Genomic DNA, 68,934 nt, shown 5'->3' on the forward strand with positions numbered 1-68,934 from the left:
GGCAGGCTTTACGCTCTTCGCTCTTGTTCTGTCTGAATGCGCATGCACGACTGTAATTGGGGAAGAAGGCATTACCCATTTACGGAGGACAGACAAGAAGTGCCTGGTCGCTTGGAGCATGGGGTTATGGAGTGGCTCCGCACTGTACAACAAAGGATCTAGTCCTAAATGTCCAAGTGCAGAGTAGAGGGGTGAAAGCTAGCTCTTTACCCCTATGGGTGCCTAACCCTTTATGCAAAGAGTGCAAAGAGTTAGCCTTATGCCTAGCCAACCTTAGTTCTCTTGCCTTATGCCTAGCCGGCACTTGTGCCCTTGCCTTATGCCTAGCCGGCACTTGTACCCTTACCTTATGCCTAACCGGCACTTGTGCCCCTGCCTTATGCCTAGCCGGCACTTGTTGCCCCTGCCTTATGCCTAGCCGGCACTTGTTGCCCCTGCCTTATGCCTAGCCGGCACTTGTGCCCCTGCCTTATGCCTAGCCGGCACTTGTGCCCCTGCCTTATGCCTAGCCGGCACTTGTGCCCCTGCCTTATGCCTAGCCGGCACTTGTGCCCCTGCCTTATGCCTAGCCGGCACTTGTGCCCCTGCCTTATGCCTAGCCGGCACTTGTGCCCCTGCCTTATGCCTAGCCGGCACTTGTGCCCCTGCCTTATGCCTAGCCGGCACTTGTGCCCCTGCCTTATGCCTAGCCGGCACTTGTGCCCCTGCCTTATGCCTAGCCGGCACTTGTGCCCCTGCCTTATGCCTAGCCGGCACTTGTGCCCCTGCCTTATGCCTAGCCGGCACTTGTGCCCCTGCCTTATGCCTAGCCGGCACTTGTGCCCCTGCCTTATGCCTAGCCGGCACTTGTGCCCCTGCCTTATGCCTAGCCGGCACTTGTGCCCCTGCCTTATGCCTAGCCGGCACTTGTGCCCCTGCCTTATGCCTAGCCGGCACTTGTGCCCCTGCCTTATGCCTAGACGGCACTTGTGCCCCTGCCTTATGCCTAGACGGCACTTGTGCCCCTGCCTTATGCCTAGCCGGCACTTGTGCCCCTGCCTTATGCCTAGCCGGCACTTGTGCCCCTGCCTTAAGCCTAGCCGGCACTTGTGCCCCTGCCTTATGCCTAGCCGGCACTTGTGCCCCTGCCTTATGCCTAGCCGGCACTTGTACACCCTTTTATTTTTGTTTATGTCTTTGTTTTCATGTCTGTTATTTACACAGGGCAGGCTTTACGCTCTTCGCTCTTGTCCCGTCTGAATGCGCATGCACGACTGTAATTGGGGAAGAAGGCATTACCCATTTACGGAGGACAGACAAGAAGTGCCTGGTCGCTTGGAGCATGGGGTTATGGAGTGGCTCCGCACTGTACAACAAAGGATCTAGTCCTAAATGTCCAAGTACAGAGTAGAGGGGTGAAAGCTAGCTCTTCACCCCTATGGGTGCCTAACCCTTTATGCAAAGAGTGCAAAGAGTTAGCCTTATGCCTAGCCAACCTTAGTTCTCTTGCCTTATGCCTAGCCAGCACTTGTGCCCTTGCCTTATGCCTAGCCGGCACTTGTGTCCCTGCCTTATGCCTAGCCGGCACTTGTGCCCCTGCCTTATGCCTAGCCGGCACTTGTGCCCCTGCCTTATGCCTAGCCGGCACTTGTGCCCCTGCCTTATGCCTAGCCGGCACTTGTGCCCCTGCCTTATGCCTAGCCGGCACTTGTGCCCCTGCCTTATGCCAACCGGCACTTGTGCCCCTGCCTTATGCCTAGCCGGCACTTGTGCCCCTGCCTTATGCCTAGCCGGCACTTGTGCCCCTGCCTTATGCCTAGCCGACACTTGTGCCCCTGCCTTATGCCTAGCCGGCACTTGTGCCCCTGCCTTATGCCTAGCCGGCACTTGTGCCCCTGCCTTATGCCTAGCCGGCACTTGTGCCCCCTGCCTTATGCCTAGCCGGCACTTGTGCCCCCTGCCTTATGCCTAGCCGGCACTTGTGCCCCCTGCCTTATGCCTAGCCGGCACTTGTGCCCCCTGCCTTATGCCTAGCCGGCACTTGTGCCCCCTGCCTTATGCCTAGCCGGCACTTGTGCCCCCTGCCTTATGCCTAGCCGGCACTTGTGCCCCCTGCCTTATGCCTAGCCGGCACTTGTGCCCCCTGCCTTATGCCTAGCCGGCACTTGTGCCCCCTGCCTTATGCCTAGCCGGCACTTGTGCCCCCTGCCTTATGCCTAGCCGGCACTTGTGCCCCCTGCCTTATGCCTAGCCGGCACTTGTGCCCCCTGCCTTATGCCTAGCCGGCACTTGTGCCCCCTGCCTTATGCCTAGCCGGCACTTGTGCCCCCTGCCTTGTGCCTAGCCGGCACTTGTGCCCCCTGCCTTGTGCCTAGCCGGCACTTGTGCCCCCTGCCTTGTGCCTAGCCGGCACTTGTGCCCCCTGCCTTGTGCCTAGCCGGCACTTGTGCCCCCTGCCTTGTGCCTAGCCGGCACTTGTGCCCCCTGCCTTGTGCCTAGCCGGCACTTGTGCCCCCTGCCTTGTGCCTAGCCGGCACTTGTGCCCCCTGCCTTGTGCCTAGCCGGCACTTGTGCCCCCTGCCTTGTGCCTAGCCGGCACTTGTGCCCCCTGCCTTGTGCCTAGCCGGCACTTGTGCCCCCTGCCTTGTGCCTAGCCGGCACTTGTGCCCCCTGCCTTGTGCCTAGCCGGCACTTGTGCCCCCTGCCTTGTGCCTAGCCGGCACTTGTGCCCCCTGCCTTGTGCCTAGCCGGCACTTGTGCCCCCTGCCTTGTGCCTAGCCGGCACTTGTGCCCCCTGCCTTGTGCCTAGCCGGCACTTGTGCCCCCTGCCTTGTGCCTAGCCGGCACTTGTGCCCCCTGCCTTGTGCCTAGCCGGCACTTGTGCCCCCTGCCTTGTGCCTAGCCGGCACTTGTGCCCCCTGCCTTGTGCCTAGCCGGCACTTGTGCCCCCTGCCTTGTGCCTAGCCGGCACTTGTGCCCCCTGCCTTGTGCCTAGCCGGCACTTGTGCCCCCTGCCTTGTGCCTAGCCGGCACTTGTGCCCCCTGCCTTGTGCCTAGCCGGCACTTGTGCCCCCTGCCTTGTGCCTAGCCGGCACTTGTGCCCCCTGCCTTGTGCCTAGCCGGCACTTGTGCCCCCTGCCTTGTGCCTAGCCGGCACTTGTGCCCCCTGCCTTGTGCCTAGCCGGCACTTGTGCCCCCTGCCTTGTGCCTAGCCGGCACTTGTGCCCCCTGCCTTGTGCCTAGCCGGCACTTGTGCCCCCTGCCTTGTGCCTAGCCGGCACTTGTGCCCCCTGCCTTGTGCCTAGCCGGCACTTGTGCCCCCTGCCTTGTGCCTAGCCGGCACTTGTGCCCCCTGCCTTGTGCCTAGCCGGCACTTGTGCCCCCTGCCTTGTGCCTAGCCGGCACTTGTGCCCCCTGCCTTGTGCCTAGCCGGCACTTGTGCCCCCTGCCTTGTGCCTAGCCGGCACTTGTGCCCCCTGCCTTGTGCCTAGCCGGCACTTGTGCCCCCTGCCTTGTGCCTAGCCGGCACTTGTGCCCCCTGCCTTGTGCCTAGCCGGCACTTGTGCCCCCTGCCTTGTGCCTAGCCGGCACTTGTGCCCCCTGCCTTGTGCCTAGCCGGCACTTGTGCCCCCTGCCTTGTGCCTAGCCGGCACTTGTGCCCCCTGCCTTGTGCCTAGCCGGCACTTGTGCCCCCTGCCTTGTGCCTAGCCGGCACTTGTGCCCCCTGCCTTGTGCCTAGCCGGCACTTGTGCCCCCTGCCTTGTGCCTAGCCGGCACTTGTGCCCCCTGCCTTGTGCCTAGCCGGCACTTGTGCCCCCTGCCTTGTGCCTAGCCGGCACTTGTGCCCCCTGCCTTGTGCCTAGCCGGCACTTGTGCCCCCTGCCTTGTGCCTAGCCGGCACTTGTGCCCCCTGCCTTGTGCCTAGCCGGCACTTGTGCCCCCTGCCTTGTGCCTAGCCGGCACTTGTGCCCCCTGCCTTGTGCCTAGCCGGCACTTGTGCCCCCTGCCTTGTGCCTAGCCGGCACTTGTGCCCCCTGCCTTGTGCCTAGCCGGCACTTGTGCCCCCTGCCTTGTGCCTAGCCGGCACTTGTGCCCCCTGCCTTGTGCCTAGCCGGCACTTGTGCCCCCTGCCTTGTGCCTAGCCGGCACTTGTGCCCCCTGCCTTGTGCCTAGCCGGCACTTGTGCCCCCTGCCTTGTGCCTAGCCGGCACTTGTGCCCCCTGCCTTGTGCCTAGCCGGCACTTGTGCCCCCTGCCTTGTGCCTAGCCGGCACTTGTGCCCCCTGCCTTGTGCCTAGCCGGCACTTGTGCCCCCTGCCTTGTGCCTAGCCGGCACTTGTGCCCCCTGCCTTGTGCCTAGCCGGCACTTGTGCCCCCTGCCTTGTGCCTAGCCGGCACTTGTGCCCCCTGCCTTGTGCCTAGCCGGCACTTGTGCCCCCTGCCTTGTGCCTAGCCGGCACTTGTGCCCCCTGCCTTGTGCCTAGCCGGCACTTGTGCCCCCTGCCTTGTGCCTAGCCGGCACTTGTGCCCCCTGCCTTGTGCCTAGCCGGCACTTGTGCCCCCTGCCTTGTGCCTAGCCGGCACTTGTGCCCCCTGCCTTGTGCCTAGCCGGCACTTGTGCCCCCTGCCTTGTGCCTAGCCGGCACTTGTGCCCCCTGCCTTGTGCCTAGCCGGCACTTGTGCCCCCTGCCTTGTGCCTAGCCGGCACTTGTGCCCCCTGCCTTGTGCCTAGCCGGCACTTGTGCCCCCTGCCTTGTGCCTAGCCGGCACTTGTGCCCCCTGCCTTGTGCCTAGCCGGCACTTGTGCCCCCTGCCTTGTGCCTAGCCGGCACTTGTGCCCCCTGCCTTGTGCCTAGCCGGCACTTGTGCCCCCTGCCTTGTGCCTAGCCGGCACTTGTGCCCCCTGCCTTGTGCCTAGCCGGCACTTGTGCCCCCTGCCTTGTGCCTAGCCGGCACTTGTGCCCCCTGCCTTGTGCCTAGCCGGCACTTGTGCCCCCTGCCTTGTGCCTAGCCGGCACTTGTGCCCCCTGCCTTGTGCCTAGCCGGCACTTGTGCCCCCTGCCTTGTGCCTAGCCGGCACTTGTGCCCCCTGCCTTGTGCCTAGCCGGCACTTGTGCCCCCTGCCTTGTGCCTAGCCGGCACTTGTGCCCCCTGCCTTGTGCCTAGCCGGCACTTGTGCCCCCTGCCTTGTGCCTAGCCGGCACTTGTGCCCCCTGCCTTGTGCCTAGCCGGCACTTGTGCCCCCTGCCTTGTGCCTAGCCGGCACTTGTGCCCCCTGCCTTGTGCCTAGCCGGCACTTGTGCCCCCTGCCTTGTGCCTAGCCGGCACTTGTGCCCCCTGCCTTGTGCCTAGCCGGCACTTGTGCCCCCTGCCTTGTGCCTAGCCGGCACTTGTGCCCCCTGCCTTAAGCCTAGCCGGCACTTGTACACCCTTTAATTTTTGTTTGTCTTTGTTTTCATGTCTGTTATTTACACAGGGCAGGCTTTACGCTCTTCTCTCTTGTCCCGTCTGAATGCGCATGCACGACTGTAATTGGGGAAGAAGGCATTACCCATTTACGGAGGACAGACAAGAAGTGCCTAGTCGCTTGGAGCATGGGGTTATGGAGTGGCTCCGCACTGTACAACAAAGGATCTAGTCCTAAATGTCCAAGTACAGAGTAGAGGGGTGAAAGCTAGCTCTTCACCCCTATGGGTGCCTAACCCTTTATGCAAAGAGTGCAAAGAGTTAGCCTTATGCCTAGCCAACCTTAGTTCTCTTGCCTTATGCCTAGCCGGCACTTGTGCCCTTGCCTTATGCCTAGCCGGCACTTGTGCCCTTGCCTTATGCCTAGCCGGCACTTGTGCCCTTGCCTTAAGCCTAGCCGGCACTTGTGCCCTTGCCTTAAGCCTAGCCGGCACTTGTGCCCCTGCCTTATGCCTAGCCGGCACTTGTGCCCCTGCCTTATGCCTAGCCGGCACTTGTGCCCCTGCCTTATGCCTAGCCGGCACTTGTGCCCCTGCCTTATGCCTAGCCGGCACTTATGCCCCTGCCTTATGCCTAGCCGGCACTTGTGCCCCTGCCTTATGCCTAGCCGGCACTTGTGCCCCTGCCTTATGCCTAGCCGGCACTTGTGCCCCTGCCTTATGCCTAGCCGGCACTTGTGCCCCTGCCTTATGCCTAGCCGGCACTTGTGCCCCTGCCTTATGCCTAGCCGGCACTTGTGCCCCTGCCTTATGCCTAGCCGGCACTTGTGCCCCTGCCTTATGCCTAGCCGGCACTTGTGCCCCTGCCTTATGCCTAGCCGGCACTTGTGCCCCTGCCTTATGCCTAGCCGGCACTTGTGCCCCTGCCTTATGCCTAGCCGGCACTTGTGCCCCTGCCTTATGCCTAGCCGGCACTTGTGCCCCTGCCTTATGCCTAGCCGGCACTTGTGCCCCTGCCTTATGCCTAGCCGGCACTTGTGCCCCTGCCTTATGCCTAGCCGGCACTTGTGCCCCTGCCTTATGCCTAGCCGGCACTTGTGCCCCTGCCTTATGCCTAGCCGGCACTTGTGCCCCTGCCTTATGCCTAGCCGGCACTTGTGCCCCTGCCTTATGCCTAGCCGGCACTTGTGCCCCTGCCTTATGCCTAGCCGGCACTTGTGCCCCTGCCTTATGCCTAGCCGGCACTTGTGCCCCTGCCTTATGCCTAGCCGGCACTTGTGCCCCTGCCTTATGCCTAGCCGGCACTTGTGCCCCTGCCTTATGCCTAGCCGGCACTTGTGCCCCTGCCTTATGCCTAGCCGGCACTTGTGCCCCTGCCTTATGCCTAGCCGGCACTTGTGCCCCTGCCTTATGCCTAGCCGGCACTTGTGCCCCTGCCTTATGCCTAGCCGGCACTTGTGCCCCTGCCTTATGCCTAGCCGGCACTTGTGCCCCTGCCTTATGCCTAGCCGGCACTTGTGCCCCTGCCTTATGCCTAGCCGGCACTTGTGCCCCTGCCTTATGCCTAGCCGGCACTTGTGCCCCTGCCTTATGCCTAGCCGGCACTTGTGCCCCTGCCTTAAGCCTAGCCGGCACTTGTGCCCCTGCCTTAAGCCTAGCCGGCACTTGTGCCCCTGCCTTAAGCCTAGCCGGCACTTGTGCCCCTGCCTTAAGCCTAGCCGGCACTTGTGCCCCTGCCTTAAGCCTAGCCGGCACTTGTGCCCCTGCCTTAAGCCTAGCCGGCACTTGTGCCCCTGCCTTAAGCCTAGCCGGCACTTGTGCCCCTGCCTTAAGCCTAGCCGGCACTTGTGCCCCTGCCTTAAGCCTAGCCGGCACTTGTGCCCCTGCCTTAAGCCTAGCCGGCACTTGTGCCCCTGCCTTAAGCCTAGCCGGCACTTGTGCCCCTGCCTTAAGCCTAGCCGGCACTTGTGCCCCTGCCTTAAGCCTAGCCGGCACTTGTGCCCCTCCCTTAAGCCTAGCCGGCACTTGTGCCCCTCCCTTAAGCCTAGCCGGCACTTGTGCCCCTGCCTTAAGCCTAGCCGGCACTTGTGCCCCTGCCTTAAGCCTAGCCGGCACTTGTGCCCCTGCCTTAAGCCTAGTCGGCACTTGTACACCCTTTTATTTTTGTTTATGTCTTTGTTTTCATGTCTGTTATTTACACAGGGCAGGCTTTACGCTCTTCGCTCTTGTCCCGTCTGAATGCGCATGCACGACTGTAATTGGGGAAGAAGGCATTACCCATTTATGGAGGACAGACAAGAAGTGCTTGGTCGCTTGGAGCATGGGGTTATGGAGTGGCTCCGCACTGTACAACAAAGGATCTAGTCCTAAATGTCCAAGTACAGAGTAGAGGGGTGAAAGCTAGCTCTTCACCCCTATGGGTGCCTAACCCTTTATGCAAAGAGTGCAAAGAGTGCAAAGAGTTAGCCTTATGCCTAGCCAACCTTAGTTCTCTTGCCTTATGCCTAGCCGGCACTTGTGCCCTTTCCTTATGCCTAGCCGGCACTTGTGCCCTTGCCTTATGCCTAGCCGGCACTTGTGCCCTTGCCTTATGCCTAGCCGGCACTTGTGCCCTTGCCTTATGCCTAGCCGGCACTTGTGCCCTTACCTTATGCCTAGCCGGCACTTGTGCCCTTGCCTTATGCCTAGCCGGCACTTGTGCCCTTTCCTTATGCCTAGCCGGCACTTGTGCCCTTGCCTTAAGCCTAGCCGGCACTTGTGCCCCTGCCTTATGCCTAGCCGGCACTTGTGCCCCTGCCTTATGCCTAGCCGGCACTTGTGCCCCTGCCTTATGCCTAGCCGGCACTTGTGCCCCTGCCTTATGCCTAGCCGGCACTTGTGCCCCTGCCTTATGCCTAGCCGGCACTTGTGCCCCTGCCTTATGCCTAGCCGGCACTTGTGCCCCTGCCTTATGCCTAGCCGGCACTTGTGCCCCTGCCTTAAGCCTAGCCGGCACTTGTGCCCCTGCCTTAAGCCTAGCCGGCACTTGTGCCCCTGCCTTAAGCCTAGCCGGCACTTGTGCCCCTGCCTTAAGCCTAGCCGGCACTTGTGCCCCTGCCTTAAGCCTAGCCGGCACTTGTGCCCCCTGCCTTATGCCTAGCCGGCACTTGTGTCCCCTGCCTTATGCCTAGCCGGCACTTGTGCCCCCTGCCTTATGCCTAGCCGGCACTTGTGCCCCCTGCCTTATGCCTAGCCGGCACTTGTGCCCCCTGCCTTATGCCTAGCCGGCACTTGTGCCCCCTGCCTTATGCCTAGCCGGCACTTGTGCCCCTGCCTTAAGCCTAGCCGGCACTTGTGCCCCTGCCTTAAGCCTAGCCGGCACTTGTGCCCCTGCCTTAAGCCTAGCCGGCACTTGTGCCCCTGCCTTAAGCCTAGCCGGCACTTGTGCCCCTGCCTTAAGCCTAGCCGGCACTTGTGCCCCTGCCTTAAGCCTAGCCGGCACTTGTGCCCCTGCCTTAACTCTAGCCGGCACTTGTGCCCCTGCCTTAACTCTAGCCGGCACTTGTGCCCCTGCCTTAAGCCTAGCCGGCACTTGTGCCCCTGCCTTAAGCCTAGCCGGCACTTGTGCCCCTGCCTTAAGCCTAGTCGGCACTTGTGCCCCTGCCTTAAGCCTAGCCGGCACTTGTGCCCCTGCCTTAAGCCTAGCCGGCACTTGTGCCCCTGCCTTAAGCCTAGCCGGCACTTGTGCCCCTGCCTTATGCCTAGCCGGCACTTGGGCCCCTGCCTTATGCCTAGCCGGCACTTGTGCCCCTGCCTTATGCCTAGCCGGCACTTGTACACCCTTTTATTTTTGTTTATGTCTTTGTTTTCATGTCTGTTATTTACACAGGGCAGGCTTTACGCTCTTCGCTCTTGTCCCGTCTGAATGCGCATGCACGACTGTAATTGGGGAAGAAGGCATTACCCATTTACGGAGGACAGACAAGAAGTGCCTGGTCGCTTGGAGCATGGGGTTATGGAGTGGCTCCGCACTGTACAACAAAGGATCTAGTCCTAAATGTCCAAGTACAGAGTAGAGGGGTGAAAGCTAGCTCTTCACCCCTATGGGTGCCTAACCCTTTATGCAAAGAGTGCAAAGAGTTAGCCTTATGCCTAGCCAACCTTAGTTCTCTTGCCTTATGCCTAGCCAGCACTTGTGCCCTTGCCTTATGCCTAGCCGGCACTTGTGCCCCCTGCCTTATGCCTAGCCGGCACTTGTGCCCCCTGCCTTATGCCTAGCCGGCACTTGTGCCCCCTGCCTTATGCCTAGCCGGCACTTGTGCCCCCTGCCTTATGCCTAGCCGGCACTTGTGCCCCCTGCCTTATGCCTAGCCGGCACTTGTGCCCCCTGCCTTATGCCTAGCCGGCACTTGTGCCCCCTGCCTTATGCCTAGCCGGCGCTTGTGCCCCCTGCCTTATGCCTAGCCGGCGCTTGTGCCCCCTGCCTTATGCCTAGCCGGCGCTTGTGCCCCCTGCCTTATGCCTAGCCGGCGCTTGTGCCCCCTGCCTTATGCCTAGCCGGCACTTGTGCCCCCTGCCTTATGCCTAGCCGGCACTTGTGCCCCCTGCCTTATGCCTAGCCGGCACTTGTGCCCCCTGCCTTATGCCTAGCCGGCACTTGTGCCCCCTGCCTTATGCCTAGCCGGCACTTGTGCCCCCTGCCTTATGCCTAGCCGGCACTTGTGCCCCCTGCCTTATGCCTAGCCGGCACTTGTGCCCCCTGCCTTATGCCTAGCCGGCACTTGTGCCCCCTGCCTTATGCCTAGCCGGCACTTGTGCCCCTGCCTTATGCCTAGCCGGCACTTGTGCCCCTGCCTTATGCCTAGCCGGCACTTGTGCCCCTGCCTTATGCCTAGCCGGCACTTGTGCCCCTGCCTTAAGCCTAGCCGGCACTTGTGCCCCTGCCTTAAGCCTAGCCGGCACTTGTGCCCCTGCCTTAAGCCTAGCCGGCACTTGTGCCCCTGCCTTAAGCCTAGCCGGCACTTGTGCCCCTGCCTTAAGCCTAGCCGGCACTTGTACACCCTTTTATTTTTGTTTATGTCTTTGTTTTCATGTCTGTTATTTACACAGGGCAGGCTTTACGCTCTTCGCTCTTGTCCCGTCTGAATGTGCATGCACGACTGTAATTGGGGAAGAAGGCATTACCCATTTATGGAGGACAGACAAGAAGTGCCTGGTCGCTTGGAGCATGGGGTTATGGAGTGGCTCCGCACTGTACAACAAAGGATCTAGTCCTAAATGTCCAAGTACAGAGTAGAGGGGTGAAAGCTAGCTCTTCACCCCTATGGGTGCCTAACCCTTTATGCAAAGAGTGCAAAGAGTTAGCCTTATGCCTAGCCAACCTTAGTTCTCTTGCCTTATGCCTAGCCGGCACTTGTGCCCTTGCCTTATGCCTAGCCGGCACTTGTGCCCTTGCCTTATGCCTAGCCGGCACTTGTGCCCTTACCTTATGCCTAGCCGGTACTTGTGCCCTTGCCTTAAGCCTAGCCGGCACTTGTCCCCCTGCCTTATTCCTAGCCGGCACTTGTGCCCCTGCCTTATGCCTAGCCGGCACTTGTCCCCCTGCCTTATTCCTAGCCGGCACTTGTGCCCCTGCCTTATGCCTAGCCGGCACTTGTGCCCCTGCCTTATGCCTAGCCGGCACTTGTGCCCCTGCCTTATGCCTAGCCGGCACTTGTGCCCCTGCCTTATGCCTAGCCGGCACTTGTGCCCCTGCCTTATGCCTAGCCGGCACTTGTGCCCCTGCCTTATGCCTAGCCGGCACTTGTGCCCCTGCCTTATGCCTAGCCGGCACTTGTGCCCCTGCCTTATGCCTAGCCGGCACTTGTGCCCCTGCCTTATGCCTAGCCGGCACTTGTGCCCCTGCCTTATGCCTAGCCGGCACTTGTGCCCCTGCCTTATGCCTAGCCGGCACTTGTGCCCCTGCCTTATGCCTAGCCGGCACTTGTGCCCCTGCCTTATGCCTAGCCGGCACTTGTGCCCCTGCCTTATGCCTAGCCGGCACTTGTGCCCCTGCCTTATGCCTAGCCGGCACTTGTGCCCCTGCCTTAAGCCTAGCCGGCACTTGTGCCCCTGCCTTAAGCCTAGCCGGCACTTGTGCCCCTGCCTTAAGCCTAGCCGGCACTTGTGCCCCTGCCTTATGCCTAGCCGGCACTTGTGCCCCTGCCTTATGCCTAGCCGGCACTTGTGCCCCTGCCTTATGCCTAGCCGGCACTTGTGCCCCTGCCTTAAGCCTAGCCGGCACTTGTGCCCCTGCCTTATGCCTAGCCGGCACTTGTGCCCCTGCCTTAAGCCTAGCCGGCACTTGTGCCCCTGCCTTAAGCCTAGCCGGCACTTGTGCCCCTGCCTTAAGCCTAGCCGGCACTTGTGCCCCTGCCTTAAGCCTAGCCGGCACTTGTGCCCCTGCCTTAAGCCTAGCCGGCACTTGTGCCCCTGCCTTAAGCCTAGCCGGCACTTGTGCCCCTGCCTTAAGCCTAGCCGGCACTTGTGCCCCTGCCTTAAGCCTAGCCGGCACTTGTGCCCCTGCCTTAAGCCTAGCCGGCACTTGTGCCCCTGCCTTAAGCCTAGCCGGCACTTGTGCCCCTGCCTTAAGCCTAGCCGGAACTTGTGCCCCCTGCCTTATGCCTAGCCGGCACTTGTGCCCCCTGCCTTATGCCTAGCCGGCACTTGTGCCCCCTGCCTTATGCCTAGCCGGCACTTGTGCCCCCTGCCTTATGCCTAGCCGGCACTTGTGCCCCCTGCCTTATGCCTAGCCGGCACTTGTGCCCCCTGCCTTATGCCTAGCCGGCACTTGTGCCCCCTGCCTTATGCCTAGCCGGCACTTGTGCCCCCTGCCTTATGCCTAGCCGGCACTTGTGCCCCCTGCCTTATGCTTAGCCGGCACTTGTGCCCCCTGCCTTATGCCTAGCCGGCACTTGTGCCCCTGCCTTATGCCTAGCCGGCACTTGTGCCCCTGCCTTATGCCTAGCCGGCACTTGTGCCCCTGCCTTAAGCCTAGCCGGCACTTGTGCCCCTGCCTTAAGCCTAGCCGGCACTTGTGCCCCTGCCTTAAGCCTAGCCGGCACTTGTGCCCCTGCCTTAAGCCTAGCCGGCACTTGTACACCCTTTTATTTTTGTTTATGTCTTTGTTTTCATGTCTGTTATTTACACAGGGCAGGCTTTACGCTCTTCGCTCTTGTCCCGTCTGAATGCGCATGCACGACTGTAATTGGGGAAGAAGGCATTACCCATTTATGGAGGACAGACAAGAAGTGCCTGGTCGCTTGGAGCATGGGGTTATGGAGTGGCTCCGCACTGTACAACAAAGGATCTAGTCCTAAATGTCCAAGTACAGAGTAGAGGGGTGAAAGCTAGCTCTTCACCCCTATGGGTGCCTAACCCTTTATGCAAAGAGTGCAAAGAGTTAGCCTTATGCCTAGCCAACCTTAGTTCTCTTGCCTTATGCCTAGCCGGCACTTGTGCCCTTGCCTTATGCCTAGCCGGCACTTGTGCCCTTGCCTTATGCCTAGCCGGCACTTGTGCCCTTACCTTATGCCTAGCCGGCACTTGTGCCCTTGCCTTAAGCCTAGCCGGCACTTGTGCCCCTGCCTTATTCCTAGCCGGCACTTGTGCCCCTGCCTTATGCCTAGCCGGCACTTGTGCCCCTGCCTTATGCCTAGCCGGCACTTGTGCCCCTGCCTTATGCCTAGCCGGCACTTGTGCCCCTGCCTTATGCCTAGCCGGCACTTGTGCCCCTGCCTTATGCCTAGCCGGCACTTGTGCCCCTGCCTTATGCCTAGCCGGCACTTGTGCCCCTGCCTTATGCCTAGCCGGCACTTGTGCCCCTGCCTTATGCCTAGCCGGCACTTGTGCCCCTGCCTTATGCCTAGCCGGCACTTGTGCCCCTGCCTTATGCCTAGCCGGCACTTGTGCCCCTGCCTTATGCCTAGCCGGCACTTGTGCCCCTGCCTTATGCCTAGCCGGCACTTGTGCCCCTGCCTTATGCCTAGCCGGCACTTGTGCCCCTGCCTTAAGCCTAGCCGGCACTTGTGCCCCTGCCTTAAGCCTAGCCGGCACTTGTGCCCCTGCCTTAAGCCTAGCCGGCACTTGTGCCCCTGCCTTAAGCCTAGCCGGCACTTGTGCCCCTGCCTTAAGCCTAGCCGGCACTTGTGCCCCTGCCTTAAGCCTAGCCGGCACTTGTGCCCCTGCCTTAAGCCTAGCCGGCACTTGTGCCCCTGCCTTAAGCCTAGCCGGCACTTGTGCCCCTGCCTTAAGCCTAGCCGGCACTTGTGCCCCTGCCTTAAGCCTAGCCGGCACTTGTGCCCCTGCCTTAAGCCTAGCCGGCACTTGTGCCCCTGCCTTAAGCCTAGCCGGCACTTGTGCCCCTGCCTTAAGCCTAGCCGGCACTTGTGCCCCTGCCTTAAGCCTAGCCGGAACTTGTGCCCCTGCCTTATGCCTAGCCGGCACTTGTGCCCCTGCCTTATGCCTAGCCGGCACTTGTGCCCCCTGCCTTATGCCTAGCCGGCACTTGTGCCCCCTGCCTCATGCCTAGCCGGCACTTGTGCCCCCTGCCTTATGCCTAGCCGGCACTTGTGCCCCCTGCCTTATGCCTAGCCGGCACTTGTGCCCCCTGCCTTATGCCTAGCCGGCACTTGTGCCCCCTGCCTTATGCCTAGCCGGCACTTGTGCCCCCTGCCTTATGCCTAGCCGGCACTTGTGCCCCCTGCCTTATGCCTAGCCGGCACTTGTGCCCCCTGCCTTATGCCTAGCCGGCACTTGTGCCCCCTGCCTTATGCCTAGCCGGCACTTGTGCCCCCTGCCTTATGCCTAGCCGGCACTTGTGCCCCCTGCCTTATGCCTAGCCGGCACTTGTGCCCCCTGCCTTATGCCTAGCCGGCACTTGTGCCCCCTGCCTTATGCCTAGCCGGCACTTGTGCCCCCTGCCTTATGCCTAGCCGGCACTTGTGCCCCCTGCCTTATGCCTAGCCGGCACTTGTGCCCCCTGCCTTATGCCTAGCCGGCACTTGTGCCCCCTGCCTTATGCCTAGCCGGCACTTGTGCCCCCTGCCTTATGCCTAGCCGGCACTTGTGCCCCCTGCCTTATGCCTAGCCGGCACTTGTGCCCCCTGCCTTATGCCTAGCCGGCACTTGTGCCCCCTGCCTTATGCCTAGCCGGCACTTGTGCCCCCTGCCTTATGCCTAGCCGGCACTTGTGCCCCCTGCCTTATGCCTAGCCGGCACTTGTGCCCCCTGCCTTATGCCTAGCCGGCACTTGTGCCCCCTGCCTTATGCCTAGCCGGCACTTGTGCCCCCTGCCTTATGCCTAGCCGGCACTTGTGCCCCCTGCCTTATGCCTAGCCGGCACTTGTGCCCCCTGCCTTATGCCTAGCCGGCACTTGTGCCCCCTGCCTTATGCCTAGCCGGCACTTGTGCCCCCTGCCTTATGCCTAGCCGGCACTTGTGCCCCCTGCCTTATGCCTAGCCGGCACTTGTGCCCCCTGCCTTATGCCTAGCCGGCACTTGTGCCCCCTGCCTTATGCCTAGCCGGCACTTGTGCCCCCTGCCTTATGCCTAGCCGGCACTTGTGCCCCCTGCCTTATGCCTAGCCGGCACTTGTGCCCCCTGCCTTATGCCTAGCCGGCACTTGTGCCCCCTGCCTTATGCCTAGCCGGCACTTGTGCCCCCTGCCTTATGCCTAGCCGGCACTTGTGCCCCCTGCCTTATGCCTAGCCGGCACTTGTGCCCCCTGCCTTATGCCTAGCCGGCACTTGTGCCCCCTGCCTTATGCCTAGCCGGCACTTGTGCCCCCTGCCTTATGCCTAGCCGGCACTTGTGCCCCCTGCCTTATGCCTAGCCGGCACTTGTGCCCCCTGCCTTATGCCTAGCCGGCACTTGTGCCCCCTGCCTTATGCCTAGCCGGCACTTGTGCCCCCTGCCTTATGCCTAGCCGGCACTTGTGCCCCCTGCCTTATGCCTAGCCGGCACTTGTGCCCCCTGCCTTATGCCTAGCCGGCACTTGTGCCCCCTGCCTTATGCCTAGCCGGCACTTGTGCCCCCTGCCTTATGCCTAGCCGGCACTTGTGCCCCCTGCCTTATGCCTAGCCGGCACTTGTGCCCCCTGCCTTATGCCTAGCCGGCACTTGTGCCCCCTGCCTTATGCCTAGCCGGCACTTGTGCCCCCTGCCTTATGCCTAGCCGGCACTTGTGCCCCCTGCCTTATGCCTAGCCGGCACTTGTGCCCCCGCCTTATGCCTAGCCGGCACTTGTGCCCCCGCCTTATGCCTAGCCGGCACTTGTGCCCCTGCCTTAAGCCTAGCCGGCACTTGTGCCCCTGCCTTAAGCCTAGCCGGCACTTGTGCCCCTGCCTTAAGCCTAGCCGGCACTTGTGCCCCTGCCTTAAGCCTAGCCGGCACTTGTGCCCCTGCCTTAAGCCTAGCCGGCACTTGTGCCCCTGCCTTAAGCCTAGCCGGCACTTGTGCCCCTGCCTTAAGCCTAGCCGGCACTTGTGCCCCTGCCTTAAGCCTAGCCAGCACTTGTGCCCCTGCCTTAAGCCTAGCCGGAACTTGTGCCCCCTGCCTTATGCCTAGCCGGCACTTGTGCCCCCTGCCTTATGCCTAGCCGGCACTTGTGCCCCCTGCCTTATGCCTAGCCGGCACTTGTGCCCCCTGCCTTATGCCTAGCCGGCACTTGTGCCCCCTGCCTTATGCCTAGCCGGCACTTGTGCCCCCTGCCTTATGCCTAGCCGGCACTTGTGCCCCCTGCCTTATGCCTAGCCGGCACTTGTGCCCCCTGCCTTATGCCTAGCCGGCACTTGTGCCCCCTGCCTTATGCCTAGCCGGCACTTGTGCCCCCTGCCTTATGCCTAGCCGGCACTTGTGCCCCTGCCTTATGCCTAGCCGGCACTTGTGCCCCCTGCCTTATGCCTAGCCGGCACTTGTGCCCCCTGCCTTATGCCTAGCCGGCACTTGTGCCCCCTGCCTTATGCCTAGCCGGCACTTGTGCCCCCTGCCTTATGCCTAGCCGGCACTTGTGCCCCCTGCCTTATGCCTAGCCGGCACTTGTGCCCCCTGCCTTATGCCTAGCCGGCACTTGTGCCCCCTGCCTTATGCCTAGCCGGCACTTGTGCCCCCTGCCTTATGCCTAGCCGGCACTTGTGCCCCCTGCCTTATGCCTAGCCGGCACTTGTGCCCCCTGCCTTATGCCTAGCCGGCACTTGTGCCCCCTGCCTTATGCCTAGCCGGCACTTGTGCCCCCTGCCTTATGCCTAGCCGGCACTTGTGCCCCCTGCCTTATGCCTAGCCGGCACTTGTGCCCCCTGCCTTATGCCTAGCCGGCACTTGTGCCCCCTGCCTTATGCCTAGCCGGCACTTGTGCCCCCTGCCTTATGCCTAGCCGGCACTTGTGCCCCCTGCCTTATGCCTAGCCGGCACTTGTGCCCCCTGCCTTATGCCTAGCCGGCACTTGTGCCCCCTGCCTTATGCCTAGCCGGCACTTGTGCCCCCTGCCTTATGCCTAGCCGGCACTTGTGCCCCCTGCCTTATGCCTAGCCGGCACTTGTGCCCCCTGCCTTATGCCTAGCCGGCACTTGTGCCCCCTGCCTTATGCCTAGCCGGCACTTGTGCCCCCTGCCTTATGCCTAGCCGGCACTTGTGCCCCCTGCCTTATGCCTAGCCGGCACTTGTGCCCCCTGCCTTATGCCTAGCCGGCACTTGTGCCCCCTGCCTTATGCCTAGCCGGCACTTGTGCCCCCTGCCTTATGCCTAGCCGGCACTTGTGCCCCCTGCCTTATGCCTAGCCGGCACTTGTGCCCCCTGCCTTATGCCTAGCCGGCACTTGTGCCCCCTGCCTTATGCCTAGCCGGCACTTGTGCCCCCTGCCTTATGCCTAGCCGGCACTTGTGCCCCCGCCTTAAGCCTAGCCGGCACTTGTGCCCCTGCCTTAAGCCTAGCCGGCACTTGTGCCCCTGCCTTAAGCCTAGCCGGCACTTGTGCCCCTGCCTTAAGCCTAGCCGGCACTTGTGCCCCTGCCTTAAGCCTAGCCGGCACTTGTGCCCCTGCCTTAAGCCTAGCCGGCACTTGTGCCCCTGCCTTAAGCCTAGCCGGCACTTGTGCCCCTGCCTTAAGCCTAGCCGGCACTTGTGCCCCTGCCTTAAGCCTAGCCGGCACTTGTGCCCCTGCCTTAAGCCTAGCCAGCACTTGTGCCCCTGCCTTAAGCCTAGCCGGAACTTGTGCCCCCTGCCTTATGCCTAGCCGGCACTTGTGCCCCCTGCCTTATGCCTAGCCGGCACTTGTGCCCCCTGCCTTATGCCTAGCCGGCACTTGTGCCCCCTGCCTTATGCCTAGCCGGCACTTGTGCCCCCTGCCTTATGCCTAGCCGGCACTTGTGCCCCCTGCCTTATGCCTAGCCGGCACTTGTGCCCCCTGCCTTATGCCTAGCCGGCACTTGTGCCCCCTGCCTTATGCCTAGCCGGCACTTGTGCCCCCTGCCTTATGCCTAGCCGGCACTTGTGCCCCCTGCCTTATGCCTAGCCGGCACTTGTGCCCCTGCCTTATGCCTAGCCGGCACTTGTGCCCCTGCCTTAAGCCTAGCCGGCACTTGTGCCCCTGCCTTAAGCCTAGCCGGCACTTGTGCCCCTGCCTTAAGCCTAGCCGGCACTTGTGCCCCTGCCTTAAGCCTAGCCGGCACTTGTACACCCTTTTATTTTTGTTTATGTCTTTGTTTTCATGTCTGTTATTTACACAGGGCAGGCTTTACGCTCTTCGCTCTTGTCCCATCTGAATGCGCATGCACGACTGTAATTGGGGAAGAAGGCATTACCCATTTATGGAGGACAGACAAGAAGTGCCTGGTCGCTTGGAGCATGGGGTTATGGAGTGGCTCCGCACTGTACAACAAAGGATCTAGTCCTAAATGTCCAAGTACAGAGTAGAGGGGTGAAAGCTAGCTCTTCACCCCTATGGGTGCCTAACCCTTTATGCAAAGAGTGCAAAGAGTTAGCCTTATGCCTAGCCAACCTTAGTTCTCTTGCCTTATGCCTAGCCGGCACTTGTGCCCTTGCCTTATGCCTAGCCGGCACTTGTGCCCTTGCCTTATGCCTAGCCGGCACTTGTGCCCTTACCTTATGCCTAGCCGGCACTTGTGCCCTTGCCTTAAGCCTAGCCGGCACTTGTGCCCCTGCCTTATTCCTAGCCGGCACTTGTGCCCCTGCCTTATGCCTAGCCGGCACTTGTGCCCCTGCCTTATGCCTAGCCGGCACTTGTGCCCCTGCCTTATGCCTAGCCGGCACTTGTGCCCCTGCCTTATGCCTAGCCGGCACTTGTGCCCCTGCCTTATGCCTAGCCGGCACTTGTGCCCCTGCCTTATGCCTAGCCGGCACTTGTGCCCCTGCCTTATGCCTAGCCGGCACTTGTGCCCCTGCCTTATGCCTAGCCGGCACTTGTGCCCCTGCCTTATGCCTAGCCGGCACTTGTGCCCCTGCCTTATGCCTAGCCGGCACTTGTGCCCCTGCCTTATGCCTAGCCGGCACTTGTGCCCCTGCCTTATGCCTAGCCGGCACTTGTGCCCCTGCCTTAAGCCTAGCCGGCACTTGTGCCCCTGCCTTAAGCCTAGCCGGCACTTGTGCCCCTGCCTTAAGCCTAGCCGGCACTTGTGCCCCTGCCTTAAGCCTAGCCGGCACTTGTGCCCCTGCCTTAAGCCTAGCCGGCACTTGTGCCCCTGCCTTAAGCCTAGCCGGCACTTGTGCCCCTGCCTTAAGCCTAGCCGGCACTTGTGCCCCTGCCTTAAGCCTAGCCGGCACTTGTGCCCCTGCCTTAAGCCTAGCCGGCACTTGTGCCCCTGCCTTAAGCCTAGCCGGCACTTGTGCCCCTGCCTTAAGCCTAGCCGGAACTTGTGCCCCTGCCTTAAGCCTAGCCGGAACTTGTGCCCCTGCCTTATGCCTAGCCGGCACTTGTGCCCCTGCCTTATGCCTAGCCGGCACTTGTGCCCCCTGCCTTATGCCTAGCCGGCACTTGTGCCCCCTGCCTTATGCCTAGCCGGCACTTGTGCCCCCTGCCTTATGCCTAGCCGGCACTTGTGCCCCCTGCCTTATGCCTAGCCGGCACTTGTGCCCCCTGCCTTATGCCTAGCCGGCACTTGTGCCCCCTGCCTTATGCCTAGCCGGCACTTGTGCCCCCTGCCTTATGCCTAGCCGGCACTTGTGCCCCCTGCCTTATGCCTAGCCGGCACTTGTGCCCCCTGCCTTATGCCTAGCCGGCACTTGTGCCCCCTGCCTTATGCCTAGCCGGCACTTGTGCCCCCTGCCTTATGCCTAGCCGGCACTTGTGCCCCCTGCCTTATGCCTAGCCGGCACTTGTGCCCCCTGCCTTATGCCTAGCCGGCACTTGTGCCCCCTGCCTTATGCCTAGCCGGCACTTGTGCCCCCTGCCTTATGCCTAGCCGGCACTTGTGCCCCCTGCCTTATGCCTAGCCGGCACTTGTGCCCCCTGCCTTATGCCTAGCCGGCACTTGTGCCCCCTGCCTTATGCCTAGCCGGCACTTGTGCCCCCTGCCTTATGCCTAGCCGGCACTTGTGCCCCCTGCCTTATGCCTAGCCGGCACTTGTGCCCCCTGCCTTATGCCTAGCCGGCACTTGTGCCCCCTGCCTTATGCCTAGCCGGCACTTGTGCCCCCTGCCTTATGCCTAGCCGGCACTTGTGCCCCCTGCCTTATGCCTAGCCGGCACTTGTGCCCCCTGCCTTATGCCTAGCCGGCACTTGTGCCCCCTGCCTTATGCCTAGCCGGCACTTGTGCCCCCTGCCTTATGCCTAGCCGGCACTTGTGCCCCCTGCCTTATGCCTAGCCGGCACTTGTGCCCCCTGCCTTATGCCTAGCCGGCACTTGTGCCCCCTGCCTTATGCCTAGCCGGCACTTGTGCCCCCTGCCTTATGCCTAGCCGGCACTTGTGCCCCCTGCCTTATGCCTAGCCGGCACTTGTGCCCCCTGCCTTATGCCTAGCCGGCACTTGTGCCCCCTGCCTTATGCCTAGCCGGCACTTGTGCCCCCTGCCTTATGCCTAGCCGGCACTTGTGCCCCCTGCCTTATGCCTAGCCGGCACTTGTGCCCCCTGCCTTATGCCTAGCCGGCACTTGTGCCCCCTGCCTTATGCCTAGCCGGCACTTGTGCCCCCTGCCTTATGCCTAGCCGGCACTTGTGCCCCCTGCCTTATGCCTAGCCGGCACTTGTGCCCCCTGCCTTATGCCTAGCCGGCACTTGTGCCCCCTGCCTTATGCCTAGCCGGCACTTGTGCCCCCTGCCTTATGCCTAGCCGGCACTTGTGCCCCCTGCCTTATGCCTAGCCGGCACTTGTGCCCCCTGCCTTATGCCTAGCCGGCACTTGTGCCCCCTGCCTTATGCCTAGCCGGCACTTGTGCCCCCTGCCTTATGCCTAGCCGGCACTTGTGCCCCCTGCCTTATGCCTAGCCGGCACTTGTGCCCCCTGCCTTATGCCTAGCCGGCACTTGTGCCCCCTGCCTTATGCCTAGCCGGCACTTGTGCCCCCTGCCTTATGCCTAGCCGGCACTTGTGCCCCCTGCCTTATGCCTAGCCGGCACTTGTGCCCCCTGCCTTATGCCTAGCCGGCACTTGTGCCCCCTGCCTTATGCCTAGCCGGCACTTGTGCCCCTGCCTTATGCCTAGCCGGCACTTGTGCCCCCTGCCTTATGCCTAGCCGGCACTTGTGCCCCTGCCTTATGCCTAGCCGGCACTTGTGCCCCTGCCTTATGCCTAGCCGGCACTTGTGCCCCTGCCTTATGCCTAGCCGGCACTTGTTCCCCTGCCTTATGCCTAGCCGGCACTTGTGCCCCTGCCTTATGCCTAGCCGGCACTTGTGCCCCTGCCTTATGCTCAGCCGGCACTTGTGCCCCTGCCTTATGCTCAGCCGGCACTTGTGCCCCTGCCTTAAGCCTAGCCGGCACTTGTGCCCCTGCCTTAAGCCTAGCCGGCACTTGTGCCCCTGCCTTAAGCCTAGCCGGCACTTGTGCCCCTGCCTTAAGCCTAGCCGGCACTTGTGCCCCTGCCTTAAGCCTAGCAGGCACTTGTGCCCCTGCCTTAAGCCTAGCCGGCACTTGTGCCCCCTGCCTTATGCCTAGCCGGCACTTGTGCCCCCTGCCTTATGCCTAGCCGGCACTTGTGCCCCCTGCCTTATGCCTAGCCGGCACTTGTGCCCCCTGCCTTATGCCTAGCCGGCACTTGTGCCCCCTGCCTTATGCCTAGCCGGCACTTGTGCCCCCCCTGCCTTATGCCTAGCCGGCACTTGTGCCCCCTGCCTTATGCCTAGCCGGCACTTGTGCCCCCTGCCTTATGCCTAGCCGGCACTTGTGCCCCCTGCCTTATGCCTAGCCGGCACTTGTGCCCCCTGCCTTATGCCTAGCCGGCACTTGTGCCCCCTGCCTTATGCCTAGCCGGCACTTGTGCCCCCTGCCTTATGCCTAGCCGGCACTTGTGCCCCCTGCCTTATGCCTAGCCGGCACTTGTGCCCCCTGCCTTATGCCTAGCCGGCACTTGTGCCCCCTGCCTTATGCCTAGCCGGCACTTGTGCCCCCTGCCTTATGCCTAGCCGGCACTTGTGCCCCCTGCCTTATGCCTAGCCGGCACTTGTGCCCCCTGCCTTATGCCTAGCCGGCACTTGTGCCCCCTGCCTTATGCCTAGCCGGCACTTGTGCCCCCTGCCTTATGCCTAGCCGGCACTTGTGCCCCCTGCCTTATGCCTAGCCGGCACTTGTGCCCCCTGCCTTATGCCTAGCCGGCACTTGTGCCCCCTGCCTTATGCCTAGCCGGCACTTGTGCCCCCTGCCTTATGCCTAGCCGGCACTTGTGCCCCCTGCCTTGTGCCTAGCCGGCACTTGTGCCCCCTGCCTTGTGCCTAGCCGGCACTTGTGTCCCCTGCCTTGTGCCTAGCCGGCACTTGTGCCCCCTGCCTTGTGCCTAGCCGGCACTTGTGCCCCCTGCCTTATGCCTAGCCGGCACTTGTGCCCCCTGCCTTATGCCTAGCCGGCACTTGTGCCCCCTGCCTTATGCCTAGCCGGCACTTGTGCCCCCTGCCTTATGCCTAGCCGGCACTTGTGCCCCCTGCCTTATGCCTAGCCGGCACTTGTGCCCCCTGCCTTATGCCTAGCCGGCACTTGTGCCCCTGCCTTATGCCTAGCCGGCACTTGTGCCCCTGCCTTATGCCTAGCCGGCACTTGTGCCCCTGCCTTAAGCCTAGCCGGCACTTGTGCCCCTGCCTTAAGCCTAGCCGGCACTTGTGCCCCTGCCTTAAGCCTAGCCGGCACTTGTGCCCCTGCCTTAAGCCTAGCCGGCACTTGTACACCCTTTTATTTTTGTTTATGTCTTTGTTTTCATGTCTGTTATTTACACAGGGCAGGCTTTACGCTCTTCGCTCTTGTCCCGTCTGAATGCGCATGCACGACTGTAATTGGGGAAGAAGGCATTACCCATTTATGGAGGACAGACAAGAAGTGCCTGGTCGCTTGGAGCATGGGGTTATGGAGTGGCTCCGCACTGTACAACAAAGGATCTAGTCCTAAATGTCCAAGTACAGAGTAGAGGGGTGAAAGCTAGATCTTCACCCCTATGGGTGCCTAACCCTTTATGCAAAGAGTGCAAAGAGTTAGCCTTATGCCTAGCCAACCTTAGTTCTCTTGCCTTATGCCTAGCCGGCACTTGTGCCCTTGCCTTATGCCTAGCCGGCACTTGTGCCCTTGCCTTATGCCTAGCCGGCACTTGTGCCCTTACCTTATGCCTAGCCGGCACTTGTGCCCTTGCCTTAAGCCTAGCCGGCACTTGTGCCCCTGCCTTATTCCTAGCCGGCACTTGTGCCCCTGCCTTATGCCTAGCCGGCACTTGTGCCCCTGCCTTATGACTAGCCGGCACTTGTGCCCCTGCCTTATGCCTAGCCGGCACTTGTGCCCCTGCCTTATGCCTAGCCGGCACTTGTGCCCCTGCCTTATGCCTAGCCGGCACTTGTGCCCCTGCCTTATGCCTAGCCGGCACTTGTGCCCCTGCCTTATGCCTAGCCGGCACTTGTGCCCCTGCCTTATGCCTAGCCGGCACTTGTGCCCCTGCCTTATGCCTAGCCGGCACTTGTGCCCCTGCCTTATGCCTAGCCGGCACTTGTGCCCCTGCCTTATGCCTAGCCGGCACTTGTGCCCCTGCCTTATGCCTAGCCGGCACTTGTGCCCCTGCCTTATGCCTAGCCGGCACTTGTGCCCCTGCCTTATGCCTAGCCGGCACTTGTGCCCCTGCCTTATGCCTAGCCGGCACTTGTGCCCCTGCCTTATGCCTAGCCGGCACTTGTGCCCCTGCCTTATGCCTAGCCGGCACTTGTGCCCCTGCCTTATGCCTAGCCGGCACTTGTGCCCCTGCCTTATGCCTAGCCGGCACTTGTGCCCCTGCCTTATGCCTAGCCGGCACTTGTGCCCCTGCCTTAAGCCTAGCCGGCACTTGTGCCCCTGCCTTAAGCCTAGCCGGCACTTGTGCCCCTGCCTTAAGCCTAGCCGGCACTTGTGCCCCTGCCTTAAGCCTAGCTGGCACTTGTGCCCCTGCCTTAAGCCTAGCCGGCACTTGTGCCCCTGCTTTAAGCCTAGCCGGCACTTGTGCCCCTGCCTTAAGCCTAGCCGGCACTTGTGCCCCTGCCTTAAGCCTAGCCGGCACTTGTGCCCCTGCCTTAAGCCTAGCCGGCACTTGTGCCCCTGCCTTAAGCCTAGCCGGCACTTGTGCCCCTGCCTTAAGCCTAGCCGGCACTTGTGCCCCTGCCTTAAGCCTAGCCGGCACTTGTGCCCCTGCCTTAAGCCTAGCCGGCACTTGTGCCCCTGCCTTAAGCCTAGCCGGCACTTGTGCCCCTGCCTTAAGCCTAGCCGGCACTTGTGCCTCTGCCTTAAGCCTAGCCGGAACTTGTGCCCCTGCCTTATGCCTAGCCGGCACTTGTGCCCCTGCCTTATGCCTAGCCGGCACTTGTGCCCCTGCCTTATGCCTAGCCGGCACTTGTGCCCCTGCCTTATGCCTAGCCGGCACTTGTGCCCCTGCCTTATGCCTAGCCAGCACTTGTGCCCCTGCCTTATGCCTAGCCGGCACTTGTGCCCCTGCCTTATGCCTAGCCGGCACTTGTGCCCCTGCCTTATGCCTAGCCGGCACTTGTGCCCCTGCCTTATGCCTAGCCGGCACTTGTGCCCCTGCCTTATGCCTAGCCGGCACTTGTGCCCCTGCCTTATGCCTAGCCGGCACTTGTGCCCCTGCCTTAAGCCTAGCCGGCACTTGTGCCCCTGCCTTATGCCTAGCCGGCACTTGTGCCCCTGCCTTATGCCTAGCCGGCACTTGTGCCCCTGCCTTATGCCTAGCCGGCACTTGTGCCCCTGCCTTATGCCTAGCCGGCACTTGTGCCCCTGCCTTATGCCTAGCCGGCACTTGTGCCCCTGCCTTATGCCTAGCCGGCACTTGTGCCCCTGCCTTATGCCTAGCCGGCACTTGTGCCCCTGCCTTATGCCTAGCCGGCACTTGTGCCCCTGCCTTAAGCCTAGCCGGCACTTGTGCCCCTGCCTTAAGCCTAGCCGGCACTTGTGCCCCTGCCTTAAGCCTAGCCGGCACTTGTGCTCCTGCCTTAAGCCTAGCCGGCACTTGTGCCCCTGCCTTTATGCCTAGCCGGCACTTGTGCCCCTGCCTTATGCCTAGCCGGCACTTGTGCCCCTGCCTTATGCCTAGCCGGCACTTGTGCCCCTGCCTTATGCCTAGCCGGCACTTGTGCCCCTGCCTTATGCCTAGCCGGCACTTGTGCCCCTGCCTTATGCCTAGCCGGCACTTGTGCCCCTGCCTTATGCCTAGCCGGCACTTGTGCCCCTGCCTTATGCCTAGCCGGCACTTGTGCCCCTGCCTTATGCCTAGCCGGCACTTGTGCCCCTGCCTTATGCCTAGCCGGCACTTGTGCCCCTGCCTTATGCCTAGCCGGCACTTGTGCCCCTGCCTTATGCCTAGCCGGCACTTGTGCCCCTGCCTTATGCCTAGCTGGCACTTGTGCCCCTGCCTTATGCCTAGCCGGCACTTGTGCCCCTGCCTTATGCCTAGCCGGCACTTGTGCCCCTGCCTTATGCCTAGCTGGCACTTGTGCCCCTGCCTTATGCCTAGCCGGCACTTGTGCCCCTGCCTTATGCCTAGCCGGCACTTGTGCCCCTGCCTTATGCCTAGCCGGCACTTGTGCCCCTGCCTTATGCCTAGCCGGCACTTGTGCCCCTGCCTTATGCCTAGCCGGCACTTGTGCCCCTGCCTTATGTCTAGCCGGCACTTGTGCCCCTGCCTTATGCCTAGCCGGCACTTGTGCCCCTGCCTTATGCCTAGCCGGCACTTGTGCCCCTGCCTTATGCCTAGCCGGCACTTGTGCCCCTGCCTTATGCCTAGCCGGCACTTGTGCCCCTGCCTTAAGCCTAGCCGGCACTTGTACACCCTTTTATTTTTGTTTATGTCTTTGTTTTCATGTCTGTTATTTACACAGGGCAGGCTTTACGCTCTTCGCTCTTGTCCCGTCTGAATGCGCATGCACGACTGTAATTGGGGAAGAAGGCATTACCCATTTATGGAGGACAGACAAGAAGTGCCTGGTCGCTTGGAGCATGGGGTTATGGAGTGGCTCCGCACTGTACAACAAAGGATCTAGTCCTAAATGTCCAAGTACAGAGTAGAGGGGTGAAAGCTAGCTCTTCACCCCTATGGGTGCCTAACCCTTTATGCAAAGAGTGCAAAGAGTTAGCCTTATGCCTAGCCAACCTTAGTTCTCTTGCCTTATGCCTAGCCGGCACTTGTGCCCTTGCCTTATGCCTAGCCGGCACTTGTGCCCTTGCCTTATGCCTAGCCGGCACTTGTGCCCTTGCCTTATGCCTAGCCGGCACTTGTGCCCTTGCCTTAAGCCTAGCCGGCACTTGTGCCCTTGCCTTAAGCCTAGACGGCACTTGTGCCCCTGCCTTATGCCTAGCCGGCACTTGTGCCCCTGCCTTATGCCTAGCCGGCACTTGTGCCCCTGCCTTATGCCTAGCCGGCACTTGTGCCCCTGCCTTATGCCTAGCCGGCACTTGTGCCCCTGCCTTATGCCTAGCCGGCACTTGTGCCCCTGCCTTATGCCTAGCCGGCACTTGTGCCCCTGCCTTATGCCTAGCCGGCACTTGTGCCCCTGCCTTATGCCTAGCCGGCACTTGTGCCCCTGCCTTATGCCTAGCCGGCACTTGTGCCCCTGCCTTGTGCCTAGCCGGCACTTGTGCCCCTGCCTTGTGCCTAGCCGGCACTTGTGCCTAGCCGGCACTTGTGCCCCTGCCTTGTGCCTAGCCGGCACTTGTGCCCCTGCCTTGTGCCTAGCCGGCACTTGTGCCCCTGCCTTGTGCCTAGCCGGCACTTGTGCCCCTGCCTTGTGCCTAGCCGGCACTTGTGCCCCTGCCTTGTGCCTAGCCGGCACTTGTGCCCCTGCCTTGTGCCTAGCCGGCACTTGTGCCCCTGCCTTGTGCCTAGCCGGCACTTGTGCCCCTGCCTTGTGCCTAGCCGGCACTTGTGCCCCTGCCTTGTGTCTAGCCGGCACTTGTGCCCCTGCCTTGTGCCTAGCCGGCACTTGTGCCCCTGCCTTGTGCCTAGCCGGCACTTGTGCCCCTGCCTTGTGCCTAGCCGGCACTTGTGCCCCTGCCTTGTGCCTAGCCGGCACTTGTGCCCCTGCCTTGTGCCTAGCCGGCACTTGTGCCCCTGCCTTGTGCCTAGCCGGCACTTGTGCCCCTGCCTTATGCCTAGCCGGCACTTGTGCCCCTGCCTTATGCCTAGCCGGCACTTGTGCCCCTGCCTTATGCCTAGTCGGCACTTGTGCCCCTGCCTTATGCCTAGCCGGCACTTGTGCCCCTGCCTTATGCCTAGCCGGCACTTGTGCCCCTGCCTTATGCCTAGCCGGCACTTGTGCCCCTGCCTTATGCCTAGCCGGCACTTGTGCCCCTGCCTTATGCCTAGCCGGCACTTGTGCCCCTGCCTTATGCCTAGCCGGCACTTGTGCCCCTGCCTTATGCCTAGCCGGCACTTGTGCCCCTGCCTTATGCCTAGCCGGCACTTGTGCCCCTGCCTTATGCCTAGCCGGCACTTGTGCCCCTGCCTTAAGCCTAGCCGGCACTTGTGCCCCTGCCTTATGCCTAGCCGGCACTTGTGCCCCTGCCTTATGCCTAGCCGGCACTTGTGCCCCTGCCTTATGCCTAGCCGGCACTTGTGCCCCTGCCTTATGCCTAGCCGGCACTTGTGCCCCTGCCTTATGCCTAGCCGGCACTTGTGCCCCTGCCTTAAGCCTAGCCGGCACTTGTGCCCCTGCCTTAAGCCTAGCCGGCACTTGTGCCCCTGCCTTAAGCCTAGCCGGCACTTGTGCCCCTGCCTTAAGCCTAGCCGGCACTTGTGCCCCTGCCTTAAGCCTAGCCGGCACTTGTGCCCCTGCCTTAAGCCTAGCCGGCACTTGTGCCCCTGCCTTAAGCCTAGCCGGCACTTGTGCCCCTGCCTTAAGCCTAGCCGGCACTTGTGCCCCTGCCTTAAGCCTAGCCGGCACTTGTGCCCCTGCCGTAAGCCTAGCCGGCACTTGTGCCCCTGCCGTAAGCCTAGCCGGCACTTGTGCCCCTGCCGTAAGCCTAGCCGGCACTTGTGCCCCTGCCTTAAGCCTAGCCGGCACTTGTGCCCCTGCCTTAAGCCTAGCCGGCACTTGTGCCCCTGCCTTAAGCCTAGCCGGCACTTGAGCCCCTGCCTTAAGCCTAGCCGGCACTTGTGCCCCTGCCTTAAGCCTAGCCGGCACTTGTGCCCCTGCCTTAAGCCTAGCCGGCACTTGTGCCCCTGCCTTAAGCCTAGCCGGCACTTGTGCCCCTGCCTTAAGCCTAGCCGGCACTTGTGCCCCTGCCTTATGCCTAGCCGGCACTTGTGCCCCTGCCTTATGCCTAGCCGGCACTTGTGCCCCTGCCTTATGCCTAGCCGGCACTTGTGCCCCTGCCTTATGCCTAGCCGGCACTTGTGCCCCTGCCTTAAGCCTAGCCGGCACTTGTGCCCCTGCCTTAAGCCTAGCCGGCACTTGTGCCCCTGCCTTAAGCCTAGCCGGCACTTGTGCCCCTGCCTTAAGCCTAGCCGGCACTTGTGCCCCTGCCTTAAGCCTAGCCGGCACTTGTGCCCCTGCCTTAAGCCTAGCCGGCACTTGTGCCCCTGCCTTAAGCCTAGCCGGCACTTGTGCCCCTGCCTTAAGCCTAGCCGGCACTTGTGCCCCTGCCTTAAGCCTAGCCGGCACTTGTGCCCCTGCCTTAAGCCTAGCCGGCACTTGTGCCCCTGCCTTAAGCCTAGCCGGCACTTGTGCCCCTGCCTTAAGCCTAGCCGGCACTTGTGCCCCTGCCTTAAGCCTAGCCGGCACTTGTGCCCCTGCCTTATGCCTAGCCGGCACTTGTGCCCCTGCCTTATGCCTAGCCGGCACTTGTACACCCTTTTATTTTTGTTTATGTCTTTGTTTTCATGTCTGTTATTTACACAGGGCAGGCTTTACGCTCTTCGCTCTTGTCCCGTCTGAATGCGCATGCACGACTGTAATTGGGGAAGAAGGCATTACCCATTTACGGAGGACAGACAAGAAGTGCCTGGTCACTTGGAGCATGGGGTTATGGAGTGGCTCCGCACTGTACAACAAAGGATCTAGTCCTAAATGTCCAAGTATAGAGTAGAATGGTGAAAGCTAGCTCTTCACCCGTATGGGTGCCTAACCTTTTATGCAAAGAGTGCAAAGAGTTAGCCTTATGCCTAGCCAACCTTAATTCTCTTGCCTTATGCCTAGCCGGCACTTGTGCCCCTGCCTTATGCCTAGCCGGCACTTGTGCCCCTGCCTTATGCCTAGCCGGCACTTGTGCCCCTGCCTTATGCCTAGCCGGCACTTGTGCCCCTGCCTTATGCCTAGCCGGCACTTGTGCCCCTGCCTTAAGCCTAGCCGGCACTTGTGCCCCTGCCTTAAGCCTAGCCGGCACTTGTGCCCCTGCCTTAAGCCTAGCCGGCACTTGTGCCCCTGCCTTAAGCCTAGCCGGCACTTGTGCCCCTGCCTTAAGCCTAGCCGGCACTTGTGCCCCTGCCTTAAGCCTAGCCGGCACTTGTGCCCCTGCCTTAAGCCTAGCCGGCACTTGTGCCCCTGCCTTAAGCCTAGCCGGCACTTGTGCCCCTGCCTTAAGCCTAGCCGGCACTTGTGCCCCTGCCTTAAGCCTAGCCGGCACTTGTGCCCCTGCCGTAAGCCTAGCCGGCACTTGTGCCCCTGCCGTAAGCCTAGCCGGCACTTGTGCCCCTGCCTTAAGCCTAGCCGGCACTTGTGCCCCTGCCTTAAGCCTAGCCGGCACTTGTGCCCCTGCCTTAAGCCTAGCCTGCACTTGAGCCCCTGCCTTAAGCCTAGCCGGCACTTGTGCCCCTGCCTTAAGCCTAGCCGGCACTTGTGCCCCTGCCTTAAGCCTAGCCGGCACTTGTGCCCCTGCCTTAAGCCTAGCCGGCACTTGTGCCCCTGCCTTAAGCCTAGCCGGCACTTGTGCCCCTGCCTTATGCCTAGCCGGCACTTGTGCCCCTGCCTTATGCCTAGCCGGCACTTGTGCCCCTGCCTTATGCCTAGCCGGCACTTGTGCCCCTGCCTTATGCCTAGCCGGCACTTGTGCCCCTGCCTTATGCCTAGCCGGCACTTGTGCCCCTGCCTTAAGCCTAGCCGGCACTTGTGCCCCTGCCTTAAGCCTAGCCGGCACTTGTGCCCCTGCCTTAAGCCTAGCCGGCACTTGTGCCCCTGCCTTAAGCCTAGCCGGCACTTGTGCCCCTGCCTTAAGCCTAGCCGGCACTTGTGCCCCTGCCTTAAGCCTAGCCGGCACTTGTGCCCCTGCCTTAAGCCTAGCCGGCACTTGTGCCCCTGCCTTAAGCCTAGCCGGCACTTGTGCCCCTGCCTTAAGCCTAGCCGGCACTTGTGCCCCTGCCTTAAGCCTAGCCGGCACTTGTGCCCCTGCCTTAAGCCTAGCCGGCACTTGTGCCCCTGCCTTAAGCCTAGCCGGCACTTGTGCCCCTGCCTTATGCCTAGCCGGCACTTGTGCCCCTGCCTTATGCCTAGCCGGCACTTGTACACCCTTTTATTTTTGTTTATGTCTTTGTTTTCATGTCTGTTATTTACACAGGGCAGGCTTTACGCTCTTCGCTCTTGTCCCGTCTGAATGTGCATGCACGACTGTAATTGGGGAAGAAGGCATTACCCATTTACGGAGGACAGACAAGAAGTGCCTGGTCACTTGGAGCATGGGGTTATGGAGTGGCTCCGCACTGTACAACACAGGATCTAGTCCTAAATGTCCAAGTATAGAGTAGAATGGTGAAAGCTAGCTCTTCACCCGTATGGGTGCCTAACCTTTTATGCAAAGAGTGCAAAGAGTTAGCCTTATGCCTAGCCAACCTTAATTCTCTTGCCTTATGCCTAGCCGGCACTTGTGCCCCTGCCTTATGCCTAGCCGGCACTTGTACCCTTGCCTTATGCCTAGCCGGCACTTGTGCCCTTACCTTATGCCTAGCCGGCACTTGTGCCCCTGCCTTATGCCTAGCCGGCACTTGTGCCCCTGCCTTTATGCCTAGCCGGCACTTGTGCCCCTACCTTATGCCTAGCCGGCACTTGTGCCCCTGCCTTATGCCTAGCCGGCACTTGTGCCCCTGCCTTATGCCTAGCCGGCACTTGTGCCCCTGCCTTATGCCTAGCCGGCACTTGTGCCCCTGCCTTATGCCTAGCCGGCGTTTGTGCCCCTGCCTTATGCCTAGCCGGCACTTGTGCCCCTGCCTTATGCCTAGCCGGCACTTGTGCCCTTTCCTTATGCCTAGCCGGCACTTGTGCCCCTTCCTTATGCCTAGCCGGCACTTGTGCCCCTTCCTTATGCCTAGCCGGCACTTGTGCCCCTTCCTTATGCCTAGCCGGCACTTGTGCCCCTGCCTTATGCCTAGCCGGCGTTTGTGCCCCTGCCTTATGCCTAGCCGGCGTTTGTGCCCCTGCCTTATGCCTAGCCGGCACTTGTGCCCCTGCCTTATGCCTAGCCGGCACTTGTGCCCCTTCCTTATGCCTAGCCGGCACTTGTGCCCCTTCCTTATGCCTAGCCGGCACTTGTGCCCCTTCCTTATGCCTAGCCGGCACTTGTGCCCCTGCCTTATGCCTAGCCGGCACTTGTGCCCCTGCCTTATGCCTAGCCGGCACTTGTGCCCCTGCCTTATGCCTAGCCGGCACTTGTGCCCCTGCCTTATGCCTAGCCGGCACTTGTGCCCCTGCCTTAAGCCTAGCCGGCACTTGTGCCCCTGCCTTAAGCCTAGCCGGCACTTGTGCCCCTGCCTTAAGCCTAGCCGGCACTTGTGCCCCTGCCTTAAGCCTAGCCGGCACTTGTGCCCCTGCCTTAAGCCTAGCCGGCACTTGTGCCCCTGCCTTAAGCCTAGCCGGCACTTGTGCCCCTGCCTTAAGCCTAGCCGGCACTTGTGCCCCTGCCTTAAGCCTAGCCGGCACTTGTGCCCCTGCCTTAAGCCTAGCCGGCACTTGTGCCCCTGCCTTAAGCCTAGCCGGCACTTGTGCCCCTGCCTTAAGCCTAGCCGGCACTTGTGCCCCTGCCTTAAGCCTAGCCGGCACTTGTGCCCCTGCCTTAAGCCTAGCCGGCACTTGTGCCCCTGCCTTAAGCCTAGCCGGCACTTGTGCCCCTGCCTTAAGCCTAGCCGGCACTTGTGCCCCTGCCTTAAGCCTAGCCGGCACTTGTGCCCCTGCCTTAAGCCTAGCCGGCACTTGTGCCCCTGCCTTAAGCCTAGCCGGCACTTGTGCCCCTGCCTTAAGCCTAGCCGGCACTTGTGCCCCTGCCTTAAGCCTAGCCGGCACTTGTGCCCCTGCCTTAAGCCTAGCCGGCACTTGTGCCCCTGCCTTAAGCCTAGCCGGCACTTGTGCCCCTGCCTTAAGCCTAGCCGGCACCTGTGCCCCTGCCTTAAGCCTAGCCGGCACCTGTGCCCCTGCCTTAAGCCTAGCCGGCACCTGTGCCCCTGCCTTAAGCCTAGCCGGCACTTGTGCCCCTGCCTTAAGCCTAGCCGGCACCTGTGCCCCTGCCTTAAGCCTAGCCGGCACCTGTGCCCCTGCCTTAAGCCTAGCCGGCACTTGTGCCCCTGCCTTAAGCCTAGCCGGCACTTGTGCCCCTGCCTTAAGCCTAGCCGGCACTTGTGCCCCTGCCTTAAGCCTAGCCGGCACTTGTGCCCCTGCCTTAAGCCTAGCCGGCACTTGTGCCCCTGCCTTAAGCCTAGCCGGCACTTGTGCCCCTGCCTTAAGCCTAGCCGGCACTTGTGCCCCTGCCTTAAGCCTAGCCGGCACTTGTGCCCCTGCCTTAAGCCTAGCCGGCACTTGTGCCCCTGCCTTAAGCCTAGCCGGCACTTGTGCCCCTGCCTTAAGCCTAGCCGGCACTTGTGCCCCTGCCTTAAGCCTAGCCGGCACTTGTGCCCCTGCCTTATGCCTAGCCGGCACTTGTGCCCCTGCCTTATGCCTAGCCGGCACTTGTACACCCTTTTATTTTTGTTTATGTCTTTGTTTTCATGTCTGTTATTTACACAGGGCAGGCTTTACGCTCTTCGCTCTTGTCCCGTCTGAATGCGCATGCACGACTGTAATTGGGGAAGAAGGCATTACCCATTTACGGAGGACAGACAAGAAGTGCCTGGTCGCTTGGAGCATGGGGTTATGGAGTGGCTCCGCACTGTACAACAAAGGATCTAGTCCTAAATGTCCAAGTATAGAGTAGAATGGTGAAAGCTAGCTCTTCACCCGTATGGGTGCCTAACCTTTTATGCAAAGAGTGCAAAGAGTTAGCCTTATGCCTAGCCAACCTTAATTCTCTTGCCTTATGCCTAGCCGGCACTTGTGCCCTTGCCTTATGCCTAGCCGGCACTTGTACCCTTGCCTTATGCCTAGCCGGCACTTGTGCCCTTACCTTATGCCTAGCCGGCACTTGTGCCCTTGCCTTAAGCCTAGCCGGCACTTGTGCCCCTGCCTTAAGCCTAGCCGGCACTTGTGCCCCTGCCTTTATGCCTAGCCGGCACTTGTGCCCCTGCCTTATGCCTAGCCGGCACTTGTGCCCCTGCCTTATGCCTAGCCGGCACTTGTGCCCCTGCCTTATGCCTAGCTGGCACTTGTGCCCCTGCCTTATGCCTAGCCGGCACTTGTGCCCCTGCCTTATGCCTAGCCGGCACTTGTGCCCCTGCTTTATGCCTAGCCGGCACTTGTGCCCCTGCCTTATGCCTAGCCGGCACTTGTGCCCCTGCCTTATGCCTAGCCGGCACTTGTGCCCCTGCCTTATGCCTAGCCGGCACTTGTGCCCCTGCCATATGCTTAGCCGGCACTTGTGCCCCTGCCTTATGCCTAGCCGGCACTTGTGCCCCTGCCTTATGCCTAGCCGGCACTTGTGCCCCTGCCTTATGCCTAGCCGGCACTTGTGCCCCTGCCTTATGCTCAGCCGGCACTTGTGCCCCTGCCTTATGCTCAGCCGGCACTTGTGCCCCTGCCTTATGCTCAGCCGGCACTTGTGCCCCTGCCTTATGCTCAGCCGGCACTTGTGCCCCTGCCTTAAGCCTAGCCGGCACTTGTGCCCCTGCCTTAAGCCTAGCCGGCACTTGTGCCCCTGCCTTAAGCCTAGCCGGCACTTGTGCCCCTGCCTTAAGCCTAGCCGGCACTTGTGCCCCTGCCTTAAGCCTAGCCGGCACTTGTGCCCCTGCCTTAAGCCTAGCCGGCACTTGTGCCCCTGCCTTAAGCCTAGCCGGCACTTGTGCCCCTGCCTTAAGCCTAGCCGGCACTTGTGCCCCTGCCTTAAGCCTAGCCGGCACTTGTGCCCCTGCCTTAAGCCTAGCCGGCACTTGTGCCCCTGCCTTAAGCCTAGCCGGCACTTGTGCCCCTGCCTTAAGCCTAGCCGGCACTTGTGCCCCTGCCTTAAGCCTAGCCGGCACTTGTGCCCCTGCCTTAAGCCTAGCCGGCACTTGTGCCCCTGCCTTAAGCCTAGCCGGCACTTGTGCCCCTGCCTTAAGCCTAGCCGGCACTTGTGCCCCTGCCTTAAGCCTAGCCGGCACTTGTGCCCCTGCCTTAAGCCTAGCCGGCACTTGTGCCCCTGCCTTAAGCCTAGCCGGCACTTGTGCCCCTGCCTTAAGCCTAGCCGGCACTTGTGCCCCTGCCTTAAGCCTAGCCGGCACTTGTGCCCCTGCCTTAAGCCTAGCCGGCACTTGTGCCCCTGCCTTAAGCCTAGCCGGCACTTGTGCCCCTGCCTTAAGCCTAGCCGGCACTTGTGCCCCTGCCTTAAGCCTAGCCGGCACTTGTGCCCCTGCCTTAAGCCTAGCCGGCACTTGTGCCCCTGCCTTAAGCCTAGCCGGCACTTGTGCCCCTGCCTTAAGCCTAGCCGGCACTTGTGCCCCTGCCTTAAGCCTAGCCGGCACTTGTGCCCCTGCCTTAAGCCTAGCCGGCACTTGTACACCCTTTTATTTTTGTTTATGTCTTTGTTTTCATGTCTGTTATTTACACAGGGCAGGCTTTACGCTCTTCGCTCTTGTCCCGTCTGAATGCGCATGCACGACTGTAATTGGGGAAGAAGGCATTACCCATTTACGGAGGACAGACAAGAAGTGCCTGGTCGCTTGGAGCATGGGGTTATGGAGTGGCTCCGCACTGTACAACAAAGGATCTAGTCCTAAATGTCCAAGTATAGAGTAGAATGGTGAAAGCTAGCTCTTCACCCGTATGGGTGCCTAACCTTTTATGCAAAGAGTGCAAAGAGTTAGCCTTATGCCTAGCCAACCTTAATTCTCTTGCCTTATGCCTAGCCGGCACTTGTGCCCTTGCCTTATGCCTAGCCAGCACTTGTACCCTTGCCTTATGCCTAGCCGGCACTTGTGCCCTTGCCTTAAGCCTAGCCGGCACTTGTGCCCCTGCCTTGTGCCTAGCCGGCACTTGTGCCCTGCCTTTATGCCTAGCCGGCACTTGTGCCCCTGCCTTATGCCTAGCCGTTACTTGTGACCCTGCCTTATGCCTAGCCGGCACTTGTGCCCCTGCCTTATGCCTAGCCGGCACTTGTGCCCTGCCTTTATGCCTAGCCGGCACTTGTGCCCCTGCCTTATGCCTAGCCGTTACTTGTGACCCTGCCTTATGCCTAGCCGGCGTTTGTGCCCCTGCCTTATGCCTAGCCGTTACTTGTGACCCTGCCTTATGCCTAGCCGGCACTTGTGCCCCTGCCTTATGCCTAGCCGGCACTTGTGCCCCTGCCTTATGCCTAGCCGGCACTTGTGCCCCTGCCTTATGCCTAGCCGGCGTTTGTGCCCCTGCCTTATGCCTAGCCGGCACTTGTGCCCCTGCCTTATGCCTAGCCGGCACTTGTGCCCCTTCCTTATGCCTAGCCGGCACTTGTGCCCCTTCCTTATGCCTAGCCGGCACTTGTGCCCCTGCCTTATGCCTAGCCGGCACTTGTGCCCCTGCCTTATGCCTAGCCGGCACTTGTGCCCCTGCCTTATGCCTAGCCGGCACTTGTGCCCCTGCCTTATGCCTACCCGGCACTTGTGCCCCTGCCTTAAGCCTAGCCGGCACTTGTGCCCCTGCCTTAAGCCTAGCCGGCACTTGTGCCCCTGCCTTAAGCCTAGCCGGCACTTGTGCCCCTGCCTTAAGCCTAGCCGGCACTTGTGCCCCTGCCTTAAGCCTAGCCGGCACTTGTGCCCCTGCCTTAAGCCTAGCCGGCACTTGTGCCCCTGCCTTAAGCCTAGCCGGCACTTGTGCCCCTGCCTTAAGCCTAGCCGGCACTTGTGCCCCTGCCTTAAGCCTAGCCGGCACTTGTGCCCCTGCCTTAAGCCTAGCCGGCATTTGTGCCCCTGCCTTAAGCCTAGCCGGCACTTGTGCCCCTGCCTTAAGCCTAGCCGGCACTTGTGCCCCTGCCTTAAGCCTAGCCGGCACTTGTGCCCCTGCCTTAAGCCTAGCCGGCACTTGTGCCCCTGCCTTAAGCCTAGCCGGCACTTGTGCCCCTGCCTTAAGCCTAGCCGGCACTTGTGCCCCTGCCTTAAGCCTAGCCGGCACTTGTGCCCCTGCCTTAAGCCTAGCCGGCACTTGTGCCCCTGCCTTAAGCCTAGCCGGCACTTGTGCCCCTGCCTTAAGCCTAGCCGGCACTTGTGCCCCTGCCTTAAGCCTAGCCGGCACTTGTGCCCCTGCCTTAAGCCTAGCCGGCACTTGTGCCCCTGCCTTAAGCCTAGCCGGCACTTGTGCCCCTGCCTTAAGCCTAGCCGGCACTTGTACACCCTTTTATTTTTGTTTATGTCTTTGTTTTCATGTCTGTTATTTACACAGGGCAGGCTTTACGCTCTTCGCTCTTGTCCCGTCTGAATGCGCATGCACGACTGTAATTGGGGAAGAAGGCATTACCCATTTACGGAGGACAGACAAGAAGTGCCTGGTCGCTTGGAGCATGGGGTTATGGAGTGGCTCCGCACTGTACAACAAAGGATCTAGTCCTAAATGTCCAAGTATAGAGTAGAATGGTGAAAGCTAGCTCTTCACCCGTATGGGTGCCTAACCTTTTATGCAAAGAGTGCAAAGAGTTAGCCTTATGCCTAGCCAACCTTAATTCTCTTGCCTTATGCCTAGCCGGCACTTGTGCCCTTGCCTTATGCCTAGCCAGCACTTGTACCCTTGCCTTATGCCTAGCCGGCACTTGTGCCCTTGCCTTAAGCCTAGCCGGCACTTGTGCCCCTGCCTTGTGCCTAGCCGGCACTTGTGCCCTGCCTTTATGCCTAGCCGGCACTTGTGCCCCTGCCTTATGCCTAGCCGTTACTTGTGACCCTGCCTTATGCCTAGCCGGCACTTGTGCCCCTGCCTTATGCCTAGCCGGCACTTGTGCCCTGCCTTTATGCCTAGCCGGCACTTGTGCCCCTGCCTTATGCCTAGCCGTTACTTGTGACCCTGCCTTATGCCTAGCCGGCGTTTGTGCCCCTGCCTTATGCCTAGCCGTTACTTGTGACCCTGCCTTATGCCTAGCTGGCACTTGTGCCCCTGCCTTATGCCTAGCCGGCACTTGTGCCCCTGCCTTATGCCTAGCCGGCACTTGTGCCCCTGCCTTATGCCTAGCCGGCGTTTGTGCCCCTGCCTTATGCCTAGCCGGCACTTGTGCCCCTGCCTTATGCCTAGCCGGCACTTGTGCCCCTTCCTTATGCCTAGCCGGCACTTGTGCCCCTTCCTTATGCCTAGCCGGCACTTGTGCCCCTGCCTTATGCCTAGCCGGCACTTGTGCCCCTGCCTTATGCCTAGCCGGCACTTGTGCCCCTGCCTTATGCCTAGCCGGCACTTGTGCCCCTGCCTTATGCCTACCCGGCACTTGTGCCCCTGCCTTAAGCCTAGCCGGCACTTGTGCCCCTGCCTTAAGCCTAGCCGGCACTTGTGCCCCTGCCTTAAGCCTAGCCGGCACTTGTGCCCCTGCCTTAAGCCTAGCCGGCACTTGTGCCCCTGCCTTAAGCCTAGCCGGCACTTGTGCCCCTGCCTTAAGCCTAGCCGGCACTTGTGCCCCTGCCTTAAGCCTAGCCGGCACTTGTGCCCCTGCCTTAAGCCTAGCCGGCACTTGTGCCCCTGCCTTAAGCCTAGCCGGCACTTGTGCCCCTGCCTTAAGCCTAGCCGGCACTTGTGCCCCTGCCTTAAGCCTAGCCGGCACTTGTGCCCCTGCCTTAAGCCTAGCCGGCACTTGTGCCCCTGCCTTAAGCCTAGCCGGCACTTGTGCCCCTGCCTTAAGCCTAGCCGGCACTTGTGCCCCTGCCTTAAGCCTAGCCGGCACTTGTGCCCCTGCCTTAAGCCTAGCCGGCACTTGTGCCCCTGCCTTAAGCCTAGCCGGCACTTGTGCCCCTGCCTTAAGCCTAGCCGGCACTTGTGCCCCTGCCTTAAGCCTAGCCGGCACTTGTGCCCCTGCCTTAAGCCTAGCCGGCACTTGTGCCCCTGCCTTAAGCCTAGCCGGCACTTGTGCCCCTGCCTTAAGCCTAGCCGGCACTTGTGCCCCTGCCTTAAGCCTAGCCGGCACTTGTGCCCCTGCCTTAAGCCTAGCCGGCACTTGTGCCCCTGCCTTAAGCCTAGCCGGCACTTGTGCCCCTGCCTTAAGCCTAGCCGGCACTTGTGCCCCTGCCTTAAGCCTAGCCGGCACTTGTGCCCCTGCCTTAAGCCTAGCCGGCACTTGTGCCCCTGCCTTAAGCCTAGCCGGCACTTGTGCCCCTGCCTTAAGCCTAGCCGGCACTTGTGCCCCTGCCTTAAGCCTAGCCGGCACTTGTGCCCCTGCCTTAAGCCTAGCCGGCACTTGTGCCCCTGCCTTAAGCCTAGCCGGCACTTGTGCCCCTGCCTTAAGCCTAGCCGGCACTTGTGCCCCTGCCTTAAGCCTAGCCGGCACTTGTGCCCCTGCCTTAAGCCTAGCCGGCACTTGTGCCCCTGCCTTAAGCCTAGCCGGCACTTGTGCCCCTGCCTTAAGCCTAGCCGGCACTTGTGCCCCTGCCTTAAGCCTAGCCGGCACTTGTGCCCCTGCCTTAAGCCTAGCCGGCACTTGTGCCCCTGCCTTAAGCCTAGCCGGCACTTGTGCCCCTGCCTTAAGCCTAGCCGGCACTTGTGCCCCTGCCTTAAGCCTAGCCGGCACTTGTGCCCCTGCCTTAAGCCTAGCCGGCACTTGTGCCCCTGCCTTAAGCCTAGCCGGCACTTGTGCCCCTGCCTTAAGCCTAGCCGGCACTTGTGCCCCTGCCTTAAGCCTAGCCGGCACTTGTGCCCCTGCCTTAAGCCTAGCCGGCACTTGTGCCCCTGCCTTAAGCCTAGCCGGCACTTGTGCCCCTGCCTTAAGCCTAGCCGGCACTTGTGCCCCTGCCTTAAGCCTAGCCGGCACTTGTGCCCCTGCCTTAAGCCTAGCCGGCACTTGTGCCCCTGCCTTAAGCCTAGCCGGCACTTGTGCCCCTGCCTTAAGCCTAGCCGGCACTTGTGCCCCTGCCTTAAGCCTAGCCGGCACTTGTGCCCCTGCCTTAAGCCTAGCCGGCACTTGTGCCCCTGCCTTAAGCCTAGCCGGCACTTGTGCCCCTGCCTTAACCCTAGCCGGCACTTGTGCCCCTGCCTTAACCCTAGCCGGCACTTGTGCCCCTGCCTTAACCCTAGCCGGCACTTGTGCCCCTGCCTTAAGCCTAGCCGGCACTTGTGCCCCTGCCTTAAGCCTAGCCGGCACTTGTGCCCCTGCCTTAAGCCTAGCCGGCACTTGTGCCCCTGCCTTAAGCCTAGCCGGCACTTGTGCCCCTGCCTTAAGCCTAGCCGGCACTTGTGCCCCTGCCTTAAGCCTAGCCGGCACTTGTGCCCCTGCCTTAAGCCTAGCCGGCACTTGTGCCCCTGCCTTAAGCCTAGCCGGCACTTGTGCCCCTGCCTTAAGCCTAGCCGGCACTTGTGCCCCTGCCTTAAGCCTAGCCGGCACTTGTGCCCCTGCCTTAAGCCTAGCCGGCACTTGTGCCCCTGCCTTAAGCCTAGCCGGCACTTGTGCCCCTGCCTTAAGCCTAGCCGGCACTTGTGCCCCTGCCTTAAGCCTAGCCGGCACTTGTGCCCCTGCCTTAAGCCTAGCCTGCACTTGTGCCCCTGCCTTAAGCCTAGCCGGCACTTGTGCCCCTGCCTTATGCCTAGCCGGCACTTGTGCCCCTGCCTTATGCCTAGCCGGCACTTGTGCCCCTGCCTTATGCCTAGCCGGCACTTGTGCCCCTGCCTTATGCCTAGCCGGCACTTGTGCCCCTGCCTTATGCCTAGCCGGCACTTGTGCCCCTGCCTTATGCCTAGCCGGCACTTGTGCCCCTGCCTTATGCCTAGCCGGCACTTGTGCCCCTGCCTTATGCCTAGCCGGCACTTGTGCCCCTGCCTTATGCCTAGCCGGCACTTGTGCCCCTGCCTTATGCCTAGCCGGCACTTGTGCCCCTGCCTTATGCCTAGCCGGCACTTGTGCCCCTGCCTTATGCCTAGCCGGCACTTGTGCCCCTGCCTTATGCCTAGCCGGCACTTGTGCCCCTGCCTTATGCCTAGCCGGCACTTGTGCCCCTGCCTTATGCCTAGCCGGCACTTGTGCCCCTGCCTTATGCCTAGCCGGCACTTGTGCCCCTGCCTTATGCCTAGCCGGCACTTGTGCCCCTGCCTTATGCCTAGCCGGCACTTGTGCCCCTGCCTTATGCCTAGCCGGCACTTGTGCCCCTGCCTTATGCCTAGCCGGCACTTGTGCCCCTGCCTTATGCCTAGCCGGCACTTGTGCCCCTGCCTTATGCCTAGCCGGCACTTGAGCCCCTGCCTTATGCCTAGCCGGCACTTGTGCCCCTGCCTTATGCCTAGCCGGCACTTGTGCCCCTGCCTTATGCCTAGCCGGCACTTGTGCCCCTGCCTTATGCCTAGCCGGCACTTGTGCCCCTGCCTTATGCCTTGCCGGCACTTGTGCCCCTGCCTTATGCCTTGCCGGCACTTGTGCCCCTGCCTTATGCCTAGCCGGCACTTGTGCCCCTGCCTTATGCCTAGCCGGCACTTGTGCCCCTGCCTTATGCCTAGCCGGCACTTGTGCCCCTGCCTTATGCCTAGCCGGCACTTGAGCCCCTGCCTTATGCCTAGCCGGCACTTGTGCCCCTGCCATATGCCTAGCCGGCACTTGTGCCCCTGCCTTATGCCTAGCCGGCACTTGTGCCCCTGCCTTATGCCTAGCCGGCACTTGTGCCCCTGCCTTATGCCTTGCCGGCACTTGTGCCCCTGCCTTATGCCTTGCCGGCACTTGTGCCCCTGCCTTATGCCTTGCCTGCACTTGTGCCCCTGCCTTATGCCTAGCCGGCACTTGTGCCCCTGCCTTATGCCTAGCCGGCACTTGTGCCCCTGCCTTATGCCTAGCCGGCACTTGTGCCCCTGCCTTATGCCTAGCCGGCACTTGTGCCCCTGCCTTATGCCTAGCCGGCACTTGTGCCCCTGCCTTAAGCCTAGCCGGCACTTGTGCCCCTGCCTTAAGCCTAGCCGGCACTTGTGCCCCTGCCTTAAGCCTAGCCGGCACATGTGCCCCTGCCTTAAGCCTAGCCGGCACTTGTGCCCCTGCCTTAAGCCTAGCCGGCACTTGTGCCCCTGCCTTAAGCCTAGCCGGCACTTGTGCCCCTGCCTTAAGCCTAGCCGGCACTTGTGCCCCTGCCTTAAGCCTAGCCGGCACTTGTGCCCCTGCCTTAAGCCTAGCCGGCACTTGTGCCCCTGCCTTAAGCCTAGCCGGCACTTGTGCCCCTGCCTTAAGCCTAGCCGGCACTTGTGCCCCTGCCTTAAGCCTAGCCGGCACTTGTGCCCCTGCCTTAAGCCTAGCCGGCACTTGTGCCTCTGCCTTAAGCCTAGCCGGCACTTGTGCCCCTGCCTTAAGCCTAGCCGGCACTTGTGCCCCTGCCTTAAGCCTAGCCGGCACTTGTGCCCCTGCCTTAAGCCTAGCCGGCACTTGTACACCCTTTTATTTTTGTTTATGTCTTTGTTTTCATGTCTGTTATTTACACAGGGCAGGCTTTACGCTCTTCGCTCTTGTCCCGTCTGAATGCGCATGCACGACTGTAATTGGGGAAGAAGGCATTACCCATTTATGGAGGACAGACAAGAAGTGCCTGGTCGCTTGGAGCATGGGGTTATGGAGTGGCTCCGCACTGTACAACAAAGGATCTAGTCCTAAATGTCCAAGTACAGAGTAGAGGGGTGAAAGCTAGCTCTTCACCCCTATGGGTGCCTAACCCTTTATGCAAAGAGTGCAAAGAGTTAGCCTTATGCCTAGCCAACCTTAGTTCTATTGCCTTATGCCTAGCCGGCACTTGTGCCCTTGCCTTATGCCTAGCCGGCACTTGTGCCCTTGCCTTATGCCTAGCCGGCACTTGTGCCCTTACCTTATGCCTAGCCAGCACTTGTGCCCTTGCCTTAAGCCTAGCCGGCACTTGTGCCCTTGCCTTATGCCTAGCCGGCACTTGTGCCCCTGCCTTATGCCTAGCCGGCACTTGTGCCCCTGCCTTATGCCTAGCCGGCACTTGTGCCCCTGCCTTATGCCTAGCCGGCACTTGTGCCCCTGCCTTATGCCTAGCCGGCACTTGTGCCCCTGCCTTATGCCTAGCCGGCACTTGTGCCCCTGCCTTATGCCTAGCCGGCACTTGTGCCCCCTGCCTTATGCCTAGCCGGCACTTGTGCCCCCTGCCTTATGCCTAGCCGGCACTTGTGCCCCCTGTCTTATGCCTAGCCGGCACTTGTGCCCTTGCCTTAGACCTAGCCGGCACTCGTGCCCTTGCCTTAAGCCTAGCCGGCACTCGTGCCCCTGCCTTATGCCTAGCCGGCACTCGTGCCCCTGCCTTATGCCTAGCCGGCACTCGTGCCCCTGCCTTATGCCTAGCCGGCACTTGTGCCCCTGCCTTATGCCTAGCCGGCACTTGTGCCCCTGCCTTATGCCTAGCCGGCACTTGTGCCCCTGCCTTATGCCTAGCCGGCACTTGTGCCCCTGCCTTATGCCTAGCCGGCACTTGTGCCCCTGCCTTATGCCTAGCCGGCACTTGTGCCCCTGCCTTATGCCTAGCCGGCACTTGTGCCCCTGCCTTATGCCTAGCCGGCACTTGTGCCCCTGCCTTATGCCTAGCCGGCACTTGTGCCCCTGCCTTATGCCTAGCCGGCACTTGTGCCCCTGCCTTATGCCTAGCCGGCACTTGTGCCCCTGCCTTATGCCTAGCCGGCACTTGTGCCCCTGCCTTATGCCTAGCCGGCACTTGTGCCCCTGCCTTATGCCTAGCCGGCACTTGTGCCCCTGCCTTATGCCTAGCCGGCACTTGTGCCCCTGCCTTATGCCTAGCCGGCACTTGTGCCCCTGCCTTATGCCTAGCCGGCACTTGTGCCCCTGCCTTATGCCTAGCCGGCACTTGTGCCCCTGCCTTATGCCTAGCCGGCACTTGTGCCCCTGCCTTATGCCTAGCCGGCACTTGTGCCCCTGCCTTATGCCTAGCCGGCACTTGTGCCCCTGCCTTATGCCTAGCCGGCACTTGTGCCCCTGCCTTATGCCTAGCCGGCACTTGTGCCCCTGCCTTATGCCTAGCCGGCACTTGTGCCCCTGCCTTATGCCTAGCCGGCACTTGTGCCCCTGCCTTATGCCTAGCCGGCACTTGTGCCCCTGCCTTATGCCTAGCCGGCACTTGTGCCCCTGCCTTATGCCTAGCCGGCACTTGTGCCCCTGCCTTATGCCTAGCCGGCACTTGTGCCCCTGCCTTATGCCTAGCCGGCACTTGTGCCCCTGCCATATGCCTAGCCGGCACTTGTGCCCCTGCCATATGCCTAGCCGGCACTTGTGCCCCTGCCTTATGCCTAGCCGGCACTTGTGCCCCTGCCTTATGCCTAGCCGGCACTTGTGCCCCTGCCTTATGCCTAGCCGGCACTTGTGCCCCTGCCTTATGCCTAGCCGGCACTTGTGCCCCTGCCTTATGCCTAGCCGGCACTTGTGCCCCTGCCTTATGCCTAGCCGGCACTTGTGCCCCTGCCTTAAGCCTAGCCGGCACTTGTGCCCCTGCCTTAAGCCTAGCCGGCACTTGTGCCCCTGCCTTAAGCCTAGCCGGCACTTGTGCCCCTGCCTTAAGCCTAGCCGGCACTTGTGCCCCTGCCTTAAGCCTAGCCGGCACTTGTGCCCCTGCCTTAAGCCTAGCCGGCACTTGTGCCCCTGCCTTAAGCCTAGCCGGCACTTGTGCCCCTGCCTTAAGCCTAGCCGGCACTTGTGCCTCTGCCTTAAGCCTAGCCGGCACTTGTGCCCCTGCCTTAAGCCTAGCCGGCACTTGTGCCCCTGCCTTAAGCCTAGCCGGCACTTGTGCCCCTGCCTTAAGCCTAGCCGGCACTTGTGCCCCTGCCTTAAGCCTAGCCGGCACTTGTGCCCCTGCCTTAAGCCTAGCCGGCACTTGTGCCCCTGCCTTAAGCCTAGCCGGCACTTGTGCCCCTGCCTTAAGCCTAGCCGGCACTTGTGCCCCTGCCTTAAGCCTAGCCGGCACTTGTGCCCCTGCCTTAAGCCTAGCCGGCACTTGTGCCCCTGCCTTAAGCCTAGCCGGCACTTGTGCCCCTGCCTTAAGCCTAGCCGGCACTTGTGCCCCTGCCTTAAGCCTAGCCGGCACTTGTGCCCCTGCCTTAAGCCTAGCCGGCACTTGTACACTCTTTTATTTTTGTTTATGTCTTTGTTTTCATGTCTGTTATTTACACAGGGCAGGCTTTACGCTCTTCGCTCTTGTCCCGTCTGAATGCGCATGCACGACTGTAATTGGGGAAGAAGGCATTACCCATTTATGGAGGACAGACAAGAAGTGCCTGGTCGCTTGGAGCATGGGGTTATGGAGTGGCTCCGCACTGTACAACAAAGGATCTAGTCCTAAATGTCCAAGTACAGAGTAGAGGGGTGAAAGCTAGCTCTTCACCCCTATGGGTGCCTAACCCTTTATGCAAAGAGTGCAAAAAGTTAGCCTTATGCCTAGCCAACCTTAGTTCTCTTGCCTTATGCCTAGCCGGCACTTGTGCCCTTGCCTTATGCCTAGCCGGCACTTGTGCCCTTGCCTTATGCCTAGCCGGCACTTGTGCCCTTACCTTATGCCTAGCCGGCACTTGTGCCCTTGCCTTATGCCTAGCCGGCACTTGTGCCCTTACCTTATGCCTAGCCGGCACTTGTGCCCTTGCCTTAAGCCTAGCCGGCACTTGTGCCCTTGCCTTAAGCCTAGCCGGCACTTGTGCCCCTGCCTTATGCCTAGCCGGCACTTGTGCCCCTGCCTTATGCCTAGCCGGCACTTGTGCCCCTGCCTTATGCCTAGCCGGCACTTGTGCCCCTGCCTTATGCCTAGCCGGCACTTGTGCCCCTGCCTTATGCCTAGCCGGCACTTGTGCCCCTGCCTTATGCCTAGCCGGCACTTGTGCCCCTGCCTTATGCCTAGCCGGCACTTGTGCCCCTGCCTTATGCCTAGCCGGCACTTGTGCCCCTGCCTTATGCCTAGCCGGCACTTGTGCCCCCTGCCTTATGCCTAGCCGGCACTTGTGCCCCCTGCCTTATGCCTAGCCGGCACTTGTGCCCCCTGCCTTATGCCTAGCCGGCACTTGTGCCCCCTGCCTTAAGCCTAGCCGGCACTTGTGCCCCTGCCTTATGCCTAGCCGGCACTTGTGCCCCTGCCTTATGCCTAGCCGGCACTTGTGCCCCTGCCTTATGCCTAGCCGGCACTTGTGCCCCTGCCTTATGCCTAGCCGGCACTTGTGCCCCTGCCTTATGCCTAGCCGGCACTTGTGCCCCTGCCTTATGCCTAGCCGGCACTTGTGCCCCTGCCTTATGCCTAGCCGGCACTTGTGCCCCTGCCTTATGCCTAGCCGGCACTTGTGCCCCTGCCTTATGCCTAGCCGGCACTTGTGCCCCTGCCTTATGCCTAGCCGGCACTTGTGCCCCTGCCTTATGCCTAGCCGGCACTTGTGCCCCTGCCTTATGCCTAGCCGGCACTTGTGCCCCTGCCTTATGCCTAGCCGGCACTTGTGCCCCTGCCTTATGCCTAGCCGGCACTTGTGCCCCTGCCTTATGCCTAGCCGGCACTTGTGCCCCTGCCTTATGCCTAGCCGGCACTTGTGCCCCTGCCTTATGCCTAGCCGGCACTTGTGCCCCTGCCTTATGCCTAGCCGGCACTTGTGCCCCTGCCTTATGCCTAGCCGGCACTTGTGCCCCTGCCTTATGCCTAGCCGGCACTTGTGCCCCTGCCTTATGCCGAGCAGGCACTTGTGCCCCTGCCTTATGCCTAGCCGGCACTTGTGCCCCTGCCTTATGCCTAGCCGGCACTTGTGCCCCTGCCTTATGCCTAACCCGCACTTGTGCCCCCTGCCTTATGCCTAGCCGGCACTTGTGCCCCTGCCTTATGCCTAGCCGGCACTTGTGCCCCCTGCCTTATGCCTAGCCGGCACTTGTGCCCCCTGCCTTATGCCTAGCCGGCACTTGTGCCCCCTGCCTTATGCCTAGCCGGCACTTGTGCCCCCTGCCTCATGCCTAGCCGGCACTTGTGCCCCCTGCCTTATGCCTAGCCGGCACTTGTGCCCCCTGCCTTATGCCTAGCCGGCACTTGTGCCCCCTGCCTTATGCCTAGCCGTCACTTGTGCCCCCTGCCTTATGCCTAGCCGGCACTTGTGCCCCCTGCCTTATGCCTAGCCGGCACTTGTGCCCCCTGCCTTATGCCTAGCCGGCACTTGTGCCCCCTGCCTTATGCCTAGCCGGCACTTGTGCCCCCTGCCTTATGCCTAGCCGGCACTTGTGCCCCCTGCCTTATGCCTAGCCGGCACTTGTGCCCCCTGCCTTATGCCTAGCCGGCACTTGTGCCCCCTGCCTTATGCCTAGCCGGCACTTGTGCCCCCTGCCTTATGCCTAGCCGGCACTTGTGCCCCCTGCCTTATGCCTAGCCGGCACTTGTGCCCCCTGCCTTATGCCTAGCCGGCACTTGTGCCCCCTGCCTTATGCCTAGCCGGCACTTGTGCCCCCTGCCTTATGCCTAGCCGGCACTTGTGCCCCCTGCCTTATGCCTAGCCGGCACTTGTGCCCCCTGCCTTATGCCTAGCCGGCACTTGTGCCCCCTGCCTTATGCCTACCCGGCACTTGTGCCCCCTGCCTTATGCCTAGCCGGCACTTGTGCCCCCTGCCTTATGCCTAGCCGGCACTTGTGCCCCCTGCCTTATGCCTAGCCGGCACTTGTGCCCCTGCCTTATGCCTAGCCGGCACTTGTTCCCCTGCCTTATGTCTAGCCGGCACTTGTGCCCCTGCCTTAAGCCTAGCCGGCACTTGTGCCCCTGCCTTAAGCCTAGCCGGCACTTGTGCCCCTGCCTTAAGCCTAGCCGGCACTTGTGCCCCTGCCTTAAGCCTAGCCGGCACTTGTGCCCCTGCCTTAAGCCTAGCCGGCACTTGTGCCCCTGCCTTATGCCTAGCCGGCACTTGTGCCCCCTGCCTTATGCCTAGCCGGCACTTGTGCCCCCTGCCTTATGCCTAGCCGGCACTTGTGCCCCCTGCCTTATGCCTAGCCGGCACTTGTGCCCCCTGCCTTATGCCTAGCCGGCACTTGTGCCCCCTGCCTTATGCCTAGCCGGCACTTGTGCCCCCTGCCTTATGCCTAGCCGGCACTTGTGCCCCTGCCTTAAGCCTAGCCGGCACTTGTGCCCCTGCCTTAAGCCTAGCCGGCACTTGTGCCCCTGCCTTAAGCCTAGCCGGCACTTGTGCCCCTGCCTTAAGCCTAGCCGGCACTTGTGCCCCTGCCTTAAGCCTAGCCGGCACTTGTGCCCCTGCCTTAAGCCTAGCCGGCACTTGTGCCCCTGCCTTAAGCCTAGCTGGCACTTGTGCCCCTGCCTTAAGCCTAGCCGGCACTTGTGCCCCTGCCTTATGCCTAGCTGGCACTTGTGCCCCTGCCTTATGCCTAGCCGGCACTTGTGCCCCTGCCTTATGCCTAGCCGGCACTTGTACACCCTTTTATTTTTGTTTATGTCTTTGTTTTCATGTCTGTTATTTACACAGGGCAGGCTTTACGCTCTTCGCTCTTGTCCCGTCTGAATGCGCATGCACGACTGTAATTGGGGAAGAAGGCATTACCCATTTACGGAGGACAGACAAGCAGTGCCTGGTCGCTTGGAGCATGGGGTTATGGAGTGGCTCCGCACTGTACAACAAAGGATCTAGTCCTAAATGTCCAAGTATAGAGTAGAATGGTGAAAGCTAGCTCTTCACCCGTATGGGTGCCTAACCTTTTATGCAAAGAGTGCAAAGAGTTAGCCTTATGCCTAGCCAACCTTAATTCTCTTGCCTTATGCCTAGCCGGCACTTGTGCCCTTGCCTTACGCCTAGCCGGCACTTGTACCCTTGCCTTATGCCTAGCCGGCACTTGTGCCCTTACCTTATGCCTAGCCGGCACTTGTGCCCTTGCCTTAAGCCTAGCCGGCACTTGTGCCCCTGCCTTATGCCTAGCCGGCACTTGTGCCCCTGCCTTTATGCCTAGCCGGCACTTGTGACCCTGCCTTATGCCTAGCCGGCACTTGTGCCCCTGCCTTATGCCTAGCCGGCACTTGTGCCCCTGCCTTATGCCTAGCCGGCACTTGTGCCCCTGCCTTATGCCTAGCCGGCACTTGTGCCCCTGCCTTATGCCTAGCCGGCACTTGTGCCCCTGCCTTATGCCTAGCCGGCACTTGTGCCCCTGCCTTATGCCTAGCCGGCATTTGTGCCCCTGCCTTATGCCTAGCCGGCACTTGTGCCCCTGCCTTATGCCTAGCCGGCACTTGTGCCCCTTTCTTATGCCTAGCCGGCACTTGTGCCCCTTCCTTATGCCTAGCCGGCACTTGTGCCCCTGCCTTATGCCTAGCCGGCACTTGTGCCCCTGCCTTATGCCTAGCCGGCACTTGTGCCCCTGCCTTAAGCCTAGCCGACACTTGTGCCCCTGCCTTAAGCCTAGCCGACACTTGTGCCCCTGCCTTAAGCCTAGCCGGCACTTGTGCCCCTGCCTTAAGCCTAGCCGGCACTTGTGCCCCTGCCTTAAGCCTAGCCGGCACTTGTGCCCCTGCCTTAAGCCTAGCCGGCACTTGTGCCCCTGCCTTAAGCCTAGCCGGCACTTGTGCCCCTGCCTTAAGCCTAGCCGGCACTTGTGCCCCTGCCTTAAGCCTAGCCGGCACTTGTGCCCCTGCCTTAAGCCTAGCCGGCACTTGTGCCCCTGCCTTAAGCCTAGCCGGCACTTGTGCCCCTGCCTTAAGCCTAGCCGGCACTTGTGCCCCTGCCTTAAGCCTAGCCGGCACTTGTGCCCCTGCCTTAAGCCTAGCCGGCACTTGTGCCCCTGCCTTAAGCCTAGCCGGCACTTGTGCCCCTGCCTTAAGCCTAGCCGGCACTTGTGCCCCTGCCTTAAGCCTAGCCGGCACTTGTGCCCCTGCCTTAAGCCTAGCCGGCACTTGTGCCCCTGCCTTAAGCCTAGCCGGCACTTGTGCCCCTGCCTTAAGCCTAGCCGGCACTTGTGCCCCTGCCTTAAGCCTAGCCGGCACTTGTGCCCCTGCCTTAAGCCTAGCCGGCACTTGTGCCCCTGCCTTAAGCCTAGCCGGCACTTGTGCCCCTGCCTTAAGCCTAGCCGGCACTTGTGCCCCTGCCTTAAGCCTAGCCGGCACTTGTGCCCCTGCCTTAAGCCTAGCCGGCACTTGTGCCCCTGCCTTAAGCCTAGCCGGCACTTGTGCCCCTGCCTTAAGCCTAGCCGGCACTTTTGCCCCTGCCTTAAGCCTAGCCGGCACTTGTGCCCCTGCCTTAAGCCTAGCCGGCACTTGTGCCCCTGCCTTAAGCCTAGCCGGCACTTGTGCCCCTGCCTTAAGCCTAGCCGGCACTTGTGCCCCTGCCTTAAGCCTAGCCGGCACTTGTGCCCCTGCCTTAAGCCTAGCCGGCACTTGTGCCCCTGCCTTAAGCCTAGCCGGCACTTGTGCCCCTGCCTTAAGCCTAGCCGGCACTTGTGCCCCTGCCTTAAGCCTAGCCGGCACTTGTGCCCCTGCCTTAAGCCTAGCCGGCACTTGTGCCCCTGCCTTAAGCCTAGCCGGCACTTGTGCCCCTGCCTTAAGCCTAGCCGGCACTTGTGCCCCTGCCTTAAGCCTAGCCGGCACTTGTGCCCCTGCCTTAAGCCTAGCCGGCACTTGTGCCCCTGCCTTAAGCCTAGCCGGCACTTGTGCCCCTGCCTTAAGCCTAGCCGGCACTTGTGCCCCTGCCTTAAGCCTAGCCGGCACTTGTGCCCCTGCCTTATGCCTAGCCGGCACTTGTGCCCCTGCCTTATGCCTAGCCGGCACTTGTACACCCTTTTATTTTTGTTTATGTCTTTGTTTTCATGTCTGTTATTTACACAGGGCAGGCTTTACGCTCTTCGCTCTTGTCCCGTCTGAATGCGCATGCACGACTGTAATTGGGGAAGAAGGCATTACCCATTTACGGAGGACAGACAAGAAGTGCCTGGTCGCTTGGAGCATGGGGTTATGGAGTGGCTCCGCACTGTACAACAAAGGATCTAGTCCTAAATGTCCAAGTATAGAGTAGAATGGTGAAAGCTAGCTCTTCACCCGTATGGGTGCCTAACCTTTTATGCAAAGAGTGCAAAGAGTTAGCCTTATGCCTAGCCAACCTTAATTCTCTTGCCTTATGCCTAGCCGGCACTTGTGCCCTTGCCTTATGCCTAGCCGGCACTTGTGCCCTTACCTTATGCCTAGCCGGCACTTGTGCCCTTGCCTTAAGCCTAGCCGGCACTTGTGCCCCTGCCTTATGCCTAGCCGGCACTTGTGCCCCTGCCTTTATGCCTAGCCGGCACTTGTGACCCTGCCTTATGCCTAGCCGGCACTTGTGCCCCTGCCTTATGCCTAGCCGGCACTTGTGCCCCTGCCTTTATGCCTAGCCGGCACTTGTGCCCCTGCCTTATGCCTAGCCGGCACTTGTGCCCCTGCCTTATGCCTAGCCGGCACTTGTGCCCCTGCCTTATGCCTAGCCGGCACTTGTGCCCCTGCCTTATGCCTAGCCGGCACTTGTGCCCCTGCCTTATGCCTAGCCGGCACTTGTGCCCCTGCCTTATGCCTAGCCGGCACTTGTGCCCCTGCCTTATGCCTAGCCGGCACTTGTGCCCCTGCCTTATGCCTAGCCAGCGTTTGTGCCCCTGCCTTATGCCTAGCCGGCACTTGCGCCCCTGCCTTATGCCTAGCCAGCACTTGTCCCCCTTCCTTATGCCTAGCCGGCACTTGTGCCCCTTCCTTATGCCTAGCCGGCACTTGTGCCCCTGCCTTATGCCTAGCCGGCACTTGTGCCCCTGCCTTATGCCTAGCCGGCACTTGTGCCCCTGCCTTAAGCCTAGCCGACACTTGTGCCCCTGCCTTAAGCCTAGCCGGCACTTGTGCCCCTGCCTTAAGCCTAGCCGGCACTTGTGCCCCTGCCTTAAGCCTAGCCGGCACTTGTGCCCCTGCCTTAAGCCTAGCCGGCACTTGTGCCCCTGCCTTAAGCCTAGCCGGCACTTGTGCCCCTGCCTTAAGCCTAGCCGGCACTTGTGCCCCTGCCTTATGCCTAGCCGGCACTTGTGCCCCTGCCTTATGCCTAGCCGGCACTTGTGCCCCTGCCTTATGCCTAGCCGGCACTTGTGCCCCTGCCTTATGCCTAGCCGGCACTTGTGCCAGTGCCTTATGCCTAGCCGGCACTTGTGCCCCTGCCTTATGCCGAGCCGGCACTTGTGCCCCTGCCTTATGCCTAGCCGGCACTTGTGCCCCTGCCTTATGCCTAGCCGGCACTTGTGCCCCTGCCTTATGCCTAGCCCGCACTTGTGCCCCCTGCCTTATGCCTAGCCGGCACTTGTGCCCCTGCCTTATGCCTAGCCGGCACTTGTGCCCCCTGCCTTATGCCTAGCCGGCACTTGTGCCCCCTGCCTTATGCCTAGCCGGCACTTGTGCCCCCTGCCTTATGCCTAGCCGGCACTTGTGCCCCCTGCCTTATGCCTAGCCGGCACTTGTGCCCCCTGCCTTATGCCTAGCCGGCACTTGTGCCCCCTGCCTTATGCCTAGCCGGCACTTGTGCCCCCTGCCTTATGCCTAGCCGGCACTTGTGCCCCCTGCCTTATGCCTAGCCGGCACTTGTGCCCCCTGCCTTATGCCTAGCCGGCACTTGTGCCCCCTGCCTTATGCCTAGCCGGCACTTGTGCCCCCTGCCTTATGCCTAGCCGGCACTTGTGCCCCCTGCCTTATGCCTAGCCGGCACTTGTGCCCCCTGCCTTATGCCTAGCCGGCACTTGTGCCCCCTGCCTTATGCCTAGCCGGCACTTGTGCCCCCTGCCTTATGCCTAGCCGGCACTTGTGCCCCCTGCCTTATGCCTAGCCGGCACTTGTGCCCCCTGCCTTATGCCTAGCCGGCACTTGTGCCCCCTGCCTTATGCCTAGCCGGCACTTGTGCCCCCTGCCTTATGCCTAGCCGGTACTTGTAACCCCTGCCTTATGCCTAGCCGGCACTTGTGCCCCCTGCCTTATGCCTAGCCGGCACTTGTGCCCCTGTCTTAAGCCTAGCCGGCACTTGTGCCCCTGCCTTAAGCCTAGCCGGCACTTGTGCCCCTGCCTTAAGCCTAGCCGGCACTTGTGCCCCTGCCTTAAGCCTAGCCGGCACTTGTGCCCCTGCCTTAACCCTAGCCGGCACTTGTGCCCCTGCCTTAACCCTAGCCGGCACTTGTGCCCCTGCCTTAAGCCTAGCCGGCACTTGTGCCCCTGCCTTAAGCCTAGCCGGCACTTGTGCCCCTGCCTTAAGCCTAGCCGGCACTTGTGCCCCTGCCTTAAGCCTAGCCGGCACTTGTGCCCCTGCCTTAAGCCTAGCCGGCACTTGTGCCCCTGCCTTAAGCCTAGCCGGCACTTGTGCCCCTGCCTTAAGCCTAGCCGGCACTTGTGCCCCTGCCTTAAGCCTAGCCGGCACTTGTGCCCCTGCCTTAAGCCTAGCCGGCACTTGTGCCCCTGCCTTAAGCCTAGCCGGCACTTGTGCCCCTGCCTTAAGCCTAGCCGGCACTTGTGCCCCTGCCTTAAGCCTAGCCGGCACTTGTGCCCCTGCCTTAAGCCTAGCCGGCACTTGTGCCCCTGCCTTAAGCCTAGCCGGCACTTGTGCCCCTGCCTTAAGCCTAGCCGGCACTTGTGCCCCTGCCTTAAGCCTAGCCGGCACTTGTGCCCCTGCCTTAAGCCTAGCCGGCACTTGTGCCCCTGCCTTAAGCCTAGCCGGCACTTGTGCCCCTGCCTTAAGCCTAGCCGGCACTTGTGCCCCTGCCTTAAGCCTAGCCGGCACTTGTGCCCCTGCCTTAAGCCTAGCCGGCACTTGTGCCCCTGCCTTAAGCCTAGCCGGCACTTGTGCCCCTGCCTTAAGCCTAGCCGGCACTTGTGCCCCTGCCTTAAGCCTAGCCGGCACTTGTGCCCCTGCCTTAAGCCTAGCCGGCACTTGTGCCCCTGCCTTAAGCCTAGCCGGCACTTGTGCCCCTGCCTTAAGCCTAGCCGGCACTTGTGCCCCTGCCTTAAGCCTAGCCGGCACTTGTGCCCCTGCCTTAAGCCTAGCCGGCACTTGTGCCCCTGCCTTAAGCCTAGCCGGCACTTGTGCCCCTGCCTTATGCCTAGCCGGCACTTGTGCCCCTGCCTTATGCCTAGCCGGCACTTGTACACCCTTTTATTTTTGTTTATGTCTTTGTTTTCATGTCTGTTATTTACACAGGGCAGGCTTTACGCTCTTCGCTCTTGTCCCGTCTGAATGCGCATGCACGACTGTAATTGGGGAAGAAGGCATTACCCATTTACGGAGGACAGACAAGAAGTGCCTGGTCGCTTGGAGCATGGGGTTATGGAGTGGCTCCGCACTGTACAACAAAGGATCTAGTCCTAAATGTCCAAGTATAGAGTAGAATGGTGAAAGCTAGCTCTTCACCCGTATGGGTGCCTAACCTTTTATGCAAAGAGTGCAAAGAGTTAGCCTTATGCCTAGCCAACCTTAATTCTCTTGCCTTATGCCTAGCCGGCACTTGTGCCCTTGCCTTATGCCTAGCCGGCACTTGTGCCCTTACCTTATGCCTAGCCGGCACTTGTGCCCTTGCCTTAAGCCTAGCCGGCACTTGTGCCCCTGCCTTATGCCTAGCCGGCACTTGTGCCCCTGCCTTTATGCCTAGCCGGCACTTGTGACCCTGCCTTATGCCTAGCCGGCACTTGTGCCCCTGCCTTATGCCTAGCCGGCACTTGTGCCCCTGCCTTTATGCCTAGCCGGCACTTGTGCCCCTGCCTTATGCCTAGCCGGCACTTGTGCCCCTGCCTTATGCCTAGCCGGCACTTGTGCCCCTGCCTTATGCCTAGCCGGCACTTGTGCCCCTGCCTTATGCCTAGCCGGCACTTGTGCCCCTGCCTTATGCCTAGCCGGCACTTGTGCCCCTGCCTTATGCCTAGCCGGCACTTGTGCCCCTGCCTTATGCCTAGCCGGCACTTGTGCCCCTGCCTTATGCCTAGCCAGCGTTTGTGCCCCTGCCTTATGCCTAGCCGGCACTTGCGCCCCTGCCTTATGCCTAGCCGGCACTTGTGCCCCTGTCTTAAGCCTAGCCGGCACTTGTGCCCCTGCCTTAAGCCTAGCCGGCACTTGTGCCCCTGCCTTAAGCCTAGCCGGCACTTGTGCCCCTGCCTTAAGCCTAGCCGGCACTTGTGCCCCTGCCTTAAGCCTAGCCGGCACTTGTGCCCCTGCCTTAAGCCTAGCCGGCACTTGTGCCCCTGCCTTAACCCTAGCCGGCACTTGTGCCCCTGCCTTAAGCCTAGCCGGCACTTGTGCCCCTGCCTTAAGCCTAGCCGGCACTTGTGCCCCTGCCTTAAGCCTAGCCGGCACTTGTGCCCCTGCCTTAAGCCTAGCCGGCACTTGTGCCCCTGCCTTAAGCCTAGCCGGCACTTGTGCCCCTGCCTTAAGCCTAGCCGGCACTTGTGCCCCTGCCTTAAGCCTAGCCGGCACTTGTGCCCCTGCCTTAAGCCTAGCCGGCACTTGTGCCCCTGCCTTAAGCCTAGCCGGCACTTGTGCCCCTGCCTTAAGCCTAGCCGGCACTTGTGCCCCTGCCTTAAGCCTAGCCGGCACTTGTGCCCCTGCCTTAAGCCTAGCCGGCACTTGTGCCCCTGCCTTAAGCCTAGCCGGCACTTGTGCCCCTGCCTTAAGCCTAGCCGGCACTTGTGCCCCTGCCTTAAGCCTAGCCGGCACTTGTGCCCCTGCCTTAAGCCTAGCCGGCACTTGTGCCCCTGCCTTAAGCCTAGCCGGCACTTGTGCCCCTGCCTTAAGCCTAGCCGGCACTTGTGCCCCTGCCTTAAGCCTAGCCGGCACTTGTGCCCCTGCCTTAAGCCTAGCCGGCACTTGTGCCCCTGCCTTAAGCCTAGCCGGCACTTGTGCCCCTGCCTTAAGCCTAGCCGGCACTTGTGCCCCTGCCTTAAGCCTAGCCGGCACTTGTGCCCCTGCCTTAAGCCTAGCCGGCACTTGTGCCCCTGCCTTAAGCCTAGCCGGCACTTGTGCCCCTGCCTTAAGCCTAGCCGGCACTTGTGCCCCTGCCTTAAGCCTAGCCGGCACTTGTGCCCCTGCCTTAAGCCTAGCCGGCACTTGTGCCCCTGCCTTAAGCCTAGCCGGCACTTGTGCCCCTGCCTTATGCCTAGCCGGCACTTGTGCCCCTGCCTTATGCCTAGCCGGCACTTGTACACCCTTTTATTTTTGTTTATGTCTTTGTTTTCATGTCTGTTATTTACACAGGGCAGGCTTTACGCTCTTCGCTCTTGTCCCGTCTGAATGCGCATGCACGACTGTAATTGGGGAAGAAGGCATTACCCATTTACGGAGGACAGACAAGAAGTGCCTGGTCGCTTGGAGCATGGGGTTATGGAGTGGCTCCGCACTGTACAACAAAGGATCTAGTCCTAAATGTCCAAGTATAGAGTAGAATGGTGAAAGCTAGCTCTTCACCCGTATGGGTGCCTAACCTTTTATGCAAAGAGTGCAAAGAGTTAGCCTTATGCCTAGCCAACCTTAATTCTCTTGCCTTATGCCTAGCCGGCACTTGTGCCCTTGCCTTATGCCTAGCCGGCACTTGTGCCCTTGCCTTATGCCTAGCCGGCAGTTGTGCTCTTGCCTTATGCCTTGCCGGCACTTGTGCCCTTGCCTTATGCCTTGCCGGCACTTGTGCCTTTGCCTTATGCCTAGCCGACACTTGTGCCCCTGCCTTATGCCTAGCCGGCACTTGTGCCCCCTGCCTTATGCCTAGCCGGCACTTGTGCCCCCTGCCTTATGCCTAGCCGGCACTTGTGCCCCCTGCCTTATGCCTAGCCGGCACTTGTGCCCCCTGCCTTATGCCTAGCCGGCACTTGTGCCCCCTGCCTTATGCCTAGCCGGCACTTGTGCCCCCTGCCTTATGCCTAGCCGGCACTTGTGCCCCCTGCCTTATGCCTAGCCGGCACTTGTGCCCCCTGCCTTATGCCTAGCCGGCACTTGTGCCCCCTGCCTTATGCCTAGCCGGCACTTGTGCCCCCTGCCTTATGCCTAGCCGGCACTTGTGCCCCCTGCCTTATGCCTAGCCGGCACTTGTGCCCCCTGCCTTATGCCTAGCCGGCACTTGTGCCCCCTGCCTTATGCCTAGCCGGCACTTGTGCCCCCTGCCTTATGCCTAGCCGGCACTTGTGCCCCCTGCCTTATGCCTAGCCGGCACTTGTGCCCCCTGCCTTATGCCTAGCCGGCACTTGTGCCCCCTGCCTTATGCCTAGCCGGCACTTGTGCCCCCTGCCTTATGCCTAGCCGGCACTTGTGCCCCCTGCCTTATGCCTAGCCGGCACTTGTGCCCCCTGCCTTATGCCTAGCCGGTACTTGTAACCCCTGCCTTATGCCTAGCCGGCACTTGTGCCCCCTGCCTTATGCCTAGCCGGCACTTGTGCCCCTGTCTTAAGCCTAGCCGGCACTTGTGCCCCTGCCTTAAGCCTAGCCGGCACTTGTGCCCCTGCCTTAAGCCTAGCCGGCACTTGTGCCCCTGCCTTAAGCCTAGCCGGCACTTGTGCCCCTGCCTTAAGCCTAGCCGGCACTTGTGCCCCTGCCTTAACCCTAGCCGGCACTTGTGCCCCTGCCTTAACCCTAGCCGGCACTTGTGCCCCTGCCTTAAGCCTAGCCGGCACTTGTGCCCCTGCCTTAAGCCTAGCCGGCACTTGTGCCCCTGCCTTAAGCCTAGCCGGCACTTGTGCCCCTGCCTTAAGCCTAGCCGGCACTTGTGCCCCTGCCTTAAGCCTAGCCGGCACTTGTGCCCCTGCCTTAAGCCTAGCCGGCACTTGTGCCCCTGCCTTAAGCCTAGCCGGCACTTGTGCCCCTGCCTTAAGCCTAGCCGGCACTTGTGCCCCTGCCTTTAGCCTAGCCGGCACTTGTGCCCCTGCCTTAAGCCTAGCCGGCACTTGTGCCCCTGCCTTAAGCCTAGCCGGCACTTGTGCCCCTGCCTTAAGCCTAGCCGGCACTTGTGCCCCTGCCTTAAGCCTAGCCGGCACTTGTGCCCCTGCCTTAAGCCTAGCCGGCACTTGTGCCCCTGCCTTAAGCCTAGCCGGCACTTGTGCCCCTGCCTTAAGCCTAGCCGGCACTTGTGCCCCTGCCTTAAGCCTAGCCGGCACTTGTGCCCCTGCCTTAAGCCTAGCCGGCACTTGTGCCCCTGCCTTAAGCCTAGCCGGCACTTGTGCCCCTGCCTTAAGCCTAGCCGGCACTTGTGCCCCTGCCTTAAGCCTAGCCGGCACTTGTGCCCCTGCCTTAAGCCTAGCCGGCACTTGTGCCCCTGCCTTAAGCCTAGCCGGCACTTGTGCCCCTGCCTTAAGCCTAGCCGGCACTTGTGCCCCTGCCTTAAGCCTAGCCGGCACTTGTGCCCCTGCCTTAAGCCTAGCCGGCACTTGTGCCCCTGCCTTAAGCCTAGCCGGCACTTGTGCCCCTGCCTTAAGCCTAGCCGGCACTTGTGCCCCTGCCTTAAGCCTAGCCGGCACTTGTGCCCCTGCCTTAAGCCTAGCCGGCACTTGTGCCCCTGCCTTATGCCTAGCCGGCACTTGTGCCCCTGCCTTATGCCTAGCCGGCACTTGTACACCCTTTTATTTTTGTTTATGTCTTTGTTTTCATGTCTGTTATTTACACAGGGCAGGCTTTACGCTCTTCGCTCTTGTCCCGTCTGAATGCGCATGCACGACTGTAATTGGGGAAGAAGGCATTACCCATTTACGGAGGACAGACAAGAAGTGCCTGGTCGCTTGGAGCATGGGGTTATGGAGTGGCTCCGCACTGTACAACAAAGGATCTAGTCCTAAATGTCCAAGTATAGAGTAGAATGGTGAAAGCTAGCTCTTCACCCGTATGGGTGCCTAACCTTTTATGCAAAGAGTGCAAAGAGTTAGCCTTATGCCTAGCCAACCTTAATTCTCTTGCCTTATGCCTAGCCGGCACTTGTGCCCTTGCCTTATGCCTAGCCGGCACTTGTGCCCTTACCTTATGCCTAGCCGGCACTTGTGCCCTTGCCTTAAGCCTAGCCGGCACTTGTGCCCCTGCCTTATGCCTAGCCGGCACTTGTGCCCCTGCCTTTATGCCTAGCCGGCACTTGTGACCCTGCCTTATGCCTAGCCGGCACTTGTGCCCCTGCCTTATGCCTAGCCGGCACTTGTGCCCCTGCCTTTATGCCTAGCCGGCACTTGTGCCCCTGCCTTATGCCTAGCCGGCACTTGTGCCCCTGCCTTATGCCTAGCCGGCACTTGTGCCCCTGCCTTATGCCTAGCCGGCACTTGTGCCCCTGCCTTATGCCTAGCCGGCACTTGTGCCCCTGCCTTATGCCTAGCCGGCACTTGTGCCCCTGCCTTATGCCTAGCCGGCACTTGTGCCCCTGCCTTATGCCTAGCCGGCACTTGTGCCCCTGCCTTATGCCTAGCCAGCGTTTGTGCCCCTGCCTTATGCCTAGCCGGCACTTGCGCCCCTGCCTTATGCCTAGCCGGCACTTGTGCCCCTGTCTTAAGCCTAGCCGGCACTTGTGCCCCTGCCTTAAGCCTAGCCGGCACTTGTGCCCCTGCCTTAAGCCTAGCCGGCACTTGTGCCCCTGCCTTAAGCCTAGCCGGCACTTGTGCCCCTGCCTTAAGCCTAGCCGGCACTTGTGCCCCTGCCTTAAGCCTAGCCGGCACTTGTGCCCCTGCCTTAACCCTAGCCGGCACTTGTGCCCCTGCCTTAAGCCTAGCCGGCACTTGTGCCCCTGCCTTAAGCCTAGCCGGCACTTGTGCCCCTGCCTTAAGCCTAGCCGGCACTTGTGCCCCTGCCTTAAGCCTAGCCGGCACTTGTGCCCCTGCCTTAAGCCTAGCCGGCACTTGTGCCCCTGCCTTAAGCCTAGCCGGCACTTGTGCCCCTGCCTTAAGCCTAGCCGGCACTTGTGCCCCTGCCTTAAGCCTAGCCGGCACTTGTGCCCCTGCCTTAAGCCTAGCCGGCACTTGTGCCCCTGCCTTAAGCCTAGCCGGCACTTGTGCCCCTGCCTTAAGCCTAGCCGGCACTTGTGCCCCTGCCTTAAGCCTAGCCGGCACTTGTGCCCCTGCCTTAAGCCTAGCCGGCACTTGTGCCCCTGCCTTAAGCCTAGCCGGCACTTGTGCCCCTGCCTTAAGCCTAGCCGGCACTTGTGCCCCTGCCTTAAGCCTAGCCGGCACTTGTGCCCCTGCCTTAAGCCTAGCCGGCACTTGTGCCCCTGCCTTAAGCCTAGCCGGCACTTGTGCCCCTGCCTTAAGCCTAGCCGGCACTTGTGCCCCTGCCTTAAGCCTAGCCGGCACTTGTGCCCCTGCCTTAAGCCTAGCCGGCACTTGTGCCCCTGCCTTAAGCCTAGCCGGCACTTGTGCCCCTGCCTTAAGCCTAGCCGGCACTTGTGCCCCTGCCTTAAGCCTAGCCGGCACTTGTGCCCCTGCCTTAAGCCTAGCCGGCACTTGTGCCCCTGCCTTAAGCCTAGCCGGCACTTGTGCCCCTGCCTTAAGCCTAGCCGGCACTTGTGCCCCTGCCTTATGCCTAGCCGGCACTTGTGCCCCTGCCTTATGCCTAGCCGGCACTTGTACACCCTTTTATTTTTGTTTATGTCTTTGTTTTCATGTCTGTTATTTACACAGGGCAGGCTTTACGCTCTTCGCTCTTGTCCCGTCTGAATGCGCATGCACGACTGTAATTGGGGAAGAAGGCATTACCCATTTACGGAGGACAGACAAGAAGTGCCTGGTCGCTTGGAGCATGGGGTTATGGAGTGGCTCCGCACTGTACAACAAAGGATCTAGTCCTAAATGTCCAAGTATAGAGTAGAATGGTGAAAGCTAGCTCTTCACCCGTATGGGTGCCTAACCTTTTATGCAAAGAGTGCAAAGAGTTAGCCTTATGCCTAGCCAACCTTAATTCTCTTGCCTTATGCCTAGCCGGCACTTGTGCCCTTGCCTTATGCCTAGCCGGCACTTGTACCCTTGCCTTATGCCTAGCCGGCACTTGTGCCCTTACCTTATGCCTAGCCGGCACTTGTGCCCTTGCCTTAAGCCTAACCGGCACTTGTGCCCCTGCCTTATGCCTAGCCGGCACTTGTGCCCCTGCCTTTATGCCTAGCCGGCACTTGTGACCCTGCCTTATGCCTAGCCGGCACTTGTGCCCCTGCCTTATGCCTAGCCGGCACTTGTGCCCCTGCCTTATGCCTAGCCGGCACTTGTGCCCCTGCCTTATGCCTAGCCGGCACTTGTGCCCCTGCCTTATGCCTTGCCGGCACTTGTGCCCCTGCCTTATGCCTAGCCGGCGTTTGTGCCCCTGCCTTATGCCTAGCCGGCACTTGCGCCCCTGCCTTATGCCTAGCCAGCACTTGTGCCCCTTCCTTATGCCTAGCCGGCAATTGCGCCCCTTCCTTATGCCTAGCCGGCACTTGCGCCCCTGCCTTATGCCTAGCCGGCACTTGCGCCCCTGCCTTATGCCTAGCCGGCACTTGCGCCCCTGCCTTAAGCCTAGCCGACACTTGTGCCCCTGCCTTAAGCCTAGCCGGCACTTGCGCCCCTGCCTTAAGCCTAGCCGGCACTTGTGCCAATGCCTTAAGCCTAGCCGGCACTTGTGCCCCTGCCTTAAGCCTAGCCGGCACTTGTGCCCCTGCCTTAAGCCTAGCCGGCACTTGTGCCCCTGCCTTAAGCCTAGCCGGCACTTGTGCCCCTGCCTTAAGCCTAGCCGGCACTTGTGCCCCTGCCTTAAGCCTAGCCGGCACTTGTGCCCCTGCCTTAAGCCTAGCCGGCACTTGTGCCCCTGCCTTAAGCCTAGCCGGCACTTGTGCCCCTGCCTTAAGCCTAGCCGGCACTTGTGCCCCTGCCTTAAGCCTAGCCGGCACTTGTGCCCCTGCCTTAAGCCTAGCCGGCACTTGTGCCCCTGCCTTAAGCCTAGCCGGCACTTGTGCCCCTGCCTTAAGCCTAGCCGGCACTTGTGCCCCTGCCTTAAGCCTAGCCGGCACTTGTGCCCCTGCCTTAAGCCTAGCCGGCACTTGTGCCCCTGCCTTAAGCCTAGCCGGCACTTGTGCCCCTGCCTTAAGCCTAGCCGGCACTTGTGCCCCTGCCTTAAGCCTAGCCGGCACTTGTGCCCCTGCCTTAAGCCTAGCCGGCACTTGTGCCCCTGCCTTAAGCCTAGCCGGCACATGTGCCCCTGCCTTAAGCCTAGCCGGCACTTGTGCCCCTGCCTTAAGCCTAGCCGGCACTTGTGCCCCTGCCTTAAGCCTAGCCGGCACTTGTGCCCCTGCCTTAAGCCTAGCCGGCACTTGTGCCCCTGCCTTAAGCCTAGCCGGCACTTGTGCCCCTGCCTTAAGCCTAGCCGGCACTTGTGCCCCTGCCTTAAGCCTAGCCGGCACTTGTGCCCCTGCCTTAAGCCTAGCCGGCACTTGTGCCCCTGCCTTAAGCCTAGCCGGCACTTGTGCCCCTGCCTTAAGCCTAGCCGGCACTTGTGCCCCTGCCTTAAGCCTAGCCGGCACTTGTGCCCCTGCCTTAAGCCTAGCCGGCACTTGTGCCCCTGCCTTAAGCCTAGCCGGCACTTGTGCCCCTGCCTTAAGCCTAGCCGGCACTTGTGCCCCTGCCTTAAGCCTAGCCGGCACTTGTGCCCCTGCCTTAAGCCTAGCCGGCACTTGTGCCCCTGCCTTTAAGCCTAGCCGGCACTTGTGCCCCTGCCTTTATGCCTAGCCGGCACTTGTGCCCCTGCCTTATGCCTAGCCGGCACTTGTGCCCCTGCCTTATGCCTAGCCGGCACTTGTGCCCCTGCCTTATGCCTAGCCGGCACTTGTGCCCCTGCCTTATGCCTAGCCGGCACTTGTGCCCCTGCCTTATGCCTAGCCGGCACTTGTGCCCCTGCCTTATGCCTAGCCGGCACTTGTGCCCCTGCCTTATGCCTAGCCGGCACTTGTGCCCCTGCCTTATGCCTAGCCGGCACTTGTGCCCCTGCCTTATGCCTAGCCGGCACTTGTGCCCCTGCCTTATGCCTTGCCGGCACTTGTGCCCCTGCCTTATGCCTTGCCGGCACTTGTGCCCCTGCCTTATGCCTAGCCGGCACTTGTGCCCCTGCCTTATGCCTAGCCGGCACTTGTGCCCCTGCCTTATGCCTAGCCGGCACTTGTGCCCCTGCCTTATGCCTAGCCGGCACTTGTGCCCCTGCCTTATGCCTAGCCGGCACTTGTGCCCCTGCCTAATGCCTAGCCGGCACATGTGCCCCTGCCTAATGCCTAGCCGGCACTTGTGCCCCTGCCTTATGCCTAGCCGGCACTTGTGCCCCTGCCTTATGCCTAGCCGGCACTTGTGCCCCTGCCTTATGCCTAGCCGGCACTTGTGCCCCTGCCTTATGCCTAGCCGGCACTTGTACACCCTTTTATTTTTGTTTATGTCTTTGTTTTCATGTCTTTTATTTACACAGGGCAGGCTTTACGCTCTTCGCTCTTGTCCCGTCTGAATGCGCATGCACGACTGTAATTGGGGAAGAAGGCATTACCCATTTACGGAGGACAGACAAGAAGTGCCTGGTCGCTTGGAGTATGGGGTTATGGAGTGGCTCCGCACTGTACAACAAAGGATCTAGTCCTAAATGTCCAAGTATAGAGTAGAGGGGTGAAAGCTGGCTCTTCACCCCTATGGGTGCCTAACTGTTATGATTTTCCCAATGGCAGGGAAATCAAAAATAACAAACGGACTAGCTCTCGGGTGATGGAAACTAAAGTGACCGTGACCTGAACCTGACACAACACTTGAAGTAGCCGGGGAGTGTTTCCTACGATGCCCTAGACACCACGCGCCAGCCGGAGATCTAACTACCCCTATCAGAGGAATATACAGGCCTGCCTTACCTCCAGAGATGAACCCCAAAAGGAGATAGCAGGCCGCAACAAATATTGACGGTGAGTCAAGAGGAAAAGACATACGTAGGATGAACAGCAGATTTAGCACAGTGAGGTCCGCTTACTAGATAGCAGAAGTACAGGAAAGAGTTACTTCACGGTCAACTTCAAAACACTACTCAAAAACACCATCCTGAAATTACTTTAAAACTCCAGTGACAACTCATGCCACTGGAGTGGCAATTTCAGTCCACGAGAGCTTCCAGCTACAGAGAGTCACATTGCAGATAGCTGGACAAAAAATAGCATTAACTAGGAACAAAATTCAACTTAGCTGAACTGGAACTTGAGGCAGGAGAATGCAACAGAATGCTACTGATACATTGTTGGCCGGCATCAGACCAGCAGCCAAGCAGGCTTAAATAGGAAACTCCCCTAATGGGTGTCAACAGGTGATCAAGGATAGAAGAAGGCAAATAAGTGGCAATACCATAAAACACCACCGGGGGAGCCCACAAACAGAATTCACAACAGTACCCCCCCCTTAAGGAGGGGGCACCGAACCCTCACCAGAACCACCAGGGCGATCTGGATGAGCACTATGGAATGCACGAACCAAATCAGGAGCATGAACATCAGATGCTGTCACCCAAGAATTATCCTCCTGGCCATAGCCTTTCCACTTAACCAGATACTGAAGTTTCCGTCTGGAAACACGGGAGTCCAAGATCTTCTCCACCACATACTCCAACTCACCCTCAACCAGCACAGGAGCAGGAGGATCAGCAGACGGAACAACCGGCACCTCATACCTCCGCAATAATGACCGATGAAAAACATTATGAATAGTAAAAGATGCTGGGAGGTCCAAACGAAAGGACACAGGATTGAGAACCTCCAGAATCCTATAAGGGCCGATAAACCGAGGCTTAAACTTAGGAGACGAGACCTTCATAGGAACAAATCGAGAAGACAACCAAACCAGGTCCCCAACACAAAGACGAGGACCGACACGCCGATGACGATTAGTGAACTGTTGAGTCTTCTCCTGGGACAACTTCAGATTGTCCACAACCTGTCCCCAAATCTGATGCATTCTATCAACCACAGCATCTACTCCAGGACAATCCGAAGACTCCAATTGACCGGACGAAAAGCGAGGGTGAAACCCTGAATTACAAAAAAATGGAGAAACCAAAGTGGCAGAACTGGCCCGATTGTTAAGGGCAAACTCTGCCAATGGCAAAAAATCAAGCCAATCGTCCTGATCAGCGGACACAAAACACCTCAAGTAAGTCTCCAAGGTCTGATTAGTACGCTCAGTCTGGCCATTAGTCTGAGGATGGAATGCAGACGAAAACGACAAGTCGATGCCCATCCTGGCACAGAACGCCCGCCAAAATCTAGACACAAACTGAGTACCCCTGTCAGACACTATATTCTCAGGAATACCATGCAAACGCACAACATTCTGAAAAAATAGAGGGACCAGCTCAGAGGAGGAGGGCAATTTGGGCAAAGGTACCAAGTGAACCATCTTGGAAAAACGGTCACACACCACCCAGATGACGGACATCCTACGAGAAACAGGAAGGTCAGAAATAAAGTCCATAGAGATGTGCGTCCAAGGCCTCTTAGGAATAGGCAAGGGCAACAACAACCCGCTGGCCCGGGAACAGCAGGGCTTAGCCCAAGCACAAACATCACAAGACTGCACAAAAATACGTACATCTCGAGACAAGGAAGGCCACCAGAAGGACCTAGACACCAGATCCCTGGTGCCAAAAATTCCAGGATGACCTGCCAACGCGGAAGAGTGAACCTCCGAAATAACTCTACTGGTCCAGTCATCAGGGACAAACAGTCTACCAGGCGGACAGCGATCAGGCCTATCCACCTGAAACTCCTGCAAAGAGCGCCGCAGGTCTGGGGAGACAGCTGACAATATCACCCCATCCTTCAGGATGCCAGTAGGTTCGGAATCACCAGGCGAGTCAGGCTCAAAACTCCTAGAGAGGGCATCCGCCCTCACATTCTTAGACCCAGGCAGATATGAGACCACAAAGTTAAATCGAGAGAAAAACAACGACCAGCGCGCCTGTCTAGGATTCAGACGCCTGGCTGACTCAAGATAAATTAGATTTTTGTGGTCAGTCAAGACCACCACCTGGTGTCTAGCACCCTCAAGCCAATGACGCCACTCCTCAAATGCCCACTTCATGGCCAAGAGCTCCCGATTTCCAACATCATAATTTCGCTCAGCGGGCGAAAACTTTCGAGAGAAAAACGCACATGGTCTCATCACTGAGCAGTCAGGACCTTTCTGCGACAAAACTGCACCTGCTCCGATCTCGGAAGCATCTACTTCAACCTGGAACGGGAGCGAAACATCAGGCTGGCGCAACACAGGAGCAGAAGAAAAGCGGCGCTTAAGCTCCCGAAAGGCCTCCACAGCCGCAGAGGACCAATTAGCAACATCAGCACCCTTCTTGGTCAAATCAGTCAAAGGTTTAGCAATGGCAGAAAAACCCGCTATGAATCGGCGATAGAAATTAGCAAATCCCAAGAATTTCTGAAGACTCTTTAGAGAAGTAGGTTGTATCCAATCACAAATAGCCTGAACCTTAACAGGGTCCATCTCCATAGATGAAGGGGAAAAAATATATCCCAGAAAGGAAATTCTCTGAACCCCAAAAATACACTTTGAGCCCTTCACAAATAGAGAATTAGCTCGTAAAACCTGAAAAACTCTCCTGACCTGTTGAACATGAGATTCCCAGTCCTCCGAAAAAATCAAAATATCATCCAAATACACAATCATAAATTTATCCAGATATTCACGGAAAATATCGTGCATAAAGGACTGAAAAACGGAAGGGGCATTCGCGAGACCGAAAGGCATTACCAAATACTCAAAATGGCCTTCAGGCGTATTAAATGCGGTCTTCCACTCATCCCCCTGCTTAATCCGCACCAAATTATACGCACCACGTAGATCGATCTTAGTGAACCACTTCGCCCCCTTTATGCGAGCAAAAAGATCAGTCAGTAAAGGTAACGGGTACTGGTATTTAACAGTAATCTTATTCAGAAGTCGATAGTCGATACAAGGTCTCAATGAACCATCCTTTTTACCCACAAAAAAAAACCCTGCCCCCAATGGAGACAAAGAGGGGCGAATATGACCCTTTTCCAAAGATTCTCTGATATACTCCCGCATAGCAGTATGTTCAGGTACAGACAAATTAAACAAGCGACCCTTAGGAAATTTACTACCGGGAATCAACTCAATAGCGCAGTCACACTCTCTGTGAGGGGGGAGAGAATCAGTTTTAGGCTCCTGAAAGACATCATAAAAATCTGACAGAAATGCTGGGATCTCAGAGGGAGTAGATGAAGAAATGGGAACCAAAGGTGCATCCCCATGAATCCCCCGACATCCCCAACTCAGCACAGACATTGATCTCCAGTCCAAGACTGGATTATGAATTTGTAACCATGGTAATCCAAGTACTAATACGTCATGTAGATTATATAACACAAGGAAACGAATAATCTCCTGATGGTCTGGGGAAAGATGCATAGTCACTTGTGTCCAATATTGTGGTTTATTGCTAGCCAAAGGTGTAGAATCAATACCCTTTAAGGGAATAGAAACCTCCAGAGGCTCTAAATCAAACCCACAACGCTTGGCAAAGGACCAATCCATGAGACTCAGAGCGGCGCCAGAATCCACATAAGCATCCACAGTAACAGATGATAAAGTACAAATCAATGTCACGGACAAAAGAAATTTAGACTGCAAGGTACCCATAGAAAAAGATTTATCAACCTTTTTATCAACCTTCTTTATGCGTTTAGAGCATGCTGATATAACATGAGCTGGATCTCCACAATAGAAGCACAACCCATTTTTGCGCCTGTAATTCTGTCGTTCGCCTCTAGACAATACACTATCGCATTGCATATGCTCTGGTGCCTTTTCAGAGGTCACCGCCAAATGATGCACAGGTCTTTGCTCAGAAGATACCGCCATATGGTGCACAGGTTTTTGCTCAGAAGATACCGCCATATGGTGCACAGGTTTTTGCTCAAAAGATACCGCCATATGGTGCACAGATTTGCGCTCCCGTAAACGCCGATCAATCTGGATAGCCAATTTCATGGCATCATTCAGACCTGTAGGCACAGGGAACCCCACCATGACATCCTTCACGGCATCAGAGAGACCTTCTCTGAAATTAGCTGCTAGAGCGCACTCATTCCATTTAGTAAGCACCGACCATTTACGAAATTTCTGGCAGTATATCTCAGCTTCATCTTGCCCTTGGGAAAGAGCTATCAAGGCTTTCTCAGCCAAAATCTCTAAATTAGGTTCTTCATAAAGCAACCCCAAAGCCAGAAAAAACGCATCTACATTTAATAACGCAGGATCCCCTGGCGACAATGCAAATGCCCAACTTTGTGGGTCACCCCGCAATAGAGAAATAACAATTTTAACCTGTTGCGCAGGATCACCAGCAGAGTGAGATTTCAGAGACAAAAACAATTTACAATTCTCTCTGAAATTCAAAAAACGGGATCTGTCTCCGGTAAAAAATTCAGGCATAGGGATCTTAGGTTCAGACATTGGAGCACGAATAACAAAATCTTGTAAGTTCTGGACCTTTGAAGCCAGGTTATTCAGACCTGCAACCAGACTCTGTGGATCCATGATTCAAACAGGTGTAACCAAAGCCATTCAGAGATTAAGAGGAGAGGAAGAAAAAAAAAAAAAGGCTGAAGACTGCAGTTTAAGCAAGGAGTACAAATAAGCACTAAGGTGCACTTTCCAAACACAGAAGGAAAAAAAAACCTTTTCATATCCTTTCCTGCTTTAGTGCATAGTTTTAACACATGTGGGCCGGCCAAACTGTTATGATTTTCCCAATGGCAGGGAAATCAAAAATAACAAACGGACTAGCTCTCGGGTGATGGAAACTAAAGTGACCGTGACCTGAACCTGACACAACACTGGAAGTAGCCGGGGAGTGTTTCCTACGATGCCCTAGACACCACGCGCCAGCCGGAGATCTAACTACCCCTATCAGAGGAATATACAGGCCTGCCTTACCTCCAGAGATGAACCCCAAAAGGAGATAGCAGGCCCCCACAAATATTGACGGTGAGTCAAGAGGAAAAGACATATGTAGGATGAACAGCAGATTTAGCACAGTGAGGTCCGCTTACTAGATAGCAGAAGTACAGGAAAGAGTTACTTCACGGTCAACTTCAAAACACTACTCAAAAACACCATCCTGAAATTACTTTAAAACTCCAGTGACAACTCATGCCACTGGAGTGGCAATTTCAGTCCACGAGAGCTTCCAGCTACAGAGAGTCACATTGCAGATAGCTGGACAAAAAATAGCATTAACTAGGAACAAAATTCAACTTAGCTGAACTGGAACTTGAGGCAGGAGAATGCAACAGAATGCTACTGATACATTGTTGGAAGGCCTCAGACCAGCAGCCAAGCAGGCTTAAATAGGAAACTCCCCTAATGGGTGTCAACAGGTGATCAAGGATAGAAGAAGGCAAATAAGTGGCAATACCATAAAACACCACCGGGGGAGCCCACAAACAGAATTCACAACACCTAACCCTTTATGCAA

This window comes from Ranitomeya variabilis, chromosome 5, assembly GCF_051348905.1.
Source record: "Ranitomeya variabilis isolate aRanVar5 chromosome 5, aRanVar5.hap1, whole genome shotgun sequence".
Classification (NCBI taxonomy): Eukaryota; Metazoa; Chordata; class Amphibia; order Anura; family Dendrobatidae; genus Ranitomeya; species Ranitomeya variabilis.